Source organism: Triticum aestivum, chromosome 1A (assembly GCF_018294505.1).
Source record: "Triticum aestivum cultivar Chinese Spring chromosome 1A, IWGSC CS RefSeq v2.1, whole genome shotgun sequence".
Taxonomy (NCBI): domain Eukaryota; kingdom Viridiplantae; phylum Streptophyta; class Magnoliopsida; order Poales; family Poaceae; genus Triticum; species Triticum aestivum.
Window position 1 is genome coordinate 320,535,945 of NC_057794.1, and position 72,089 is coordinate 320,608,033.

The window sequence follows — 72,089 nt, forward strand, 5'->3', positions numbered from 1 at the left end:
ACCACGTGCAAGGATCAAACAATATGATGCAAACATGGTATTCTATGCGGGATGCGATGCGGGATGCATATGCAAGATTTGATAAGGAAAGCATGAACCTGGCCTCAACTTGGGAATCCAAGTGTGCCACTGGAAAGATAAGATAAAATCGCTTGAAAACGATATAAAGAACGCCGGAATCGGAGTTACGGTTTGGAAATGGCAAGCGATTCAAAAATGACACCGGTCTGCGATTTACAGCAAGTAGCCATCTAAATGCAATGAGATGAACATGCTACAGCACCCAAACATGACAACAAAATACATGGCAGGGATGCATTCAAGATGCTTAACAAAAGTCTAGCACTGAGCTACAGCCAATTCATCCATTAACAGGTTCAAACAAGCATGGCAAAAATGCATATGGTAAACAGATTTCAGACTTAGTGAAATTAACACTTGTCTGGAATTTCAGATCAGGTAGCACACTTCGGAGCAACAAAACTATATGCTACAGGGCCTGAACATGGCAAAGTAAAGCATGGCATGGAGCTACTCAAAGAGCTTAACAAAAGTCCCTTAGTGACCTTGAGCCAAAAGGGATCAGAAAATACAATTGCAAGCATGTGAACATAGCAAAAACATAATCAGATCACAGACTTAGTGAAAACTGGCACATGCTGAAACATATCTCAAGTAGGCATGTTTACGAGCTCGATGCACTCAATACGAGGAAGTCATGACAAGATAAGCATACACCCATCAAGAACACACAAAAATCAAGCTAGACATGGCAAGAACAATAGCATAGCATGCACGGATCAACTACAACATCATCGGCAAAATTGCAAACAAGTTGACAATCTGCCCAGATTCACAAAGTAGCAAAAGTAGAGCTCGATTGACTCAAGCTAGGGTGCTCTATAATTGCAAACAAAGACATGGATGGATAGAGCACTACAATATTAACAAAACATCCTTACTTATTATCCTCAAAAGAGGCACGGATCACTAGGAAACAACATGAACATATGGCATCATGAGAAAAACAGATCAAGGACTTTTGTGGAAATGCTAAGTCCCTGAAAACAGAATTACCAAGTGCACCACTTTGCAAGCTCGTGCTAGTCACCACACACATCACAAAAATACATGGGTTGCACCTCTGGAAAGATGACAAAACCCTTAACAAAGCATATGTAGAACTCATGGGCATATCATGCACACATTAATCATGGCAAAAATGACAAAAAGCTAAATGGAGTAGCAGATCTGACAATTAACTCAAGTAGCCCTCTTCTAACAGCATTTCGGGCATTAATATAAACTCAAATGAAAATGATGCAATGAAATGAAATGATGTACTCTCCGAGGTGAACATTTTGATATGCTATATGCCCAAATCGGAGCTACGGATGCAAAGTTACAAGGCTATGAACAGGAGCACATGGATCAGGAAATCTCCGGGACTTAGAAGAAAATTCAACCTCCGGATCTAGGGTTTGCACGAGCCCCGAGGTTCGCCGGGATCTCGCCGGCGTCGTTGGCCGGGGCAGCGGCCGGAGTGGGAGGAAGAGGCCGGGGCGGCGGAGAGGAGGCGAGGCCGAGGCGAGGGGCGGCGTCAGCGGGGCGGCGGCCGGCGACGAGGCGAGGTGGCGGCGCACGGTGGCGGCGGAGCGGCGCCGGGCGGCGGCGGCTCGCGGCGGAGGCGGCGGGGCTGGCGAACAAGGCGAGGAGGCAGGCGGCTTCGGGCGGCGGCGCGGGGAGATGGGCCGCGGGGGCCGGCTCCGGGCTCCTGCGGGCCGCGGTGGTGGGCGACGGCGGCGGCCACGTGGCACGCCCGGAGTGGCTGCGGGCGGCGGCGCGCAGGTCGGACACGTTCGACTCGGCGCGGACGTTGTCCAACGGCGCGAGGAGGAGCGGATCTAGGTTTTTTGGCGAGGGGGATCCGAAATTTCGGGGAGAGACCTATTTATAGGCATAGAGGGAGTTAGGAGAGTCCAAATGAGGTGCGGTTTTCGGCCACGCGATCATGATCGAACGATCTAGATGATGGAGCAGGTTTAGGTGGGTTTTGGGCCAAATTGGAGGGGTGTTGGGCTGCAACACACATGAGGCCGTTTCGGTCCCTCGGTTAACCGTTGGAGTATCAAACGAAGTCCAAATGATACGAAACTTGACAGGCAGTCTACCGGTAGTAAACCAAGGCCGCTTGGCAAGTCTCGGCCCAATCCGGAAATGTTTAATCCCCACACACGAAAGAAAGGTAGAAATGACCACCGGAGGAGAACGAAGCGCCGGAATGCAAAACGGACAACGGGGAAAAAGCTCGAATGCATGAGACGAACACGTATGCAAATGCAATGCACATGATGACATGATATGAGATGCATGACAACGATAACAACACACGGAGACAAAGACCCGAACCCGAGAAAATATAATAACTTAAAGCCGGAAACGGCAAGAGTTGGAGTATAAATTGGGAAAGTTACATCCGGGGTGTTACATTCCTACTCCAAGTTTGAAGCATCAATGATGTTCAATTCACCTCTCAAATGGCAAAAGACTTTCTCATCAAGCGGTTTGGTGAATATATCCGCCAATTGCTTATCGATATGAACAAGCTTAAGATCAATGTCCCCTTTAGCAACATGATCTCGAATGAAATGATGACGAACTTCAATATGCTTAGTTCGAGAATGTTGCACGGGATTATGAGCAATCTTAATAGCACTCTCATTGTCACAAAGCAATGGAACATGTTTCACATTGATCCCATAATCTTTAAGAGTTTGGGTCATCCAAAGTAATTGAGCACAACATGAACTGGCGGCAATATATTCCGCTTCGGCGGTGGATAAGGATACCGAGTTTTGTTTCTTGGAAGACCAAGACACAAGATATCTACCAAGAAATTGACAAGTACCCGAAGTGGACTTTCTATCAACCTTGTCTCCGTCATAGTCCGAGTCGGAATAGCCAACAAGATCAAAAGGCGACCTCTTAGGATACCAAATGCCAAAATTTGTTGTATGTATTAAGTATCTCACTATCCTTTTCACAGCCTTAAGATGACATTCTTTGGGGGCCGCTTTATATCATGCACACATGAACACACTTAGCATAATATCGGGACGAGAGGCACATAGATATAACAATGAACCGATCATAGAGCGGTAAACTTTTTGATCAACTGGTTCACCGTCCTTAGTCAAGTCAAGATGTCCACTAGTAGGCATGGGAGTATTCATACCTTTGCTTTCTTGCATGTTGAACTTCTTGAATAGTCCTTGGTGTACTTTGTTTGAGAGAAAAAGGTGCCTTCCATAGTTTTCTTGATTTGCAAACCAAGAAAGAACTTGAGTTCACTCATCATAGACATCTTAAACTTCTCCGACATTAGCTTTCCAAACTTCTCACTAAAATGAGGGTTAGTTGAGCCAAAAATGATATCATCAACATAAATTTGGCATACAAATAACTCACCATTAACCCTTTTAGTAAAAAGAGTAGAATCTAATTTTCCAATTTCAAAGCCTTTTTCAATAAGGAACTTGGTCAAGAATTTGTACCAAGCTCTAGGAGCTTGTTTAAGACCATAAAGGGCTTTGTGAAGTTTGTAAACATGATCGGGTTTCTTAGGATTGACAAAGCCGGGAGGTTGTTTAACATAAACTTCCTCCTCAATTTCACCGTTTAGAAAAGAACTTTTAATGTCCATTTGGTATGAAGTGATATCATGGTGATTAGAATAGGAAAGTAAGATGCGGATGGACTCAAGTCTAGCAACGTGGGCATATGTCTCACCGTAGTCCATACCTTCGACTTGAGTGTAGCCTTGGGCGACTAGATGAGCTTTGTTGCGGACGACTTGACCATCTTCATATTGCTTGTTGCGAAACACCCATTTGGTACCAATGATGTTGTGGTTGTTGTCGGGCTTCTCAACCAATGTCCAAACTTGATTTCTCTCAAAGTTGTGTAGCTCTTCATGCATGGCATTTATCCAATCTGGATGTTCCAATGCTTCTTCAACCTTCATAGGTCAATGATAGAGATGAATGAATAATGTTCACAAAAGTTAGACAAACGAGTTTTAGAGCGAGTGATTCTCCCGGTTTGGATATCATTGTAGATTTGCTCGAAGGGATGATCTTTGGCGACTCTTGCTCGAACTCGTGGAAGCTTTTGCTTGGGTCGGGGTGGAACATCTTCTTCTTCTTCTTCTTGGCCTTCTTCATTGTTGACATTGTCGTTCTCTTGTCGTGGTGGAGAAGGAGGTTCATGAGGTTCATCTTGGTGTACGTCCTCATTTTCTTCATCTTGGTGTACGTCCTCATTTTCTTCATCTTGGTGTACGTCCTCGTTTTCTTCATCTTGGTGTGTCCCACTCGTGGATGCTTCCAAGTCAACTCTTGGTTCACCTTGTCGTGAGGTGGAAGCTTCCACTTGGATGGACGAGGTACTTTCCTTCACCTCCATTGGACGAATCTTGCCGATAGACAAATCTTGAATTGCTTCTGAAGGGTCTTTGTCTCCTACATCAATTGGCAGTTTCTCTACTTGCGAGTCGTTAGATTCATCAAACTTCACATCTATCGTCTCTTCAACCTTTCGGGTGAAATTGTTGTAGACCCGGTAAGTGTGAGAGTTTGAGCCATAACCAAGTAGGAAACCTTCATGAGATTTAGGAGCAAATTTAGAATGATGATGCTTATCAAGACTGTAGCACTTTGAGCCGAATACTCGAAAGTATCCAACTTGGGGTTTGTTTTGTTACTGGTGAGGAGCTTGTAGGCCGTCTTGGCGAGTAGCTTGTGAAGATACAAGCGATTTGTTGCATGACAGGTTGTCTCAACCGCTTCCACCCAAAAGTGTTTTGGAGTCTTGTACTCATCAAGCATCATTCTAGCCATCTCAATAAGAGTACGGTTCTTCCTCTCAACAACTCCATTTTTTAGGCGTGTACGTAGCCGAGAACTCATGTGAGATCCCTTCTTCGCCAAGACAGGTATCCACATTTGCGTTCTTGAACTCCGTTCCGTTGTCGCTGCGAACCTTCTTGATCTTCACTTCAAATTGATTTTGGGCCTTCCTAGCAAAGTTCTTGAAGATCTTTTGGACATGTGATTTATCATCAAGAAAGAACACCCATGTAAATCTTGAAAAATCATCAACTATAACCAGACCAAATGAGTTACCACCGAGACTTTTATAGGCATTGGGACCAAAAAGATCTATATGAAGTAGCTCGAGCGGTCTTCTCGTGGTCATAATGTTCTTCACGGGGTGACTTCCTCCAACTTGTTTTCCTGCTTGACAAGCACTATAAAGTCTATCCTTGTCAAATATAACATCTTTTACTCCAAGGATATGATCACCTTTAATAAGCTTATCAAGATTTCGCATGCCCACATGACCAAGCCTTCTATGCCACAACCAGCCTTTAGAAGATTTAGCAATTAAGCAAGTTCTAGGTTGAGCCTTTTTAGTGAAATCAACAACGTAAAGATCACCTCTACGTATAGCGGTAAACACCATTTTATGGTTATCTCTATGAAACACTTGGTAATCTACTTCAGTAAATAGGAAATTGAAACCAAAGTCAGCAAGTCTAGATACGGAAGTAAATTGTAGCCAAGAGATTCAACGAGCATAACATTTTGTATGGAGCTATCATGTGAGATGGCCACCTTACCAAGGGAAACCACCTCACCCTTTGAGTTATCACCGAAAGTGACATACTTTTGAGGGCCGTTGTTTTCAGCAAGCTCACGAAACATATCTTTGTATCTGGTCATATGATCAGTACATCCACTATCAAGGACCCATTCCTTTTCTCCAGCCATGTAGCCACGAAGATTAGCCATAAGACCAAAGTGTCTCATCGCATCATCAAGATCATAGTCACTATCATCATCCTCATCATGGTATCCATGTTCAACATCGTCATGTGATGGATCAACTCCTAGAGAGGGTAATTCATTAGAGGTATGACCGTAACAATGTACATCTCAATGGATTCTAATGACTTCGGAAATGATATTGCTAATAATTCCAAAATCTCCTTTTGCACTCGTAAGATGAGTAAGCTCAAATAAGCAATCACCAAACTTGGGATCATTAGAACTCATCTTACTCAACGCAATAGACTTATGAAGAATCTCATCTAGAATTTTCAAGGAATAATTTGGGAATCGTTCCTCAAGATATCTCCATAAGGTGTAGGCACAATCAAAAGTAGGAAAGCTAGCAAGCAAGTTTCTAGGCAAACCTATAGTGATTAAATTGACCGTTCTAAGATTACGGGTCATGTCAATAGACTCATCAAGGGTAGGATGCAAAGGAACAACAATGCGAGCACAAGGAGTAGTAATGTACTTGGTCAAATGATATATATTGAAGATCTCAAGCATCTCATTTTTTTCACTCATGAAAATACTTTCCATCAAGAATAGGCTCATCCATCAACGTCTAAGACTCCCCAACATAGACTCATCCATCTTCCTCCAAAGGTGTTTAAACCAAAGCAATGAAGACCAATGCTCTCATACCAATTGTAGGATCGAGAAGAGGTGTCTAGAGGGGGGTGAATAGACTCTTAGCAAGAAAGTGCAGTTTTTAATTTCTTTAAGTTGAAGTGGAGTTTTGACACAAGTTTGAACATTCATAATACATATAAAGAAAGCATGACAAAAGTATATGAGCAGCGGAAAGTAAATCATGCAATGTAACATCCTGATTTTTTTCGAGAGCTCAATTTTTTTTTCTAAGCCAAGGGATGTTGCAACGTAATATTTAATTGTATATTTCGGAGATTGCTCAAATTAATACCAAGTTGTTTGGAATTAATTTGGCACATTGCAGGTGGAAAATATTTTCTGTAATTACCTGAGTCGATTTTTCCATTTGTAGTATTTCATTTAAATTCTTCTTGCCTATTTTGTTACTTGGATTTCTTGGATTCTTGAAGACTTTTAAGTTGTATTTTGTTTTTGTTCCTTGTAGCAATCCTAATAAAAGAAATCAATATTATTTTATATTGATTTTCTTTTCTTCTCTACCCTTTCATTTCTCTTTCTTTATTGGTCCTTGAACCAATACGTGCATCCTAGCCTAGCCATTGTTGGCCTATTGCACGTATGCACCGAAATTGGTCACACACATTCACATATGCACTGGGCCATCTCTTCTCTATATATTTTGTTCTTCTTCTTTCTAAGTGTCCAGCCACCAAAGAAACTTGGCCCAAGGCCCAGCCAGCAGGTCAGCGGCCCAGCCGAGCGAGCGAGCGGACGGCTCGGCTCTCCTCCTTCCTCCCGCACACACATGCATGTAACTGTACACTTATACACAAAAGAAACGACATGGCTGCTGCCTCTTCTTTTCCCTTCAAATCCCATCAATCCCTTCACTGTTTCCATTCGTCATCAACACAAGAATTACTCCCCACTCAACGACGAGTCCGTTCAGTCTAATGGCTCCACTCATGGTGGACTTATTATCATGCGAGTAACTGATGAAGTTATTGGCTCAACAATGGCATTCACCTCCTGATCTCCCTCCTCCGACTATAATTCGGCAGACCCTTCGCGTCACAGCGTGCGTCCAGAGGTCCTCTATAAAAGCCCCATCTTCCCATCCTCCATATCCTTTCCAATAACTCGTAATCCACCCCGCAATACAGCCCCATCTCTACTGTTCTTCGACTACCATCGCCTAAGGTGAGCATCCTAGTCCAATTCCTCCCACCAAAAGAATCCCCTTGCCGAAGCCTACCTCCTAGACATCCTTTCCCGTCCGTTGGTCGTTGTTGGCCGCGCGCACAACGACACCGTGCCGCTGCCACCCTTTTGGACCGACGTTGTCATCAACGGATGACCATTCGTCATGTTCGTTCGTGTCCCGGTGTTTCATCATCACCAAGAGCGTCATGCACCATCTTCTCTTCATCACCGGAGTTCAACGACGACGGCACGCACCTGCAATCATTCGCATCACATCAATATTTCCACCTTCAAAAACTACTCGGTGACCCAAATCCAAACTCAAACCCTAGGAAGATTTCGATGATGCTAGGAGCGAGTTGATTGTTTTGTTTGAGTAGATGTTGAATTGTGTTATTTTTTTATCAATTACGTATGATGTTTTGTGTAAGTAATCATGCGTAGTTAGTTACATTTTTGTTATGTTCGTAGCATGCTTAGGGTATTTCCTAATTATTGTTGTGATTCTAGGATTATTTTAGAATGTCGTAGAATTTGTTTCGGCTTTATTAAATTAGTGATGCATGATAATACAATTTGTTATTTTTTTATCATACATAGACATGTGCGTGAATACTATGGGAGCAATATTACCATGCGTAGAAACAGTCATGTTTTAGTTTAATTGCGATAGGATTATAATTGTTGTTTAAATATTATTTTCAGGTGATGTTGTGAGGCATAACACATGAGTGTTGTCATCTTGTGAATGATTGATGATGCCATGACTAGATTATTATTGATCCATTTGTTACACGTGTATTTAGATTACTATTATTTTAGATGCCGCATGGTTTGTGCATATAATGTTTTGGAATCATTTTAGAATCATATTCGTTTGATGTCATGTAGTTTATCTAGTTTAGTCGTGAAGTTGTATAGTTTGGTTAGCATTTTCGATACTTGTCGTCAACTACAATATTTTGTGTTTTGTTAAAATGCTATTAATAGTTGTGAATATTAGATGTTATCTAAATATTGAACTGTGGGTAAATGTTGAATTGCCATGCTATGTTGAGTCGTGTCGTTCAAATGCATAGGGTAGTTATTGTTTTGTGTTTATGTCATGTAGGTCATTTTTTCTTTATAGTTAGCAGAAGTATTTGTATTGGGCACTATGAAAGTTCAGTGAGTATATTGCTATTTAGAACGTTAGACATGATGGCCGAGTTTTGCTTAGTCCGGATAAACCTATACCCAACCAATCCATTCAATCCCTCTACTCATCGTCAATTGATCTACCTCCTTCGAAATCTCCATATCCATCCACATCTTTCTACCAATCCTTCATATATTGTTATTTCATTTGGATGTTATTTGGATTTTATTGCTTGTTATTTATTGTGCTTCGTCGTTACTACGAGTAGGAGGCGACGGTACGGGAGAGGAGCACTACGAGGAAGAAGGAAACGGAGGACTCGACAACGAAGGCATGCCTCCTTCTTTGATCATACTTATCCTATGGTTTACAAAAGTGCATTGATTTTTATTGTTGCTATGTGCATGCTATTTTAATTCTCGTAGCTAGCGTGTCGATTGACACATTTACCTTGATCCGCTTGTCGCCTATTTACTTGACACCTGATTAGAAGTATATAATTCCAGTAGAGTAGAAATGCTTAGCCATGCTTATCAACCTATAGGTACTTTGTTGAATGACCTTTGAGTCATTGACATTTGAAACTTGACGCTGAGCTAGGCCAGTTGGCCTTGTTGATCTTCTCTATCCTCTTCTACTCTGGGTGAAATTTACCATCTGAATACTAGCGCGGACGACAGCTGAATCAAGGATTAAAGGAGCGATTGACCGCCCTTCACGAGTTGAAGGGGCAATCAGTCGTCTGTGCCGCATGAGGCCTAATAAGTCTTGGATTTGAAGATTGTGTTAACAGTACAACCGCATGCTATATGGGCACTGTCTTGGTTGATTAGTTAGTTCACTCTTATTGTCGTCATCGCCGTACCGCAGATGGGATAGCTGCCTTGCGAGGAGTGTCCTCGGCACAAAAGGGGGGCCCGGACTGTGAACTGTGGTTACTTCCGTGTTGAAACCTAGTGGGCTTGGCACAATAAGTTTGGACTAATGAAAGACCTCGTCAAAATCTCCCCACGGGTATAGCAAATGGTGTACTACGCCAGCGGCCACTGGTGGCAACAAGTCGGGATTGTGTCATGTGGGTAAAGTGTACAACCTCTCCAGAGTGTAAAACTATTCGAATAGCCGTGTCCACGATCAAGGGCTACACATGAATCTTTCTTGACGTACACGACATGTCTTGCTTATTCCCTCTTTGCCCCTAATCTTGAAACCTATGAAGGACGTGAGTTGATCAAGGATCCTCACCTGATGAAAGTTATTCTGTAGATAAAACATGTTTTCATCTAAATCTGCTTTTATCCAACTACTTTATTTGTCAAACAAAATTAGCTTTATGCAAATGAACCATACAGCCTTCCTTTGAAGCCACATGTAGCTATTAGGTCCTTCCCCGTGGGAGGCATGTTGAGTACGTAATGTACTCATGGCAATACTTTTGTTGAACAACAGAGATCTATGAACACGAGGGCGTCGACTACGACTATTATGATGATCCTGAGGAGTGAGGACACGTTGACTACATCGACTGCCTGTGGCTAAGATGGAGTCGCTACATATTTATATATTCCGCTGTGTTTCTGGCTGTAATAAATGTCATGAGACATTTCACTATGTATGCCTTGTGGCAAGAGTTATTAAACTTATACTTACTTTAATGTTCTGCAATGATACCATTTCACTGTGTTGTCAAGTTGATCCTGGATTGACAAATATACACAGGAGGGTCTGGAAATAATTTCTGGGTTCTCACAGAAGTGGTATCAGAGCCAGGTTGACCTAGTAACATGGCCTTAGTTAGAAATGGAAAGCCTTAGGAATTATTTTATAAAATATTATTTTATAAATTTTCTAGTATTTCGCTTCTATTTTCTCTTATTAAATTCTGTACTGATTCTCTTCTTACTCAAATATGTAGATGGTGATATCATCCTCACGCCGGATTGAGCAGTTTGGCAACCTCGGTCGACAGTTTCGGGACATGCTCACATGCTTGGGCTTCAACCAGGATCCAGAGGTTTCCGGACACTCCTAGCGTATGATCGGGGGCGAGGAACGTTTCAAGGTCAACTTGGTGGTGTATCCGAGGATGGAGGAACAGACCAGCAGTTACCGATACACATATGATGGAGAAGATTTCTTTGAGGTTGTCATTGGCGTTGTTCATTAGGCGATGCATCGGATAGCCGGACTTCATCATGACGTGGACGTGGTCGTGGACTAGGTTTTGAGGAACATGTCTTTGAAGAAAACTTTGAGGAGGGACATGTCCATGATACCGACTCTGACTCTGGAGGAGATGATGTGCCACCACCGCCGCCGCCACCCAATATGGCACAGATGATGTTGATGCAAACACAGATACTTCAGCAGCTTGCAGCCAATGTTGCAAACCAGAATCAGGGTCAACCGCCACAGTCGGGATTTGCTGAGTTCATGAGGGAAAAACCGCCAACTTTTGAGGGATCAGCAGACCAACTTGATGCTGATGATTAGTTGAAGGACATCAGGAAGACACTCTACTTAGCCAATTGCACTGTGGCTAATCGTGTCAAGTTTTCAGCACACCAGCTCAAGGGTGTGGCTGCAGATTGGTGGGAGAATTATTGTGAAGCTCATGAGGATGGCCAAACTATCACTTGGAATGAGTTTGCAGAAGCTTTTTGCACCGCACATATTCTTGCGGGCATCATGGGGCTGAAGAGGGATGAGTTTCGAGCTCTTACTCAAGGAAAGATGATAGTGTCTAAATATCTGAGTCGTTTCACGCAGCTGGCACGTTATGGAAGGGCAGATATTCCAACTGAAGCTGACAAGACTGCCAAGTTTTTGAAGGGGTTGAACCCTGGGTTGAAGGACATGCTGGTATCTCATGATTTCCTTACCTTTCAAGCACTTGTCAACAAGGCTATACTCCAGGAGTACTCAAGGAGGGAACTTGAGGAAAATCGCAAGCGTAGAGCACCACAGAGTCACCATGGGGCAGGTAGCTCATGACAGAAGATTGGTCATCATCCTGGCTATCATGCACCATATGTCAAACCATCAAGGACCAATAACACATTTCAACCCAATGCATATAAGACTCCACGAGCTGAAGTGGGAGGCAATCATGCTAATACAGCTGGAAAGGCATGCTTCAGTTGTGGGCAAGAGGGTCACTTTGCTGTTGCATGTCCCAACAAGAACACCGGTCCCACTCCAGTGAAGTTCAACTTGGGTTCTGCAGCTAAGACACCCGCAGCAGGACGTGTCAGAGGCATTCTCAATACACCCGGGGGTGCACCTCATGCATCAGGACGTGGCAGGGTCAACAATGTCACCATCGAGCAGGCTCATGAAGCACCAGATGTTGTTCTTGGTATGTTTCCGATCAACTCAAATTATGGTTCGGTGCTATTTGATTATGGAGCTTCCCGTTCGTTCATTTCAAAAAGCTTTGCTGAAAAACATTTATTTCCAACCAAGTGTATGAGTCGGGTTTGGATGATAAAATCACCTGGGGGTATTTTAAGGACTAGACTAAAGTGTCCTAAAGTGGCCATAGTTATAGAAGGAGTGGAGTTTCTAGCAAACCTTATCATTTTAGACTCCACAGGTTTGGATGTGATTTTGGGTATGGATTGGTTAAGTAAACACAAGGCACTAATAGATTGCGCTGGTCCTTCGGTTAATTTAACTAGCACTGAAGGGGCCACTGTGGAATACCAAGCTAGGATTGCACCTCAACCCGAGGTTGATTGCATGATGAACAAAATGAAGGAGTTAACTTTGGAGGATGTTCCGGTGGTGAAGGAATATCCAGATGTCTTTCCGGATGAATTTCCTGGATTTCCACCACACCATGAGATTGAGTTTGTCATTGAGTTGATACCGGGCACAGCTCCTATTGCAAAGAGACCTTATAAGATGACAGCGAATGAATTAGCCGAGTTGAAGAAGCAAATTCAGGAGTTAGAAGAGAAGGGTTACATTATGCCGAGCACATCACCATGGGGCGCACCTGTACTATTTGTGAAAAAGAAAGATGGTAGCATGCGCATGTGTGTGGATTACCGAGCGTTGAATGCAGCAACTATTAAGAATAAGTATCCCCTGCCAAGGATTAATGACTTGTTTGAACAGTTAAAGGGAGCACATGTGTTTTCCAAAATAGATCTCCGATCAGGATACCAACAGTTAAAGATTCGCCCGCAAGATGTTCCAAAGACCGCCTTTGTTACTCGATATGGTCTCTATGAGTTTTTGGTAATGTATTTTGGACTCAAAAATGCACCAGCTTACTTCATGTATCTCATGAACAACGTATTCATGGATTGCTTGGATAAGTTTGTTGTAGTGTCCATCGACGATGTTTTGATCTATTCCCGGAGTGAAGAAGAGCACGAGAAACACCTTCGAGTGGTTTTGAAGAGGCTAAGGGCTCATCAACTCTATGCCAAGTTTAGTAAGTGCGAATTCTAGTTGAAACAAGTGGACTTTCTAGGACATGTTATCTCGGCCGAAGGAGCTGCCATGGATCCAGCAAAGGTGGAAGCAGTACTCAATTGGAAGCATCCCAAGAATGTGTCAGAAATACGCATTTTCCTTGGACTAGCCGGGTATTACCGTCGGTTCATTGAAGATTTTTCCCGAATAGCTAGACCTATGACTCAGTTGTTAAAGAAGGATAAAAAGTTTGAGTGGTTACAAGCTTGTGAAGCGAGTTTCCAAGAACTCAAGAGGAGATTGACAACTGGTCCAGTATTGGTATTGCCGGATATTCAGCAAGATTTTGAGGTTTATTGTGATGCTTCTCAGCAAGGTTTGGGATGCATGCTCATGCAACAAGGGAAAGTTGTAGCGTATTCATCGAGACAGTTACACCCTCATGGGGTTAACTATCCCACACATGATTTGGAATTAGCTGCCGTAGTGCATGCCTTGAAAACCTGGAGGCACTACCTTATTGGAAATCGGTGTGAGATATACTTGGATCATAAGAGTTTGAAATACATTTTCACACAACCGGATTTGAATCTTAGACAGAGAAGGTGGCTAGATTTGATCAAGGACAATAATCTGAACATTAACTACCATCCTGGTAAAGCCAATGTCGTAGCTGATGCACTGAGCAGGAAAGTTTATGTCAACAATGTGATGATTCAGAAGGAAGCGCCAGAACTTTATGAGGAAATTCGAAACATGAATCTGTATGTGAGCCTTACTGAAAATGGTGAAATGTTAGAGGTCAAGTTTACTCTCCAAGATCAGGTGCGAGAAGCGCAGAAAGAAGATAAGGGAATTGCAGAGATTCGTGAGAAAATCAAATTGGGCGAAGCACCTGACTATAGATAAGATGGGAATGGAAACATATGGTTTCGAGACAATGGTTGGTGCCAGACCAAAAGGATATCAAGGACATGATCATGAAGGAAGCTCATGACTCAGCATACTCAATACACCCTGGAAGTACAAAGATGTAAATGACCTTCGGTGTAGTTTTTGGTGGTCGAGTATGAAGCGAGAAATTGCTGAGTATGTTTCATAGTGTGATGTATGTCGAAGGGTCAAGGCGGAGCATCAGAAGCCCGCGGGACTACTGCAACCACTTAAGGTTCCCGTGTGGAAATGGGAATAAATTGGAATGGACTTTATCACGGGCCTTCCAAGGACATCTTCTGGATTTGATTCTATTCATGTCATAGTGGATAGATTGACCAAGTCAGGTCATTTCATTCCAGTAAAAACTACCTTTGGTTGAGAGAAGCTCGCAGAGTTGTATATGGCAAGAATCATTTGTGCACATGGAGTTCCTAAGAGGATAGTGTCAGATCGAGGTACTTAGTTTACCTCGCGGTTTTTGAAGAAAATACATGAAGTTCTGGGGACTCAGTTGGATTTCAGTACAACATATCACCCACAGACTGATGGACGGATGGAACGGGTAAACCAAATTCTTTAAGACATGCTTCGAGCTTGTGCTTTGACTTATCAGTGTAGTTGGGATAAGAGTCTTCCTTATGTTGAGTTTTCTTATATCAACAGTTATCAAGCAAGTATAAAGATGGCCCCTTTTGAGGCTTTATATGGACAAAAGTGTCGCACACCTCTTAACTGGCATGAAGTAGGTGAAAACCAAGTGTTCGGTCCTGACACATTGGAAGAGGCGGACAAGCAAGTGAAGATGATTCAAGAAAGGTTGAAGGCAGCCCAGTCTAGACAGAAGGCTTATTCGGATAAGCGTCGCCATGACATATCATTCAAGATAGGAGATGATATGTACCTGAAGGTATCTCCACTACATGGAATGCGTCGATTTAGAATCAAGGCTAAGCTAGCGCCCCGATACATTGGTCCGTTTGGGATTACCGCTCGACTTGGAGAGGTGGCCTATCAGTTGGCACTCCCGGAGAAGATGTCAAATGTGCACAATGTTTTCCATGTGTCACAGTTGAAGAAGTGTTTTAAGAAACCCGAAGAAGAGGTGCAGAAGACTTCACTGGACAACATAGAAGTCAAGGATGACCTGACATATGAAGAGTATCCTATTAAGATCCTTGATGAGCAGTTACGAACCACTAGGAGAAAGGTGATCAAAGTTTTCAAGGTGCAGTGGAGCAATCACACCGAGAAGGAAGCAACTTGGGAGCGAGAAGACGACCTCAGAGAGGAGTTCCCAAATCTTTTCTCTTAGCTCTGAATCTTGGGGTCGAGATTCCTTGTAAGGGGGTAGAGTTGTAACATCCTGATTTTCTCGAGAGCTCAATTTTTTTTCTTTTCTAAGCCAAGGGATGTTGCAACGTAATCTTTAATTATATATTTGGGAGATTTCTCAAATTAATACCAAGTTGTTTGGAATTAATTTGGCACATGCTAGGTGGAAAATATTTTCCGTAATTACCTGAGTCGATTTTTTTGTTCGTAGTATTTCATTTAAATTCTTCTTGCCTATTTTGTTACTTGGATTTCTTGGATTCTCAAAGACTTTTAAGTTGTCTTTTGTTTTTGTTCCTTGTAGCAATCCTAATAAAAGAAATCAATATTATTTTATATTGATTTTCTTTTCTTCTCTACCCTTTCATTTCTCTTTCTTTATTGGTCCTTGAACCAATACGTGCATCCTAGCCTAGCCATTGTTGGCCTATTGCACGCGTATGCACCAAAATTGGTCACACACATTCACGTATGCACTGGGCCATCTCTTCTCTATATATTTTGTTCTTCTTCTTTCTAAGTGTCCAGCCACCAAAGAAACCTGGCCCAAGGCCCAGCCAGTAGGTCAGCGGCCCAGCCGAGTGAGCGAGCGGACGACTCGGCTCTCCTCCTTCCTCCCGCACGCACGTACACGTACCTGTACACTTATACACGGAAGAAATGCCATGGCTGCTGCCTCTTCTTTTCCCTTCAAATCCCATCAATCCCTTCACCGTTTCCATTCGTCATCAACACAAGAATTACTCCCCACTCAACGACGAGTCCGTTCAGTCTAATGGTTCCACTCATGGTGGACTTATTATCATGCGAGTAACTGATGAAGTTATTGGCTCAACAATGGCATTCACCTCCGGATCTTCCTCCTCCGGCTATAATTCGGCAGACCCTTTGCGTCACAGCGTGCGTCCAGAGGTCCTCTACGAAAGCCCCATCATCCCATCCTCCAATTCCTTTCCAATCACTCGTAATCCACCCCGCAATACAGCCCCATCTCTACTGTTCTTCGACTACAATCGCCTAAGGTGAGCATCCTAGTCCAATTCCTCCCACCAAAAGAATCCCCTTGCCAAAGCCTACCTCCTAGACATCCTTTCCCGTCTGTTGGTCATTGTTGGCCGCGCGCACAACGACGCCGTACCGCTGCCACAATTTTGGACCGACGTTGTCGTCAACGGATGACCGTTTGTCGTGTCCGTCCTCGTCCCGGTGTTTCATCATCACCAAGAGCGTCACACACCATCTTCTCTTCATCACCGGAGTTCAACGACGATGATGCGCACCAGCAATCATTCACGTCACATCAATATTTCCACCTTCAACAACTACTCGGTGACCCAAATCCAAACTCAAACCCTAGGAAGATTTCGATGATTCTAGGAGCGAGTTGATTGTTTTGTTCGAGTAGATGTTGAATTGTGTTGTTTTTTTATCAAGTACTTATGATGTTTTCTGTAAGTAATCATGCGTAGTTAGTTACATTTTTTTATGTTCGTGGCATGCTTAGGGTATTTCCTAATTATTGTTGTGATTCTAGGATTATTTTAGAATGCCATAGAATTTGTTTCGGCTTTATTAAATTAGTGGTGCTTGATAATACAATTTGTTATTTTCTATCGTACATGGACATGTGCGTGAATACTGTGGGAGCAATATTACCATGCATAGAAACAGTCATGTTTTAGTTTAATTGCGATAGGATTATAATTGTTGTTTAATTATTATTTTCGGGTTATGTTGTGAGGCATAACACATGAGTGTTGTCATCTTGTGAATGATTGATGATGCCATGACTAGATTATTGTTGATCCATTTGTTACACGTGTATTTAGATTATTATTATTATTTTAGGTGCCGCATGGTTTGTGCATATAACGTTTTGGAATCATTTTAGAATAGTATTCGTTTGATGCCATGTAGTTTATCTAGTTTAGTCGTGAAGTTGTATAGTTTGGTTAGCATTTTTGATACTTGTCGTCAACTACAATATTTTGTGTTTTTTTAAAATGCTATTAACAGTTGTGAATATTAGATGTTATCTAAATATTGAATTGTGGGCAAATGTTGTATTGCCATGCTATGTTGAGTCGTGTGGTTCAAATGCATAGTATAGTTATTGTTTTGTGTTTATGTCATGTCAGTCATTTTTTCTTTATAGTTAGCCGAAGTATTTGTATTGGGCACTATTAAAGTTCAGTTAGTATATTGCTATTTAGAATGTTAGACATGATGGCCGAGTTTTGCTTAGTCCGGATAAACCTATACCCAACCAATCCATTCAATCCCTCTACTCATCATCAATCGATCTACCTCCTTCAAAATCTCCACATCCATCCACATCTTTCTACCAATCCTTCCTATATTGTTATTTAATTTGGATGTTATTTGGATTTTATTGCTTGTTATTTATTGTGCTTTGTCGTTACTACGAGTAGGAGGCGACGGTACGGGAGAGGAGCACTACGAGGAAGAAGGAAACGGGGGACTCGACAATGAAGGCATGCCTCGTTCTTTGATCATACTTATCCTATGGTTTACAAAATTGCATTGAGTTTTATTGTTTCTATGTGCATGCTATTTTAATTCTCGTAGCTAGCGTGTCGATTGACACATTTACCTTGATCCGCTTGCCGCCTATTTACTTGACACCTGAGTAGAAGTATATAATACCAGTAGAGTAGAAATGCTTAGCCATGCTTATCAACCTATAGGTACTTTGTTGAATGACCTTTGAGTCATTGACATTTGAAACTTGACGCTGAGCTAGGCCAGTTGGCCTTGTTGATCTTCTTTACCCTCTTCTAGTCTGGGTGAAATTTACCATCTGAATACTGGCGCGGGTGACAGCTGAATCAAGGATTGAAGGAGCGATTGACCGCCCTTCACGAGTTGAAGGGGGCAATCAGTTGTCCGTGCCACATGAGGCCTAATAAGTCTTGGATTTAAAGATTGTGTTAACAGTACAGCCACACGCTATATGGGCACTGGCTTGGTTGATTAGTTAGTTCACTCTTATTGTCGTCATCGCCGTACCGCAGATGGGATAGCTGCCTTGCGAGGAGTGTCCTCGGCACAAAAGGGGGGCCCGGACTGTGAACTGCAATTACTTCCATGTTGAAACCTAGTGGGCTTGGCACAATAAGTTTGGTCTAATGAAAGACCTCGTCACAATCTCCCTGCCGGTATACCAAATGGTGTACTACGCCAGCGGCCACTAGTGGCAGCAAGTCGGGATTGTGTCGTGTGGGTAAAGTGTACAACCTCTGCAGAGTGTAAAACTATTCAAATAGTTGTGTCCACTGTCAAGGGCTACACATGAATCTTTCTTGAAGTACAGGACCTGTCTTGCTTATTCCCTCTTTGCCCCTAATCTTGAAACCTATGAAGGACGTGAGTTGATCGAGGATCCTCACTTGATGAAAGTTATTCTGTAGATAAAACATGTTTTCATCTAAAACTGATTTATCCAACTACTTTATTTGTCAAACAAAAAATAGCTTTATGCAAATGAGCCATACAACCTTCCTTTGAAGCCATAGGTGATATTAGGTCCTTCCCTATGGGAGGCATGTTGAGTACGTAATGTACTCATGGCAATACTTTTGTTGAACAACATAGATCTATGAAGACGAGTGCGTCGACTACGACTATTATGATGATCCTGAGGAGTGAGGACACGTTGACTATGTCGACTGCCTGTGGCTGAGATGGAGTAGCTGCGTATTTATATATTCCGCTGTGTTTCTGGTTGTAATAAATGTCATGAGACATTTCACTATGTATGCCTTGTGGCAAGAGTTATTAAACTTATACTTATTTTAATGTTCTGCAATGATACCATTTCATTGTGTTGTCAAGTTGATCCTGCATTGACAAATATACACAGGAGGGTCTTGAAATAATTTCTGGGTTCTCACATGCAAGTTGCAAGAATGTAAAGGGATGGGATTGGAGTGTGCAAACACAATTGTAGACATGGAGATTTTTGGCGTGGTTCCGATAGTGGTGCTATCGTACGTCCACGTTGATGGAGACTTCAACCCACAAAGGGTAATGGTTGCGCGAGTCCACAGAGGGCTCCACCCACGAAGGGTCCACGAAGAAGCAACCTTGTCTATCCCACCATGGCCATCGCCCATGAAGGACTTGCCTCACTAGGGTAGATCTTCATGAAGTAGGTGATCTCCTTGCTCGTACAAACTCCTTGGTTCAACTCCACAATCTTGACGAAGGCTCCCAAGTGACACCTAACCAACCTAGGAGACACCACTCTCCAAGAGGTAACAAATGGTGTGTTGATGATGAACTCCGTGCTCTTGTGCTTCAAATGATAGTCTCCCCAACACTCAACTCTCTCATAGGATAGGATTTGGTGGAAAGATGATTTGAGTGGAAAGCAACTTGGGGAAGGCTAGATATCAAGATTTATGTGGTTGGAATGAAGTATCTTGACCTCAACACAAGTGTAGGTGGTTCTCTCTCAGAAAATGTATGTTGGAAGTGTAGGCATGTTCTGATGGTTCTCTCCATGAATGAAGAGTGGGTGGAGGGGTATATATAGCCTCCACACAAAATCTAACCGTTACACACAAATCACCAAACTCGGTGGGACCGAATCATACAACTCAGTCAGACCGATTTTGTTCATAATGTGACTGTTAGGGATTTCGGTGGGACCGACATGTCAACTCGGTGGGACCGATATCATTAGGGTTAGGGTAAAGCCTCATCTCGGTTGGACCGATTACAAAAATTCGATGGGACCGATTTTGGTAATAAGCTAAACAGAGAGTTGGCCAAGCAAACTCGGTGGGACCGATGTCATGTTTCGGTGGGACCGAAATTAATGCAATAGCCAACAGAGAGTTTGCAAGCCCATCTCGGTGAGACCGAGATCCCATCGGTGAGACCGAATTGATTAGAGTTTCTGGCAATGGCTATGTGAAGAGAACTCGGTGGTGCTGGATAGAAAGTTTCGGTGGGGCCAAGTTTGACTTTTGATTTGGGATATATTTGGATATGAGAAAGTGATTGAGGGTTGTGGAGCATGTCACTAAGAACTTTGAGCAAGAACCTCATTAAGCAACACCTCACCCCTCTTAATAGTATTGACTTTTCCTATGCACTCAATGTGATCTTGGATCACTAAAATGAAAAATGTAGAGTCCTGAGCTTTGAGCTTGAGCCAATCATTTGTCTTCATCATCTTGAAGGGGTCCCACATCCTCTAGTCCATGCCACTCCACTGTTGGACTTGTCAGAAATATGCTAGATGAAAGTATTAGTCCAACAAGAGATATGTTGACATTAATTACCAAAATCACCCGGGGAGCACTTGTGCTTTCACCCGTCCAGTGGGTCCCTGCTGTCAGGTGGAGGAATCATTATTTTCCGCGTAATAAGGAGGCACTTCCTTGCTGCGGCCGTGGACCCAGCTGTCAGCCTATCCACGTACAGTACTCTTCCGATGGTAGTCGTTCCTTGACCACGTTGACAACGCCGCACCGAGAGCACCATGGCAGTCGACGACGGCGAGGCCTAGGAAGGGGACGACACGGAGCCGGGGAAGACGCGGCAGTGGTTGCCTACGCGGAGAGGCGTACGACGGTTCACTAGTTCGGCTGTGGTGTGAGGCTGCAGTCGCTGCAGAATAACAGGGGGCGTAGGTGAGTGGAGGGATGGCCATGCCAGCGGTGGGAGTAGTAGGGGCGGTGAGGCCTCCACGGCATCACAGCAGGCCACGGGAGGCAGGAGCACGCGGCACGACCGGTGCTAGTTTGGGCGGCTGGAGCAAGAAGACCAGAGGTTGAAGAAGCACTAGGGCTGTTGGATGGACATCGTACGGTCATTGGAGCTAGAATCGTTCACATTGACTAAGTTGACAAAGCCCTCTATCCCTGTCAACTTAGTGGGCCCACAAGTCAACCTCCCACTATGGTGGGTCCCAGCTAGCAGGGGGTATTCATTTTTTTGTGCGTAATAAGGAGTCACTTCCTTGCGTGCGAAGATATAGCTGGTGGGTCTGACCTGTCAGCTGGGGGAACGTTTTTTCTTGAAATACAAAGGCCCTTCCGGTAGGTCCCAGCTGTCAGGTGGAGGAATCATTATTTTGCGGGTAATAAGGAGGCATTTCCTTGCGTGCGACCGTGGACCCAGTTGTCAGCCTCTCCACGCACAGTCTACTTCCGATGGATGTCGCTCATTGACCACGTTGACCACTCTGCACCAAGCACATACAATGTGGTGGACGATGGCGAGGCCCTGGACAGCAACGAGCCGGAGATGGGAAGACGCGAGAGTAGAGTCGCAGACGGGGAGGTGTACGAGGGTTAACTGGTTCTGGTGCGGTGTGGTTCGGCAGTCGGTGGAGAAGAACAGGAGGTGTGGAGGGGTAGAGGGATGGCCTGGCCAACGGTGGGGTAGCGCTTCACATCAAAGCGTGCTAAGCAGAGCTGATAGCAGCAGGAGGCGGGAGCAGATGGTCCTGGCGGCGCTGGAGGAAGAAGACGAGAGATTGAAGATGGATGCCGCTCGTTGGATGTAAATCCAACGGCTAACGATGTCAGAATCATTTGTTAACTAAATTGACAACGACTTGCGTTGGCTTCGAACTATTGGCCCACATTTCAGCCTCCAAAAATGTGGCACGTATTCAACCCATTTTTTTAGAATTTACAGTCAATTTGATCTCTCTTTTTTTAGAATTACAGTCCATTTGCTGGGCTGGGTGAACAAATAATGTAGTGTCCATGCGGCCCATTTATTTTTTTCCTAAAAAATTACAGGACATTTGCACTTTCTCGATATACACGATTTTGCTGGGATGATTCTAATTATAATGTTGGGCTCGGCGCAGCAATGTTATCAAAAAATAAACAAGGGCTGAGCATTTTGTTATAAATATATTTAAATAATAAGTGATTTATTGTTACATTGGTCCTTAAATCTTACCAAGCTTTTGTACACAATCACCAGGATTTTCGTTGCCAAAAAAATCCAGTATTTTATTGTCAAGAAATTATTTTTACAAGTTAATAAGATGTGGGATATTGTTTTCTTACATATGTAAGTATCTGTTAAATACATGATGACAATAACAATAATATATAATAACATATAAAATAATTTTAATATATAATATAGTTAGAAGGGAAACATAAGCTGGACCAGGCGTTCCTATTCTTATATAGAAAAATAGAACCGACCTCTGCTTTTTCTTCAAAAAAATACATAAATTGGGCTGCCGATGTTTTAGGAAAAATAAAACCTCGGATGGGAGGTCCATAGGCCGATCGATACATGACGGCCCTCAAAAAAATACAAACCGGCATGTCGTGGGCTGCGCATGTTAAAAAAGAAAGCCTAGACGGGGCAGCCCAAAACCGAGCTGATACTTGCTGCCCCAGTGATAATAAATAATACCTGCCAGCTCCCCGGCTTCGTTATGAATTTATCTACTATAGTAACTACGTTGAAGTACCTAAAAATGTAACTATGTTAACAAAGCCGTGGGCTCCAACGTCGGTATAATATTAGGAGGAAGTATTTTTTTCGATGAGGCACTTGCTTGCGTGCGGCCATAGACCTGGTGGGTCCTGACTGTCCGCCTCTCCACGTATAGTCCTCTCCGGATTCCTCTCGTTTGTTCAGCAAGTTCACAACGGCAGACAGCGGTGCCGCGGCGAGCGCACAAAGGCGCAGGAGGAGATCGGACCACCTGAGGCAGTGCCCTATTTGTAATGAAAGTACTGAACTAGCCCAGTGGCCAAGTGACACTACCCGACAGGCGACAGCTCTTCCGCCCGGGTTCGATTCCACCTGATGTAGGGAAAATATTTCCAAATTTTTTGCCTCTTCCATTATTGACATGTGGGTCCCCATTGTCATCTATGCACACCATGTCCAACACTTGCCAAAACTCCGTGCCTCGTTTTCTCTGTTTTTCGCACACTCGACATTGTGTGGGCATTTTGAAAATAGCATACCTTTTTGACTGTGCATCATATGAAGATGTGCTATGCATGAATGTTGATCAGCATGATGTTAACTGGCTGGTAGTTCCATTTTCGACCATGAATAAAACTTCCAACATTATGTTAACCCTGTTTGAAAAGGCCATGTTAATATAAATACTCTGCCTCTGAAAGTTGGAGTTTCTTATCTGAAACTGAACTTGCAGTTTCTTATCTGAAACTGAAACTTGCAGTTTCTTCTCTAAGAATCACATTGTCTGCACTTTTATGCTCCTATGAAACTACATTTTTTTAAGTGCAAAAAATAGATCTCTAGAATTCATAAAATACTTCATATGCTCAATACTGCAAATCTCAAATTCAAAAGACATTCATATCTGAAAGTACTCTCAAAATACACACACAAAACACAATTCACAACCTGCAAATAATGACAACCATAAGCTCCTATCCCTCTTCTCCATTGCAAAACCACCTCCTCCCCTCTCCATCATCTCCATTCCAAAACCACTGTCTCACCTCTCCCTCTTCTCCATTGCAAAACCACCTCCTCTCTCCTCGAACGAGGATCCCCTGACATAGCCCATCCTGCCATTGAGACACTGACACATGGGTCCCAACAAGCACGGGGCACACCTGTCAGCGACCGAAAGGCAGGGAAACCTCTCCTCTCCATCATCTCTATTCCAAAACCACCGTCTCGCCTCTCCCTCTTCTCCATTGCAAAACCACCCCCTCTCCTCTCCATCATCTCCATTCGAAACCACTGTCTCACCTCTCCCTCTTATCTATTGCAAGACCACCGTCTCTCCTCCCATCTTCCAAATATAGCACCGGACCACTCAAAAGGACATCTATGGAGAGGATGCAGCAGCAATTAGGCAGATCGCCGGCGGCGACCAGACAAAGTTAGCCAGGTTGAAGGAGATCCTTACTTGGTTTGACAATGAGTGGTAGATTTAGAGGACGGTGAGGGCCATGTGGCAATGTATGCGAAAGAGCGAGACGGCGGCGCTGGGGGCGGCGATGTACTCCTCGGCGGCAGTCACGCCGCAGTCCTTCGAGTTCATCGAGTATCTCCTCTGGGCATGGAGCAGACAGATTCGCCCGAGGCGAAAGTCAGGCGGAGGTGGTGGGCATACAGGTCAAAGGTCGAGCACCCAGAGGATAACGAATCGATCGAGTATGGTGTGCCGTTCGTGAGGGTGTAGAGCTAGCCGGAGCCACATGAGTATTCGTTCAACCACCGCAAGAGGAGGCCGGATGGCGCGACGTCCCTTCCCCGCCTTTCTCCATGGTTCTCTTGACGCTTGCCTCGTTTCAACGGCGTCGGTAGGGTTTAAGGTAAGCTTCGCACTAATCTAATCTTCCATCTGCTCATGCTTACAATCAGTGTGATAGCTAATAAAAATCATGCTTACAACCAATCTCCGAGTACTACGCCAATCACTCTAAAATAGCTCTGGACCTTTGGGTCAAAGTTGTGACACTGTGTACAAATAAAGAAAAGTAGATTGGTGCTTCTTTCAGAAAAGAGTACTCCCTAGAAAACTGCCAATATAAGCTACTAGTATTTTTTTTGAAGTCCAAGCTACTAGTATTTTGTTAGAGGATTTGCTGCCGAGAAAGTTCCATCCACAGTGAGCGCCACACATCCCACTAGTGGTGGTGGATGCCAATGATTAGATGGAGCAGGGTTGGTGTCGGTAATTTTTACTTGGCACCTCGCACTCTGCATATATGTCGGTTCCATCCGTACATTTGTGCAGTTCCACCAAAATGCAGTTGAATAACCCTATTTGCACAGATAATTAAAAAGCGTGATTACATTATAGTGGCACTAGTTGATGAAACATACACTAATAAATAGAAGAAAATATTGCGATAGTATCATAGTATGCCATGCTGCGAGGGCGAGATGGGCCCTGCGACACCTCGTACGGTACGGCTCATACTGGAAATCGACCCAAGTTTACCCAATACACCTTCTGCCAGTGATGAATATTAGTGTACAACGGTAGTACAAGGAGGGGCCTAGAGACATTCCAATCTCTATTTTTGTGTAGATCAACTAAAATTAAGCACCCAAGTTTGCAAAAACGCTTAAACATTAATGATATGTCTCCAACGTATCTATAATTTATGAAGTATTCATGCCATGTTTACAATAGTTTTATATGATTTTGGTATGATTTGATTAGAACTAACCAAGACTAACGCTATTTTCAGCAGAACTACCGTGGTGTTGTTTTTGTGTAGAATAAAAGTTCTTGGAATGCGATGAAAATCAACGGAGGTTTTTTCTCATATAAAAATTACTAGAACAAAAAACTACCGGAGGGGAGTCCCGTGGGCCCCACGAGGGTGGGGGCGCCCCCCTGGGCGCGCCCTTGTGCCTCGTGGACTTCCCGTGGGGCCCCCTAAATTGTTCTCGACGCCAACCTCTCCTATAAATGTCCAAACCTCCAGAAAATAACCTAGATCGGAAGTTCCACCGCCGCAAGCCTCTCTAGCCACAAGAAATCAATCTAGGCCCTCTCTGGCACCCTGCCGGAGGGGGCCATCATCACCAGAGGGCATTGAGGAGGATCCCGGAGGGGCCATCATCACCATGAAGGCCAAGGACCAGAGGGGGAACCTCTCCCCATCCAGGGGGAGGCCATGGAGGAGGAAGCACAAGGGGGAGAACCTCTCCTCCTCTCTCTCGATGGCACCGGAGTGCCATCGGGAGGGGAATCATCGCCGCGGTGATCGTCTTCATCAACATCACCACCCTCATCTCTTTTACGCGATCCACTCTCCCGCACCCCATTGTAATCCCTACTTGAACATGGTGCTTTATGCCACATATTATGATCCAATGATGTGTTGCCATCCTATGATGTTTTGAGTAGATATTCTTTGTCTTTGGGTTGATTGATGATCTTGATTGGTACGAGTTGTATGTTTTTTCTGGTGCTATCCTATTGTGCCCTCCGTGTCGCGCAAGCGTGAGGGATTCCCGCTGTAGGGTGTCGCAATACGTTCATGAATCACTTATGGTGGGTTGCTTGAGTGATAGAAGCATAAACCCGAGTAAAGGGGTTGTTGCATATGGGATAAAGGGGACTTGATGCTTTAATTCTATGGTTGGGTTTTACCATAATGATCTTAGTAGTTGCAGATGCTTGCTAGAGTTCCAATCATAAGTACATATGGTCCAAGAAGAGAAAGTATGTTACCTTATGCCTCTCCCTCATATGAAATTGCAATGACGACCACCGGTCTTGTTAACGATTGCCTAGGATAATTCCGCACACCGACCCATCATTATTACACACTCGCTATTTATAATATTTAGTAATATATTCTAACTTTATGATAACAGCACCTACTTTTATGTTTTAGCTCTCCGATATCATGCAAAGTTATCCTCTTCATACCCACAACGTAGTTTTATTTCTCGTTTCTAGTTGGAAGCAAACGTTCGGTGTACGTAGAGTCGTATCAATGGCAGATAGGGTTTGAGAGAATATTGATCTTACCTTTAGCTCCTTGTGGGTTCGACACTCCATACTTATCACTTCCACCATTGGGAATTGCTACGATGATTCCCTGCACTTGGGGATTATCAATTAACAATGGGACTAGTTGATGAAAGCTGTACTAACAAAGAGAAGCACTTTCTTTATCTACATTGGAAATAAAATGATAGAAAGGACACTCACTCTATTTTAACTGTATTATTACTTCATTTTATCGGTGGCACTAGGGTCGAGCAGGTGGCAAACTAGGTGTACCGTGCGTCGCAAGGATGGAGGCTGGGGGTGCTTAGACTGGGATGCTGAAGTTGGCTCTATCTTCCCCCTTGATGTTTCTGTGGTAGCATTTGGGTTGTAATCCAAACTTGGTCGAGCTAGTGCTGTGTCCCCCTACCTGCCTAGCTTATGTGGCGAACTTGTCTCCTGCTAGTACTCAGTCCGGTTTAGTAGTACTTGCATAACTACCCGTTTACACTAAGATGTTGTCGGATAATGGTTCTCTATGGTAGGGTTTCTTTAATGAAATCGGAGGAAACACCCTCTTTCGATATATAAAAAAATCAGTGGCACTAGCGGTGCCAAAACATTGCCTCAAATAAATGGTGCCACTAGATTAAGGTGCAAAACAATAACATTACTACTTTATCATGGCAGTGCCAAAATAGTAGCACAAGAGCAGACTCAGCACGCAGGATCTTTGGCAAACGGTCAGACCAAAAATCCACATACCTCGTGATGGGAACCATATCTGCAATCAACGCTATCGTAGAAGGGATGACGCCAGTCACCAACATGGATGATTCAATTCATGGAACCTTTTGGTGCAGTTCACCTAAAATGAAGCAATGTCCCATGAGCTAGCAGCTTCTTCTTCATTTTTTTAAGAAAAGGGCTTCAGCCCTCGGTTCCATTTCCATCAGAAAACGAAACCCACAGAGCTTCTTCTTCATTAGTTGCAATCAAAATTAAGCAACATCAAGGTTGGTTGTGAAGCTCCTGAAATGTCCAACTATAATTTGGATATCATTTGTGCAGTTCAACTAAGATCAAGCGTGAAATGTATGTCTCTGTTTGCACAAAAAAGGTGGAAAGGAGGGTGACAAACAAGTGATGAAACATACATCAAATGAAAAGAAGCGTGTTCCTTATCTGAATGGCAATCCTACAAGGACAGTAGCAATTTCTAAAGAAGTAGCATTGCTAGATATTAGTGTGGGCATTAGGATTAACTATGACAACCGTTAAATACAACATTACATTAATGGTGCCATTGCTTCATTTTACCAGCAACATTACATTAACAACTGCTACAGAGTCGGTATTTGGGCATGGGAGAGTAGGTGGACCAGGACAGTTGCATTTCTAACGAAAAGAAGCAACTTATCTTAATGGGAAATTTCATAGGACATGGAAAAAAGTGCCATTGATTCATATTACTGGAGGCATTACATTGAAAACAACATTGGTTTAACGTGTCCTTACTTTTAACAGTGCGACAGCTACATTTTACCAGTGGCATTACATAAGAGTGGCTAGGGGCAACAAACATCAGAACATGGTATCTGGTTTGGTCCCATTTTTGTTCGGTATAGCCACCTTATACTGTGTGAGGCTAGAAAATCTAGTGCTAGACTTACTCTGTTGACTTGTCCCCCAGTCCCCACTTTCTTTCCTTTTTCGACCAATAGATCGGGTTTATATTGAGTTTGTACTACGTTCCCCTTTATTTCCCTATTAGACCAAGAGACCAGTTGGATAGCCAGTCTCTGCTACTTTTCGCCCCCATTATTTCCTCTTTCGACCAAGTCCTAGATTCAGGTAACAGATCTTCCCCCACCCCACCCCCTTTCTTCCTTGTTTGAACCAAGTAGTACTAGATTCGAGTGCATGAACTACTTTTCCCTCTTAACAGTCAAAATTTAGGTGGCTTTGGAATAGCCGATCGATCCTATCTACGAGGGGACCTAGGAAATAGTAAAATATACAAATGCAGTGACGTCGGGAGCTCGGGAAGTAGAGAAAGGCCGGTTTCGAAGGAAGTTATACCTGAGGGTCACCGGGATGTCTCTAGGTGGCCGGCGGGAGGCCGAATCTGCCCGCACTATGGCAGCGAGGAAGAAGGGGTCGGAGGCCCTCCCTAGCCAGCAGTGCTTGGGAGAGAACGACAAGGCACACTGATTGGGACGCACCGGCAGTGGGTAAGAGCCGTCGCCGATGATGACCGCCTGAATGTTGCACCTTCTCACCTTCCCCAATGGAGAGGATCCGGCTGGATCTGTGACCAGTGGTGAGCAGAGAGAGAGAGTGTGGCCGTCGCTGTCGTGTTTAGATCTGGAGAGGACGAGACAGTGTGAAAAGAGCAACACTAGCAAGCAAGCGTGAAGGCTCCTGCCTATATAGTGGAGTACTGGTTTTCTTTTGTCTACCGGAGCTGGCTTAACCTCGTCAATGACTGTCGAGAAGTCTTCATGCACGTGCCCCGGAGGCGCAGTTGTCGTCATTTTGATCTGAAGCATCGGATTATATTATATAACACGAAAAAATGCCACATGACAAGAAACCATAACCTCACTGCCCAAAGGAGACGACATGAATCCCGACGGACAAACTAGACGAGGATCAAAGCTCAAATTAAAGATAAACTCGTAGAAAAGGGGTCCATCGATAGATGTCCTAATTAACATAGTCGTCTTGACCTAGATGGCAGCCAAGTAGTCTTCGTCCATGTGTCCCCCAATGATCAGCGCCTTGGAGGAACTCAGTTCTCGTTGTTTAACCCTCGCAGTGATCCGAAGCACATGACACCTAATATTGCGAGATGACAAGAAACCTTTTTAGATTTCTCATCAGAACTACAGCCCTGTACAACACAGCCTGCATGATATGTAGACGATATCCAATCCAGGCGTGTCTGTTGGAGTCTGGTCAAATGCATGGATGAACTGATCTTCTGTACATGCAGGGATCGTCTAGGCACCAACGTCTATACAACACTTCTCTAGTACTATCGATCGTCTCTCTCTTCTATTAACACACCCGACTTGCGGGGCCGAGGAGGGTGCCTATGGTCGGTTCTTGATTGCGGTTCCACATGTGCGTGCAAACACAATATGACACGTGTTCCATTCGGAGAGCGGCTGTCACACCCTAGCTAGTTCATGCATTAGAGTGTTGCATCATGTCTATTCTTTCATCAGAAACCTGAAATGGGGATGACAGAACCCCCAGCCCCCTCTGAAACCAACTAGGGTTTACTAAAACCTTTTTCAATGAACCTGAAATGCCCTTCTAAAATGCCCATCATTTTTGTCTTGGTTCATAACCTCTGCCAGAAGTGATGCACATTTTCCTAGGCCATCTTAGGGTCTTTGAATTAAATCATAGATATTTGAATTTGGGCATTTAAAATTATATAAAATATTTCAAATGCTCAAATATCTCCAAACTAAAATGTTTCATGTTGGAAATAATCCAACTATGGACCAGGAGTAGTTTGGTGATTTTAGGAGTTGCCTAAGTATTTTTAATAATTCAACAAAGTTGCAGAGGAATTAGAAAAAAGAAAACAGGGAATAACAGAAAACTTACCTGGCGCCCAGCACCCGGCCCACCTGCCAGCCCAGCCCAGCGCCGCGCCAGCGAGCTGCTTGCCGGCCAGGCAGGCAGGCAGGTGCCCGACGGCGGCCGCAGCGTGCGCCACGCAGCTGGCCGTCGCCCTGCTTCACCTCCTCGCCTCGTTGCTGGTTGGATGAACTCCACGTCGAGCCGTGAACCCCCAGGACACCTCCATTCTCCCCCAACTCCTCTCCCTCTCTCTCCCACGCCATGGCCGACGCCATCGCCGCCACCCCCTCGCCGTAGCCACGCCCTCCGTCAACCCAACGCCGCGCCACCGTGTCCAGGAGCTCCGCCACCCTCCTCTCCTTCGAGCAAGCCGAGCCCCGAGCGCTCGCAAGTCCCGAGTCCACCGCATCGACCTCGACCGAACCGCCGTCGCCGGAGATCCCCTTCAACGCCGTCGTCGCTCCGGCCCGTCCCCGGCCGCACCAAGTGTTTCGTCGAACTCCCTGTGAGCTTAACCATCTCCCCCTCCCTTCTTTTCTTGCCCCCGAGCTATGTAGTGACCTCCCGGAGCTCAACCGCACCCACCGCTGCAGAGCTCGTCGCCGACGTGCTCCCGGTCACCCTCCGGCCACCACTTGGTGTCCATCGTGCTCACCACGTCACGTAGCACCTAACCAACTACTCCCCGCACCTCACCGACCCCTCTAGCCTCAAGTTCGCCTTCGGCCGAACTCCGGTGGCCACCAAAGTCGCCGCCGGCGCCAACTCCGGCCACCCCAACCCAACGGACTCCACCAAGAGCTGCGGCTCGTCCTCAGCTCCACTCCGATGGCCTCCGCGACTCGTTTGGTTGCCGGAACGGCCAAAACCACTTCCGCCGCCGCGTCGGGCTCGCCGGCGGCTAAACGCCGGTGCAACCGACCTGGCTTTGACCGCGGGTGGGCCCTGGTTGACTCCGATGAGTCAATGACAGGTGGGGCCCAGCCCTGTTAACTAAATAGGTTTAGTTTTAATTAAACTTTAACTAAACTAATTACCCTGACACCCTGGACCCACAGTCAGGTTTGACCTGGACGTCTCCGTTGACCCTGACGTCATTCTGACGCATGGCTGACGCAATAAATTAATTTCTGGATTTATTCTAATATAGGAAATTCTAGAATATAGTTTAAACTTCAAAAATTCATAACTTTTAATCTGTAACTCCAAATCAAACAAGTTATATATGAAAAATGATCAGAAAAATCCAATCTATCCATCTGTACTGTTTTCATGCATGATTAAACAAGTTAACTTGATGTTTAATGCAGAACAAGATAAAACACTTTAAAGGGCCATGTATGAGTTTGAAATTTGAATCTTTGGTTCAAATTGGTTCAAACCCTTCTGGTCTTAGTTGCATTAGCCCAACACACTCATATTGCCATGTTTCATGCATGCATCATATTGTCACACATTGTTTGGTGATGGTTGTGTATCGGTGTTCTTTGCGGCAGGTTCTGCCTCCGAGGAGTACCGTGATTACCCTAGCAAAGAACCATATCAGTGCATCGAACCATCAGGCAAGCAACCAACCATTTGATCATATCGATACAATCCCATGTTCTCGCTCCTGCTCTCTTTTACTGCATTAAGACAACGCGTTTCAAACTGCTGTGTGCTACGGTAGTTGAACCCATTTCCTCTGCATGACCTGTCATTGCCACAGTAACTAGGTGAAACCCACTAGCATGTGTAGGAGTTGATTGAGCCATATGTATGTGTTGTTCCTACCTTGCTATGCCTGCTATGCTTAGAGTCGTGTCAGGTCTGGTTCATCTGGGTGATGGGCTAGAGTGAAATGATTATGTCGGTAATGAGAGTGGTGTGGTGAACACGATTTGGTAAAGGTATCGATGAGAGGCCATGTAGGAGTACATGGTGGGTTGTTTCATTGAAGCTGTCCTTAAGCATTGAGATCTGTATGTGTGATTTAAGATTCAGCTACTACCATGCATTGGGCCCGAAACCAATGGACCCTCTCGACTTCTTAATTACCCTAGTCCTCTGTCCAGGAGTTGCAAGTAGTTTCTGGTGTTTGTAGCCTACTGGAGGCCGTGGACAGCGCTGACCATAGGGGTGGGCTGTGATGCGGTAGGTACGTGGCCGGGTATGTCGGGCACCCGTTAGGTGTCTCGGAACCCTGTTCACATCGTTTGGGGCTGTGAGCGAAACCTCGGCCGGATCTCCTCATGGATGGAACCCGAATAGGCGATAAACCTGGAATAGAGACTTAGGTGATTAGGTAGGTCGTGGCCGACACCCACGTTGGGCTTCCGCTTGAAGGTTGCCGAGTACATGTCGTGTAAACGACGGTAAGTGGTGAGAGCGTGTATGAAGAAGTACACCCCTGCAGGGTTATCATGATCTATTCGAATAGCCGCATCCGCGGTAAAGGACTACTTGGTTGCCTATACAGTTCATAGACAAGTAAATGGAAACTACTACAAGCCTCAAGATAAGTGTGAGTGCCGAGGATGGCTCTTTCGTAGGAAGACGGAGGTGGATCCTCGGTAGTGTATTGAAGTGGTGAGTAGTGGACTCGTGTGCGCAAAACCATTTCAAGTTGGAGTCTCGTAGGATAGCCTAGCCAAGAGTCAAAGCTGGCTTGCTGCAATAACCCCACCAACCCTTCTTGATAATGTGCATGTATGTAGGATCTAATGTAAGTCTTGCTGAGTACCTTTGTACTCATGTTGCTATAATTTACATTTTTACAGAAGACGCTGCAACCCCTTCTGATGGGTTCTTCGTAGACGTTGACATCAATGAGTAGGCTAAGGCCCAGGTGGTGATCCTGAGCTTGTGAAGGACCACGTAGTATAGCTAGGCTTTCCAAGCCTCTTTATTTTACTAGTTGTCTGTACTCAGACAAGTTACTTCCGCTGTTGGTTTGTATGACTGTATGACTTGAATGCTGGGTCGTGTGACCCGTACTTATGTGTATGTCATGTATAGCTCTCTGAGCCTTAAATAAAGTACTTGTGTCGTAGAGTCATGTTGTGATGCCTTGTTGTATTTGCACATATCGAGCATATTGTGTGTATGATTGAAATGCTTGGTATGTGTGGGATCTGACTATCTAGTTGTTTATCTTTAGTAGCCTCTCTTACCGGGAAATGTCTCCTAGTGTTACCACTGAGCCATGGTAGCTTGCTACTGCTCCGGAACACTTAGGCTGGCCGGCATGTGTCCTTCTTCGTTCCTGTGTCTGTCCCTTCGGGGAAATGTCACGCATTGAGTACCGGAGTCCTGTTAGCCCGCTACAGCCCGGTTTACCGGAGTCCTGCTAGCCCAGTGCTACAGCCCGGACCCACTTGCTGATGACCGACACGTTCGTTGCTGGGTCATGGATGCCTGTCCCTGTAAGTCTGTGCCACTTTGGGTTTACGACTAGCCATGTCAGCCCGGGCTCCTTATCATATGGATGCTAGCGACACTATCATATACGTGTGCCAAAAGGCGCAAACGGTCCCGGGCAAAAGGTAAGACGACACCCGTGGGAATACCGTGCGTGAGGCCGCAAAGTGATATGAGGTGTTACATGCTAGATCTATGTGGCATCGAGTCGGGGTCCTGACAGCGTTGGCATCAGAGCCGGACTGCCTGTAGGTTCTCCAAGCCAAACTGGTCGATGTTGAGTCTAGAAATTCTTTAGTTATATGTAGGGGAATTGTTTGTGGGTTGGAACGTAAGGCTCTTTTTACTCCTTTATCTTATGACATTCTGATCTGAGTCAGTCTATTCTTCCACCGGGGGTTAAGGAATTAGGATCTTTTCTCTCTATCAGGTTCACGTGTTACTAATCAGTAGTACCTTATAGGTTTGATGGATACAAGCCTAGTTCAGTTCTACTACCACATTTTGTTGCTAGGATGGACCCAGAACTTTGATATGATGTTGTTGAGTGTGTATGAAATCCTTTGTCAAATGTCTCAAAATCCTTTTGAGCATTTACAGCTGTTATGCTGTCGAAATTTTGCTAGAAATTCTAATGCCTTTGCATTATGGTTGTGCTTTCAGATGGCCACTCGCGACCTCAATCAAGTGGTTCGCCTGACTCGATGCCTAGATGTACCCGGCCATACTGCCATGTTGGTCAGGGTAATGACTGAGGCTGGATACCGTTGGTATCCTGAGTACACGGTCGAAGAGCAATTTCGAGACTTTAATCAAAGCCAGTATCTTTGCACTGTCAGGATATTTCCATCTTATCCTGGATCCACCGAGCCCCTTCACTGCTCCTATGGACTCGGGGTTACTATCGAGATGGCTGTGCAGGATGCCGCCTACTCTATGATGACCATCATGCGAGTCAGGACTGGCCTATTTCGGGACTCTGATTTCCGGTATATGCCAGCATCACTTCCGGGAGCACAAGGGTATCTCCAGGCTATCTATGCTGACCCCACTCAGGAGGATTCACGGACTCGCACCACTGCTGAGATGCTCGAGGATAAGGACCGTGAAAATCGGGCCTTGAGGCTAGAGCTTTTCAATACCCTGTGCTGACCATTGGGCCACGTTGACTCGGTTTGCACCGGCTGTGCAAGCTGGATATTCGGATATGCGCGATCTCTATCCTGTGAGATCTGCTCTGCCAGACGTGATGGGTTGGCGTGATGTAGGAGGCATCACCCCACCTCGTGGTCCCCGCAGGCCACCGTTTGTTGGTCCAAGACCTCATCCTAGCCCCTATGGTTCACAAGCTCCGCGAGATCGTCTGTTTCCGGATGATCATGTTGAGCTTCCAGGCTATGGAGGTGACTTCTACGAGGACTACTACGGATCGGTCTGAGTTAGTGGTAGTATCACTAGTTCGTACTAGCTGTGTCGTTTATCGTCCTGCGTGACTCGTGGGATATGACCTAGTTTGTACCGCCTTCCGGAGGTGTAGAAAAATAATGTATAGGAGCTCGGAGTGCCTCCGATGTGATGTAATCTTCCTTTCACCGTAATAGTACCTTGTTTGGTCTTGTACTAAACCTTGTATGGTGTGTATGACGATGGAATAAAAGAAGCAGTTTCTGTATCTACCATGTCATACAGATGATCATCTTGCATTCCGAGTTATTCCTTACATTCTGTATCCTATGTCGGAATCTTATCATTCTGACTAAATCATTGTCTTGTTTACCTAGGATGGTCAACACGCGCAATAACCCTGCTCCCCAAGAGCAGGCCGAAGGCAGTGAAGTCGGGAATACAAATCTGCCTCACCCTCCTTCCCTAGCCGAAGTTATGCTGGAAGCCGAGAGAAACAAGCGGGAGACCAACCGTTTGTTGGAGCGTATTGAACAGAACACAGCACACCATCAGAGAAATAACTTGGTGTCACTCAGTGATTTCATCAAGTTACATCCACCCACGTTCCACCACTCCGTCGAGCCTCTCGACGCTGATGACTGGCTTCGCAGTATTTCTCACAAACTGCATTCCGCGCTAGTAGCTGAGGCTGACAAGGTCACCTTTGCTGCATATCATCTTGAAGGCCCCGCCAGTCTATGGTGGGAAAATTATGGAGCTATGCGCCTAGCAGACCATGTCACTACTTGGGCTGAATTCAGCGAGGCTTTCCGTGAACATCACATTCCGGAGGGTCTCATGGACCGTAAACGTGAGGAATTTTGCAGTTTCACTCAAGGCCGACTCTCTGTGGATGCTTACAGCAGGGAGTTCGGTAACCTCGCACGATATGCAACTGAGGAAGTTTCTACTGATGCCAAGAAGCAACAAGATTCCGTAAGGGACTTAGTCCTGAGCTTCGCCGCGACCTCCGTCTGCATGAGTGCACATGTTTTCAGAAGCTTGTTAACAAGGCCATCAGTGCTGAGACTGGTCAGACTGATTTCAACGCAACACGCAAGCATGGCCGTGACATGGGTTCCTCATCCGGTGCTGGTCCTCAGAAGCGCCGCGTGTGGGTGCCTAACACTGCCCTGCCACCGAGGTTCACACCGAGGCCATCCTTCCAGGCGCCTCGCCCCGTTCAACAGTTTGCACCAGCCAAGCCCTATGGTGGTCCAACCAACAATGCTCCTCCACGCACCAGTTCCGTGACTTGTTTTAAGTGTGGGGAATCTGGCTACTATATGCGCGAGTGTCCCCAGACCAACCCAACCAATCTGCTAAAGCTGTTGGCCGTGGCAAGCCGACAGGGAAAGTGTTCTACGCCAAGCCGGCCACCGCTGCACGTTGCCATGTCAACTGTATCTCTGCCGAAGAAGCTCAAGAGGATCCCAACGTCGTTCTCGGTACGCTCCTTGTTAATTGCCACCCGGCATCTGTTCTTTTCGATACAGGAGCATCTCATTCATTTTTATCCGAGAACTATGCTCGCTTGCATAACATCGCATTCTGTGACATGCCTTCTACCATGGAAATTTCCACTCCCGGTTCTAGATGGCAAACCTCCAGGGTAAGTCATGGAAATGAAATCCAAGTCGACAGACTTGTTTTCCTTGCATCTTTGATAGCTCTCAAATCTTCAGATATTAATATCATCTTGGGTATGGACTGGATGTCAGCCCATCATGCCAAAATTGATTGCTTCTCTAGGACTGTTCAACTCACCCATCCTTTGGGGAAGATAGTCAATGTCTTGACCCGAATAGCCAAGCGACAGTTATATTCTCTTAACGCCAGCCCTTTGCCAGACCTTGAGGACGTTCCGGTAGTCCGTGAATTTCCGGATGTCTTCCTAGAGGAATTGCCAGGTGTTCCACCTGACAGGGATGTTGAGTTCGTAATAGACCTCATTCCAGGAACCGTCCCGATTGCTAGAAGACCCTACAATATGGCACCACTAGAACTAGCCGAGCTTAAGAAACAACTCGATGAGTCCTTGAAAAAGGGTTTCATCCGACCTAGTTCATCTCCGTGGGCTTGCCCCGTCCTCTTCGTCAAGAAGAAGGATGGTACGGAACGGATGGTTGTAGATTATCGACCTGTCAATTTGGTCACAATCAAGAACAAATATCCGCTCCCTAGGATCAACGACCTGTATGATCAGCTCGTTGGATCCTCAATCTTCTCCAAAATGGATTTGAGGTTGGGCTACCATCAAATCAAAATCAGGAACGGGGACATTCCTAAAACGGCCTTTGTTACTCGTTATGGCCAATACGAGTACACCGTCATGTCCTTCGGTTTGACCAACGCTCCGGCCACCTTTTCTCGGCTAATGAACTCAATCTTCATGGAGTATTTGGATAAATTCGTCGTGGTTTACCTCGATGATATACTCATCTACTCCAAGAACGAGGAAGAACATGCCGAACATCTAAGGCTAGTGTTGAAGAAACTTCGAGAGCATCGTCTTTATGCCAAATTTTCTAAATGTGAATTTTGGTTGTCAGAAGTGACCTATCTGGGTCATGTAATATCTGGTAAAGGTATTGCTGTTAACCCTGAGCGAGTTCAAGCCGTCCTTAATTGGACTCCACCTGAATCGGTCAAGCAAGTTCGGAGTTTTCTGGGCTTAGCGAGCTATTGTCGTCGCTTTGTCGAGAACTTCTCCAAAGTTGCTAAACCTCTAACCGAACTCCTCAAGAAAGATAAAAAGTTCGAATGGACTCCACAATGTGAGCACAGCTTTCAGGAACTGAAAAGACGCCTGACATCTGCTCCCGTACTGGTACCGCCAGATTTCTCTAAGGACTTTGTTATCTACTGCGACGCCTCGCGACAAGGACTAGGCTGTATTCTCATGCAAGATCGACACGTAATTGCTTACGCTTCACGGCAATTGCACCCACATGAGGAGAATTATCCTACTCATGATCTAGAGCTTGCAGCTGTAGTCTATGCACTTAAAACCTGGCGACATTACCTCCTCGGTAATCGTTGCGAAATATTCACTGATCACCAAAGTCTGAAGTACATCTTCACCCAACCGGATTTGAATCTCAGGCAAAGACGTTGGGTCGAGTTGATCACAGATTTCGACTTAGGAATAACTTACACCCCAGGGAAAGCCAACGTCATGGCTGATGCGCTAAGTCGTAAATCTTATTGTAACAACCTGATGTTACAACAAAGTCAACCGCTTCTCCATGAGGAATTTCGGAAGCTTAACCTTCACATTGTTCCTCAAGGATTCCTTTCCACCATGGTGGCGAAACCTACCCTTATGGATCAGATCATCAAAGCACAGAAGGTAGATCCGGGAATTTCCCGCATCAAGAGAAACATCAAGAAAGGAGTTGCGAATTGTTTCTCCATTGATGATCAAGGGGTCGTATACTTCGGGAATCGGCTAGTGGTTCCCAAGGTGCGAAACCTGAGGCGATTGATCCTTAAGGAAGCTCATGAATCTCCTCTCACCATTCATCCCGGTAGCACTAAGATGTACCAGGACCTACGCCAAAGGTTCTGGTGGACTAGGATGAAGAGAGAAATTGCTCAGTATATTGCTAATTGCGACGTCTGCCGTCGTGTAAAAGCAGAGCATCAACGGCCTGCTGGCACCCTTCAACCCCTAGCTATTCCTGAATGAAAATGGGATAAAATTGGTATTGATTTCATTACCGGTTTTCCCAGGACCAAGAGAGGGAATAATGCTATCTTCGTCGTTGTTGATCGTCTTTCCAAAGTGGCCCATTTCTTACCTGTTCGTGAGAGTATAACTGCTAGTCAGTTAGCAGACTTGTACATCTCCCGAATAGTGTCTCTCCATGGTGTTCCTTTGGAAATTAACTCGAATCGAGGAAGTCTTTTCACCTCTTGATTTTGGGAAAGTTTCCAAAATGCTATGGGAACCCGCCTTTCCTTTAGCACCGCTTTTCACCCTCAATCAAGTGGTCAAGTAGAACGCGTCAACCAGATTCTAGAAGACATGCTTCGAGCTTCTGTTATCTCATTCGGAATGGAGTGGGAGAAATGCCTTCCATTTGCCGAATTTGCTTACAACAACAGCTATCAATCTAGCTTGGGTAAAGCCCCTTTTGAAGTTCTATATGGACGACGGTGTCGAACACCCCTTAATTGGTCAGAAACCGGGGAAAGACAATTCTTTGGCCCGGATATGATCCAGGAAGCAGAAGACCAAGTTCGCATCGTTCGTGAAAAGTTGAAAACAGCCCAATCTCGTCAAAAGAGTCAATATGACCGAAAACATAAGGCTATGACTTTCGAGGTTGACGAGAAGGCTTATCTTCGGGTTACTCCTCTGAAGGGAACCCATCGTTTTGGTATCAAAGGCAAATTGGCTCCCCGTTACATTGGACCTTTTCGTATTCTCGCAAAACGAGGAGAAGTTGCCTACCAGTTGGAACTACCTCCGCATCTCTCCAGAGTCCACAATGTCTTCCACGTTTCTCAACTCAGGCGTTGCTTCTCGGATCCTATCCGTGGAGTGGACCACGAAACGCTTGATCTCCAAGATAATCTCACGTATCGAGAGTACCCCATTCGTATCCTCGATCAGGCCGAGCGTACCACTCGACGTCATAATATCAAGTTTCTCAAAGTTCAATGGTCGCACCATTCTGAGGATGAAGCAACTTGGGAAAGGGAGGATCGTCTTCGACTCGAGTATCCCGCCTTCTTTCCGGAGGAACCCAAATCTCGGGACGAGATTCTTTTGAGTGGGGGTGAGTTGTCACACCCTAGCTAGTTCATGCATTAGAGTGTTGCATCATGTCTATTCTTTCATCAGAAACCTGAAATGGGGATGACAGAACCCCCAGCCCCCTCTGAAACCAACTAGGGTTTACTAAAAACTTTTTCAATGAACCTGAAATGCCCTTCTAAAATGCCCATCATTTTTGTCTTGGTTCATAACCTCTGCCAGAAGTGATGCACATTTTCCTAGGCCATCTTAGGGTCTTTGAATTAAATCATAGATATTTGAATTTGGGCATTTGAAATTATATAAAATATTTCAAATGCTCAAATATCTCCAAACTAAAATGTTTCATGTTGGAAATAATCCAACTATGGACCAGGAGTAGTTTGGTGATTTTAGGAGTTGCCTAAGTATTTTTAATAATTCAACAAAGTTGCAGAGGAATTAGAAAAAAGAAAACAGGGAATAACAGAAAACTTACCTGGCGCCCAGCACCCGGCCCACCTACCGGCCCAGCCCAGCGCCGCGCCAGCGAGCTGCTTGCCGGCCAGGCAGGCAGGCAGGTGCCCGACGGCGGCCGCAGCGTGCGCCACATAGCTGGCCGTCGCCCTGCTTCACCTCCTCGCCTCGTTGCTGGTTGGATGAACTCCACGTCGAGCCGTGAACCCCCAGGACACCTCCATTCTCCCCCAACTCCTCTCCCTCGCTCTCCCACGCCATGGCCGACGCCAGCGCCGCCACCCCCTCGCCGTAGCCACGCCCTCCGTCAACCCAACGCCGCGCCACCGTGTCCAGGAGCTCCGCCACCCTCCTCTCCTTCGAGCAAGCCGAGCCCCGAGCGCTCGCAAGGCCCGAGTCCACCGCATCGACCTCGACCGAACCGCCGTTGCCGGAGATCCCCTTCAACGCCGTCGTCGCTCCGGCCCGTCCCCGGCCGCACCAAGTGTTTCGTTGAACTCCCTGTGAGCTTAACCATCTTCCCCTCCCTTCTTTTCTTGCCCCCGAGCTATGTAGTGACCTCCCGGAGCTCAACCGCACCCACCGTTGTGGAGCTCGTCGCCGACATGCTCCCGGTCACCCTCCGGCCACCACTTGGTGTCCATCGTGCTCACCACGTCACGTAGCACCTAACCAACTACTCCCCGCACCTCACCGACCCCTCTAGCCTCAAGTTCGCCTTCGGCCGAACTCCGGTGGCCGCCAAAGTCGCCGCCGGCGCCAACTCCGGCCACCCCGACCCCAACGGACACCACCAAGAGCTGCGGCTCGTCCTCAGCTCCACTCCGATGGCCTCCGCGACTCGTTTGGTTGCCGGAACGGCCAAAACCACTTCCGCCGCCGCGTCGGGCTCGCCGGCGGCTAAACGCCGGTGCAGCCGACCTGGCTTTGACCGCGGGTGGGCCCTGGTTGACTCCGATGAGTCAATGACAGGTGGGGCCCAGCCCTGTTAACTAAATAGGTTTAGTTTTAATTAAACTTTAACTAAACTAATTACCCTGACACCCTGGACCCACAGTCAGGTTTGACCTGGACGTCTCTGTTGACCCTGACGTCATTCTGACGCATGGCTGACGCAATAAATTAATTTCTGGATTTATTCTAATATAGGAAATTCCAGAATATAGTTTAAACTTCAAAAATTCATAACTTTTAATCTGTAACTCCAAATCAAACAAGTTATATATGAAAAATGATCAGAAAAATCCAATCTATCCATCTGTACTATTTTCATGCATGATTAAACAAGTTAACTTGATGTTTAATGCAGAACAAGATAAAACACTTTAAAGGGCCATGTATGAGTTTGAAATTTGAATCTTTGGTTCAAATTGGTTCAAACCCTTCTGGTCTTAGTTGCATTAGCCCAACACACTCATATTGCCATGTTTCATGCATGCATCATATTGTCACACATTGTTTGGTGATGGTTGTGTATCGGTGTTCTTTGCGGCAGGTTCTGCCTCCGAGGAGTACCGTGATTACCCTAGCGAAGAACCGTATCAGTGCATCGAACCATCAGGCAAGCAACCAACCATTTGATCATATCGATACAATCCCATGTTCTCGCTCCTGCTCTCTTTTACTGCATTAAGACAACGCGTTTCAAACTGTTGTGTGCTACGGTAGTTGAACCCATTTCCTCTGCATGACCTGTCATTGCCACAGTAACTAGATGAAACCCACTAGCATGTGTAGGAGTTGATTGAGCCATATGTATGTGTTGTTCCTACCTTGCTATGCCTGCTATGCTTAGAGTCGTGTCAGGTCTGGTTCATCTGGGTGATGGGCTAGAGTGAAATGATTATGTCGGTAATGAGAGTGGTGTGGTGAACACGATTTGGTAAAGGTATCGATGAGAGGCCATGTAGGAGTACATGGTGGGTTGTTTCATTGAAGCCGTCCTTAAGCACTGAGATCTGTATGTGTGATTTAAGATTCAGCTACTACCATGCATTGGGCCCGAAACCAATGGACCCTCTCGACTTCTTAATTACCCTAGTCCTCTGTCCAGGAGTTGCAAGTAGTTTCTGGTGTTTGTAGCCTACTGGAGGCCGTGGACAGCGCTGACCATAGGGGTGGGCTGTGATGCGGTAGGTACGTGGCCGGGTATGTCGGGCACCCGTTAGGTGTCTCGGAACCCTGTTCACATCGTTTGGGGCTGTGAGCGAAACCTCGGCCGGATCTCCTCATGGATGGAACCCGAATAGGCGATAAACCTGGACTAGAGACTTAGGTGATTAGGTAGGTCGTGGCCGACACCCACGTTGGGCTTCCGCTTGAAGGTTGCCGAGTACATGTTGTGTAAACGACGGTAAGTGGTGAGAGCGTGTATGAAGAAGTACACCCCTGCAGGGTTATCATGATCTATTCGAATAGCCGCGTCTGCGGTAAAGGACTACTTGGTTGCCTATACAGTTCATAGACAAGTAAATGGAAACTACTACAAGCCTCAAGATAAGTGTGAGTGCCGAGGATGGCTCTTTCGTAGGAAGACGGAGGTGGATCCTCGGTAGTGTATTGAAGTGGTGAGTAGTGGACTCGTGTGCGCAAAACCATTTCAAGTTGGAGTCTCGTAGGATAGCCTAGCCAAGAGTCAAAGCTGGCTTGCTGCAATAACCCCACCAACCCTTCTTGATAATGTGCATGTATGTAGGATCTAATGTAAGTCTTGCTGAGTACCTTTGTACTCATGTTGCTATAATTTACATTTTTACAGAAGACGCTGCAACCCCTTCTGATGGGTTCTTCGTAGACGTTGACATCAATGAGTAGGCTAAGGCCCAGGTGGTGATCCTGAGCTTGTGAAGGACCACGTAGTATAGCTAGGCTTTCCAAGCCTCTTTATTTTACTAGTTGTCTGTACTCAGACAAGTTACTTCCGCTGTTGGTTTGTATGACTGTATGACTTGAATGCTGGGTCGTGTGACCCGTACTTATGTGTATGTCATGTATAACTCTCTGAGCCTTAAATAAAGTACGTGTGTCATAGAGTCATGTTGTGATGCCTTGTTGTATTTGCACATATCGAGCATATTGTGTGTATGATTGAAATGCTTGGTATGTGTGGGATCTGACTATCTAGTTGTTTATCTTTAGTAGCCTCTCTTACCGGGAAATGTCTCCTAGTGTTACCACTGAGCCATGGTAGCTTGCTACTGCTCCGGAACACTTAGGCTGGCCGGCATGTGTCCTTCTTCGTTCCTGTGTCTGTCCCCTCGGGGAAATGTCACGCATTGAGTACCGGAGTCCTGTTAGCCCGCTACAGCCCGGTTTACCGGAGTCCTGCTAGCCCAGTGCTACAGCCTGGACCCACTTGCTGATGACCGACACGTTCGTTGCTGGGTCATGGATGCCTGTCCCTGTAAGTCTGTGCCACATTGGGTTTACGACTAGCCATGTCAGCCCGGGCTCCTTATCATATGGATGCTAGCGACACTATCATATACGTGTGCCAAAAGGCGCAAACGGTCCCGGGCAAAAGTAAGACGACACCCGTGGGAATACCGTGCGTGAGGCCGCAAAGTAATATGAGGTGTTACATGCTAGATCTATGTGGCATCGAGTCGGGGTCCTGACAGCGGCATCCCAGACCGACCGACCGCCTGGGGTGGACGCGAACGCGATGGGCGTGATGTATACTCCATACATGTGTACCTCCATTTTCTTGAGGCTTTGCTCCATGGAGCAATCCATGGATACAAAATTAGTATATTGTACTATTTAAAAGTCGAGGGTGGGGCAGTTCCGCCTAGTTGGTTCGATAGAGACGCGAGAAGATGAGGGACTAGGCTGCTGCAAACGTAGGGCTGTGTGATTTGACAGCGAGTTACTGCTGGACAGGTGGGGCCCCATGATTTGACTTGCCATTTTGTCATTTTAACTACGACGCTACGACCGGCATGAGTCTCCTGATTCCTGACCACCTCCATGGTATACAGGTGCCTCTCCCAATGCTCCACCATGTAGAGGCTGGCTCTTGCATGAGAGCCCACTCCTCCACTTTTTCCTTGCCTCTTTCCTCCACATATGCAAAAATGCCATGTAAGCAGGCTTATAGCCCACTATTGTACTTGCTCATACAGGTGCTAAGCCTGCCACATAGGCATAAAGTCTGATGTGGCAAGTTAATTACTCCCTCCGTCTAGGTGTGCAAGTCATCTTACGAAAACCAAATAATCCCAAAACACTTAGGCGCGATGCATACATCATTTCTTGTTTCTTGACATATCAACCAATAAGAGATGTGGGGTGTGCATGCTTTTAATGACTTGAGACTACCATTTCATTGGAAGAGGTCACTCCTTGGAAAATGAATAAATACTACGAAGAAAGAGATAGAGAGAAGTAAAAAAAATACTCTTATAGCCAACCTTATAGCTAACCTTGTTGTATGAGTGACTAAGTGATGACTATGTATGACATGCCAAGATCAGATAGCCTAACGCACCATGTTAAATCTCCAAGGGCGCGACCGCGCGAGCGTGGCGACGGTCGTGGTAGGCGCGACCATGATACGGGCTGCTGGCAGCCCTTGGATCTGAGATCGAACGGTCGCATGCTAAGTTGCTGAAAAATTGCAGAATAATCCTCTAGGATAGGATATTCACCCATAGGTCTAGAATCACGCCATGCAACCGTTCGATCTCAGATCCAAGGGCTCTCGGAAGCCCGTATCATGGGAGAACGGAAAGCTTCATATCACCTATAAGTTTCCCGATGCTTGACATGACATCGAAAGCCATTTAATTGGGCGTCGAGTAGACATGACATCTAATTGGGCCCCCATAGTACTGTGCATGAATCCATTTATCCACCAGGCAAGCCACTACCCTACCATTCGCACGCCCCGCTCAGCATTTTTACAAAAACCGCTGGCAGTTCTCGCTCATACTCGTCCTCGGACATCCTTTAACATTACAACGGTTCGCCCCTAGTCGTCCCATCCTTTCACATTACGGCAGTTCCACTAATCCTAACCCTCCTCCCAAATCCATGGCATCCCAAATCTTCATGATCGGCGGTGAGTACAAGGTTAGAACCGTCACCGGTGATGAGTTCGACGTCATCTAAACCCATTCTTCCACAACGGTGAAAGGATGCCTTGGTCGCTTCAAACGCATGTTCGAAGACTCAAATGATGAGTGGGTCGCTGGGCTCGATGTTGAGTACACCACAGTCCTGGGAAGTGAGAAGAATCTAAAGGAGGCAGAGAAGAAGAAGCCCGCTGTGATCCAGGTTTGTGTGCATGACTTATGCTTGGTCTACCACATATGACATGCCGACGTTGAGTGCGAGGAATTTAAGAAGTTCCTCAAGAGAGGCCGAGTCAAATTCGTTACTGTAGACTTTAGGAACAACAAGGAAATCCTGGGTCAGATAGGCCTCATTGTAGGCAACCCCTTTGACCTCCAGAAGGAAGGGCTAGTGCCCTCCCGTGATCAGCCTTTAATGCTGACCCTGGCAGGATCCATGGTTCATCCTTCGTACAGTACACTGAAGAAACCTCCGTTCAAGTTTCGTCATGCATGGGACTGGAACGTACTAGATATAGACCACATCCACTACGCTGCAATGGATGGCTACCTTTGTTTCAATATCTACAAGGGTTGGATGAATAGCAAGAGCCAAGTGTGCGGTTCAAGCAAAGAAGTATCGCCCAAGAGGAAGAGGGACAAGGACGAAGTTGAGCACGTGGACGAGGAGTCCGAGTAAGGTGACAGTGTCGTTGCTCATGGTGGTTCTAATGCAGTGTATACCGGATTAGTTGCTTAGTTTAATTTCAGGTGTGCTTAGTTTTATTTGAGGGGTGTGTTGTGCTGAGCCCCCAGCAGAACTATGTTATGTTCCTTCTTGTTACTTTAACTCTTCAGTACGTAGTACATGCTAGTATTTCTTACAACTCATCTTTTAGTTGCTATAGTACTACCACTCATTTCTTCACATTATATACATACAATATATATGGCCAACATCATATAGCCAACAGTTTAGTTGTCAAAGAATTTCAGGGTGCTTAGTTTTATTCGAGGGTGTGTTGTGTTGGACACCATTATTGTGACTCAAGTCACTTTGGCCATTTTATAATGACATAAATACTGATGGACCAACATGCCAACTCTCCCTCTATCTCACTACAGTAAAATAAAGTGTGGGGCCTACTTGATCCCAACAACATTCTTATTTTCCTGTAAAATTATTCGCTTGGTTACTCCTGACAAGCGGGGCCACACTTATCATTGTGAGAATTGGATTATTTTTGTCATACGTATAACATGGTCAACGGGTTTGACGTGAAAATAACAATGTCTAATGGCATTTTTGAGAAAACATCTAACTTAACAAACTCTCCCTATATGTTGTTCGCACGTCAAGGGGGACTCCTGAGCATCGTGACTCGGGAGCCTAAATGGTCACGTAGCCCCTCACTCCTTGGATCGTCCTGGTCTCCGGTCGGCCCAATGGCGGTTGAGGTATGCGCGGGGCCGCGCTCTGCCGACACAGAACAAAGCAAATAGGAAGGAAAACGCAAAATCTCGAAGCAAATATTACAAGCATATTGTTCTCACAATACCAAATGAAAAGTCTAAACGCCTCCACGAGGCCTGATGTATGTTGCAGGAATGAAACGAGAGGAATAGCCACAGGTCACCCCTGGATGTCGCTGTCGCCTGCGGAAGGTGCTCCCCCGTGGGCGACGATGTTCTCACCTTCACCACCAGCCGCCGGATCCGCGGCATCGCCAGACAGAGGATCGGAGACAAAGCCGCGGAACTTCCCCAGCAAAGCCTCCACTTGACCTTGAACAGCTGCGGCGGCGGCTTCACAAAGGTCTTCAGCCACAGGCTCCAGCAGCTCGTCAAGGTGCGCATTGGGGTCGCGGAGGTGCACATGGCTGAGGACGCGAGTCAGTGCGGCTGAAGACAGAATGTGAGCTTCTGCCTCCGCCATGGGACCGAGGCCCTCAATGACCTCCTCAAGCGCCTTCACCACGAGAGGAAACAGCTGGGCGGGGCCGTCCTCGTCAGTGTCCAGTGGCTTCTCCAAGCCATGCTCATAGAGCGTGCTCAGCGCCTTGCGAGATCTCTTCTCGAGATCGGCGAAGGCCACACGGTCTTCGGCCAGGACTCGTGCCTTGGCGTCAAGATCGTCCTCCCTCGCCCCCATCTTCTGCTCCAACTCTTCCAACCGGTTACGCTCGACAGCCTGCTTCTTCCCCAGCTCCGCCAGCTCAGCATCACGGTTCTTGATGGCTTCCTGCCGGGCCTTCATCTCCTTCTCCTCTGCTTGGCGGTGACGTACCTCTTCAGCGTGCTTGTCGCGCAGGCTCTGCAACTCGCTGTCCAGCACTTGGCAGCGGTCACGAGCAGCCTTGGCATCTTTCAGCGTCGCCTCATGATCGGCTGCAGCGCCGGCGGCTCCTTGCTTCTCCCTCTCGGAAGCCACAACAGCCTGGCCCAGCGCTGCGCGTACCGCCAGGTCAGAATGAAGCCAACCGGAGGCCAACTCCAGACACCCGGCCACCAGGCGCGGATCAGCGCTCAGGAGATCCGCCTATAGTTGGGTCATCTCTGAAAGGGCACGCTCCAAGACGGCAGCAGGAGCAGAAGAACCAAGGAGTGGAGGTGCAGTAGTAGGAGGAAGCGACGCCATCACTAGGGCTTAGGCGACCGCGGGCCCCGGAGCAGCTGGGACCTCGTCAGCCGCGCCAAGCACCGGCACTTCCGGAGCCAGCGGGGCTATGGGGGCTGATTCCACGCGATGATGTTCCTCTTGGCCCCGCAAGGGCGACCGGTCTGGGGAGATACGGGTGATGTTGCCTCCTTGCTCTGCGGAGGGAGGCACAGCCGCCGTACCCTCCTTCCTCTTCTTCACCAAAGATGACGGCCTGATCAACCAAAGGCAAGCGTCAGGAAATAACAAGTACCAGCAGGGATAAAGCAAAGCTCGAGACACCTACCGGTCCACCGCGAAGTACTCCACCTTTCGCTTGTGAAGCTTGAGGCCTGACAGCATTGGGGCCTGAGGAGCAGGCGTTCGGGCTCCGGCGGCGCCATGCGGTGCGGAGGCAGAACCGGATCCAGCCCTAGGAGGTGTTGGGGTGGAGGCGGCACCACGGTCCACCAGTGACGGCCTACCCTTCGTCGGGTCGAGGGGTTGCTCCTTCCCTCCTTGGTAGGCGTCGGCCTAGGCATCATCAGGAAGGGCGCGGAGAATCTCGGCCTTGCTCGGAGGGGAGGTCTCCCCCACCTCTTCCGGGGTCTCCTCTGAGTCCATCTCCGCTTCCCCCTCTCCGCGAGACTCGCCAGAAGACACCTCCACCAGTTTCTGCGCCGTAGGAGCACCCGAAAACACCGGTGGCACCAGCCCGCGCGCATCAAAAGTCGACCTAGAGGCGATGAATTCCTCCCGGTCCATGCGTTGAAACAGGGGAATGAAGGCGCTAGGCGGGTACTCCTGGTTGTCTCTGACTATGAGACGCGGGACGGCGTCCAGTTCGTCGTCAGGCAGGTCCCCCGGCCTCAGGCGGGCCTTGTTTTCCCCTGCTTCAAGCTCCCAGAAGGGGCGTGCGCACGCCTGGAGTGGGGCAACCCGCAGCGTCAAGAACTCCCTCAGGAGCATTGCTCCCGTTATTTTGGCCGCCCTCGCATTGCTCGGCTTCAGGTCAGTCATCATCTGCCCCAACACTGATGATGCCCGCTCGTCGACAAGCTCCGCCCTGGGCCACTCCTTGCCTTGCTGGGGCACCTCCGTCGGCAACACCAGGCGCGGATGGGCGAGCTTGGCGTCCACCATGACCTATTTGGATTGAATGTTGTCGGCCCTCTTCCCGATGCTTGAGATCGAGTTAGCCTTGCCGGACGCAACGAAGTTGGCGCATCCAGAGATGTGACCCTCGCTGACGCGGAGGAAGAAGAAATGGCGCAGGAGCGCCACGGACGGCATCACGCCTAGGTACGCCTCACAGTAGTAGGCAAAGATGGACAGGAGGAGGACAGAGTTGGGATGGAGATGCAACACTTGCAGCCCATAGTGGTCGAGGACTTCATAAAAGAAATCAGAGAAGGGAGGAATCAACCCGACGGCAACGCTGCTCGAAACGAAGGGAAAGAAGGTGCTCCCCTCAGGCTCCGGCTCGTCGGAGGCAAGCCGGAGCTCCGTCTTCCCCCACTCGTTGCTCTCTCCCGCCGTCAGCAGGCGCACGGAGGCAAGGCTCTTCTCCGTGACAGTGGGCGCCTCAAGAGTGGGCTCATACCAAGCTGGAGCCAAGGAAGTCTTGACCTTCTGCGGTGCCATGGGCGGCAGATGCAGAGCAAGGCCGGAGCAGATCTGTAGGTAGTGGCGGCGAAGAGTGGGAAGGGGATCTGGAGCGAGGCAAGGAAGAAGCAATGAAGGCAAGTGTTGCCCGCGCCAGCCTTTTGTCAGGGGGGCATGGGGAAGCGGAGACGCCCATGTCCAATCAACCACCACGCGTCGATCGAGTCCGTAGGCCTTTGGGGCCCGTGGTGCTCCGAACTTGACCCTTGGCTTCGCCGCGAAGCCAAGCCCGAGCGCACCTTGGGCCCGGGGGCTACTGTCTGTGTTCTGGGAACGGGGGTCTCTAGACTTGCCTGCCTGTGGCCGGCGGTGTGGCCAAGTGATGTCTACTACACAACCTTCTTCTTGTAGACGTTGTTGGGCCTCCAAGTGCAGAGGTTTGTAGGACAGTAGCAAATTTCCCTCAAGTGGATGACCTATGGTTTATCAATCTGTAGGGGGCATAGGATGAAGATGGTCTCTCTCAAGCAACCCTGCAACCAAATAACAAAGAGTCTCTTGTGTCCCCAACACACCCAATATAATGGTAAATTGTATAGGTGCACTAGTTCGGTGAAGAGATGGTGATACAGGTGCTATATGGATAGTAGATAATAGTTCTTGTAATCTGAAAATATAAAAACAGCAAGGTAACGAATGATAAAAGTGAGCATAAACGGTATTGCAATGCTAGGAAACAAGGCCTAGGGTTCATACTTTCACTAGTGCAAGTCCTCTCAACAATAATAACATAATTGGATCACATAACTATCCCTCAACATGCAACAAGAGTCACTCCAAAGTCACTAATAGCGGAGAGCAAACGAAGAGATTATGGTAGGGTACGAAACCACCTCAAAGTTATTCTTTCCAATCAATCCGTTGGGCTATTCCTATAAGTGTAACAAATAGCCCTAGAGTTCGTACTAGAATTACACCTTAAGACACAAATCAACCAAAACCCTAATGTCACCTAGATACTCCAATGTCACCTCAAGTATCCGTGGGTACGATTATACGATATGCATCACACAATCTCATATTCATCTATTCAACCAACACATAGAACCTCAAAGAGTGCCCCAAAGTTTCTACCGGAGAATCACGATGAAAACATGTGCCAACCCCTATGCATAGGTTCATGGGCGGAACCCGCAAGTTGATCACCAAAACATACATCAAGTGAATCACGTGATATCCCATTGTCACCACAGATACGCACGGCAAGACATACATCAAGTGTTCTCAAATCTTTAAAGACTCAATCCGACAAGATAACTTCAAAGGGGGAACTCAATCCATTACAAGAGAGTGGAGGGGGAAGAAAACATCATAAGATTCAACTATAATAGCAAAGCTCGCGATACATCAAGATCGTATCACCTCAAGAACACGAGAGAGAGAGAGAGAGAGAGAGAGAGAGAGAGATCAAACACATAGCTACTGGTACATACCCTCAGCCCCGAGGGAGAACTACTCCCTCCTCGTCATGGACAGCACCGGGAAGATGAAGATGGCCATCGGAGAGGGATTGCCCCCTCCAGAAGGGTGCCGAAACGGGTCTAGATTGGTTTTCAGTGGCTACGGAGGCTTCTGGCGGTGGAACTCCCGATCGATTGTGCTCCCCGATCATTTTAGGGTATATGGAGATATATAGGAGGAAGAAGTGCGTCAGGGGGGCACGAGGGGCCCATGAGGATGGAGGGGGCGCCCCCTGCCTCGTGGCCTCCTCGTTGATCCGCTGACGTGCACTCCAAGTCTTCTGGGCTTCTCCTGATCCAAAAATAAGTTCCGTGAAGTTTCACGTCAATTGGACTCCGTTTGATTTTCCTTTTCTGCGATATTCTAAAACAAGGAAAAAACAGAAACTGGCACTGGGCTCTGGGTTAATAGGTTAGTCCCAAAAATAATATATAAGTGCATAATAAAGCCCATAAACATCCTAAGTTGATAATATAATAGCATGGAACAATCAAAAATTATAGATATGTTAGAGATGTATCAGCATTCCCAAGCTTAATTCATGCTCGTCCTCGAGTAGGTAAATGATAAAAACAGAATTTTTGATGTGGAATGCTACCTAACATATTTATCCATGTAATCTTCTTCATTTTGGCAAGAATATTCAGATCCATAAGATTCAAGATAAAGGTTTAATATTGACATGAAAATAATAATACTTCAAGCATACTAACCAAGTAATCATGTCTTCTCAAATAACATGGCCAAAGAAAGTTATCCCTACAAAATCATATAGTCTGGCTATGCTCTATCTTCACCACACAAAATATTTAAATCATGTGCAACCCAGATGACAAGCCAAGAAATTGTTTCATTCTTTTGATGTTCTCAAACTTTTTCAATCTTCACGCAATACATGAGCGTGAGCCATGGACATAGCACTATAGGTGGAATAGAATGGTGGTTGTGGAGAAGACAACAAGGGGAAGATAGTCTCACATCAACTAGGCGTATCAACGGGCTATGGAGATGCCCATCAATAGATATCAATGTGAGTGAGTAGGGATTGCCATGCAATGGATGCACTAGAGCTATAAATGTATGAAAGCTCAACAAAAGAAACTAGTGGGTGTGCATCCAACTCGCTTGCTCACGAAGACCTAGGGAATTTTGAGGAAGCCCATCATTGGAATATACAAGCCAAGTTCTATAATGAAAGATTCCCACTAGTATATGAAAGTGAAAACATAGGAGACTCTCTATCATGAAGATCATGGTGCTACTTTGAAGCACAAGTGTGGTAAAAGGATAGTAGCATTGCCCCTTCTCTCTTTTTCTCCCATTTTTATTTTTTTATTTGGGCCTTCTCTTTTTTATGGCCTCTATTTTTTGGGCTTCTTTGGCCTCTTTTTTTCGTCCAGAGTCTCATCTCGACTTGTGGGGGAATCATAGTCTCCATCATCCTTTCCTCACTGGGACAATCCTCTAATAATGATGATCATCACACTTTTATTTACTTACAACTCAAGAATTACAACTCGATACTTAGAACAAGATATGACTCTATATGAATGCCTCCGACGGTGTACCGGGATGTGCAATGACTCATGAGTGACATGTATGAAAGAATTATGAACGGTGGCTTTGCCAAAAATACAATGTCAACTACATGATCATGCCTAACAATATGACAATGATGAAGCGTGTCATAATAACGGAACGGTGGAAAGTTGCATGGCAATATATCTCGGAATGGCTATGGAAATGCCATAATAGGTAGGTATGGTGACTATTTTGAGGAAATTATATGGTGGGTTTATGGTACTGGCGAAAGTTGCGCGTTACTAGAGAGGCTAGCAATGATGGAAGGGTGAGAGTGCGTATAATCCATGGACTCAACATTAGTCAGAAAGAACTCACATACTTATTGCAAAAATCTATTAGTTATTGAAACTAATTACTACGCGCATGCTCCTAGGGGATAGATTGGTAGGAAAATACCATCGCTCGTCCCCGACCACCACTCATAAGGAGGACAATCAATAAATACATCATGCTCCGACTTCATCACATAACGGTTCACCATACGTGCATGCTACGGGAATCACAAACTTCAACACAAGTATTTCTCAAATTCACAACTACTCAACTAGCATGACTCTAATATCACCATCTCCATATCTCAAAACAATTATCAAGTATCAAACTTCTCTTAGTATTCAATGCACTTCATATGAAAGTTTTTATTATATCCCTCTTGGATGCCCATCATATTAGGACTAGTTTCATAACCAAAGAAAATTACCATGCTATTTAGGACTCTCAAAATAATATAAGTGAAGCATGAGATTTCATCTATTTCTATAAAATAAAACCACCACCATGCTCTAAAAAGATATAAGTGAAGCACTAGAGCAAATGAAAAACTACTCCGAAAGATATAAGTGAAGATCAATGAGTAGTCGAATAATTATGCAACCATGTGAAGACTCTCTAACATTTAATAATTTCAGATCTTGGTATTTTATTCAAGCAGCAAGCAAAACTAAATAAAATAAAATGACGCTCCAAGCAAAACACATATCATGTGGTGAATAAAAATATAGCTCCAAGTAAAGTTACCGATGGAAGTAGACGAAAGAGGGGATGCCTTCCGGGGCATCCCCAACCTTAGGCTTTTGGTTGTGCTTGAATATTACCTTGGGGTGCCTTGGGCATCCCCAAGCTTAGGCTCTTGCTACTCCTTATTCCATAGTCCATCGAATCTTTACCCAAAACTTGAAAACTTCACAACACAAAACTTAACAGAAAACTCGTAAGCTCCGTTAGTATAAGAAAATAAATCACCACTTAGGTACTGTAATTAACTCATTATTTATTTCTATTGGTGTTAAACCTACTGTATTCCAACTTCTCTATGGTTTATAAACTCTTTTACTAGCCATAGATTCATTGAAATAAGCAAACAACAGACGAAAACAGAATCTGTTAAAAACAGAACAGTCTTTAGTAATCTGGATCAAACGTATACTTCTGGAACTCATACAATTCTCAAATAAATTGCTGGACGTGAGGAATTTATCTATTAATCATCTTCAAAAATAATTAGCTAAATAGCACTCTCCAATAAAAAGGGGCAGCAATTCTCGTAAGCGCTAAAGTTTCTGTTTTTTACAGCATGATCAACAAGACTTTCCCCAAGTCTTCCCGACGGTTCTACTTGGCACAACCACTAAATAAAACATAAAAACTCAATAATAACAGAGGATAGATGAATTATTTATTTCTAATCTGGAACAAAAAGCAACGAACAAAAACAAAGTTGGGTTGCCTCCCAACAAGTGCTATCGTTTAACGCCCCTGGCTAGGCATGATGATTTCAATGATGCTCACATACAGGATAAGAATTGAAACATAAAGAGAGCATCATGAAGAATATTACTAGCACATTTAAGTATAACCCACTTCCTATGCATAGGGATTTTGCGAGCAGACAACTTGTGGGAACAAGAATCAACTTGCATAGGAAGGTAAAACAAGCATAACTTTAAAACTTTAAGCACATAGAGAGGAAACTTGATATTATTGCAATTCCTACAAGCATATGTTCCTCCCTCATAATAATTTTCAGTAGCATCATGAATGAATTCAACAATATAACCAGCACCTAAATCATTCTTTTCATGATCTACAAGCATAGAAATTTTATTACTCTCCACATAAGCAAGATTCTTCTCATTCGGAATAGTGGGAGTATCATAAGAGACTTGAATAGTATAAATTGTTTCCATATAAAAAGAGTAATGTTCAGAAAAAGGGTAATCATAATCATGACAAGTTTTATAAATATAATCATCACTACTTTTTATAGCATATGTATCATCACAATAATTATCATAAGTAGGAGGCATGCTATCATCATTAGAAATTTGCATATGAAAACTTGGGAGACTAAAAATATCATCTTCATTAAGCGTAGCATCCCCAAGCTTGGGACAAACATTAATTGCAGCAAATATATTCTCAAAAACATCATCTTCATCAAACATAGCATCCCCAAGCTAGGGCCTTTTCATATCATAAGCATAATCACTCTCATCATTAATAGTATAGATAGCACCAATAGTATAGCAATTATCATATTCTTCCAAGCAAGTGCCAAAAAGATTTTCAAGATCATAAGAAGTATCATTATCTTCCACAATTATATTTTCATGAGGCACAATAGTTATAGGAGCTGCATTATTTGGAAGAGATATCTTTTTACCTCTCTTCCTTTTTCTTTTCTTCTTCTTCACCACATCATGTGTGGGTTCAATCCTATTTTTGGAGCTCCTTATTAATGAGATTGGTTGAATAGGAGGCTCCTCCTCGTTACCTGATTCATCATAAGAAATAACAGGAGGGTATTGGGAAGTCTCTTCCCTTTCATTAGTATTCTCTTCATCTTCTATTTGTTTTCTTTTCTTTGTGTAATTGGCAATATAAGGATTTTCAATGCAATTCACCGCACAATACATATAAATCTTCTCTAGATCAAAATCAAGAAATCTATCAAGATTAAACTTTGGAATACCCTCAGTTATACGTTTCATTTCCTCATACCCCAAAATAATACTAAGCTCTTTATGATGCTCAAGGGTAATCAAATTATCACATTTTTTGGATACGATTCGGTCATGAAACAATTTGCATTGGAGATTTAAATGACCATGTTCATTGCACAGTTCACAAGGGGCGCGAAAACATTGAATTTTTCAGCACAATCATCAAGACTTTCTTGCAACAATTTAGTTTCTAAATACTTATGCCTCTTGCAATATCTATCTTCCTTATTTGGTGTGTTCTTGCAAACCCAATGCACTCCACAAAAATTGACATGTTTATAGGAGACATTTTCATCATAACTAGTATGGATATTCAAGGAGTTCATACTAATAACAGCAATCATGCTCATCATTCAAATATTTAGTGCCAAACATTTTAATGCATTCTTCTTCTAACACTTTGGCACAATTTTCCTTTCCATCATAGTCACGAAAGATATTAAAAAGATGAAGCGTATGAGACAAACTCAATTCCATTTTTTTGTAATTTTCTTTTATAAACTAAACTAGTGATAAAACAAGAAACTAAAAGACTCGATTGCAAGATATAAAGATATACCTTCAAGCGCTAACCTCCCCGGCAACGGCGCCAGAAAAGAGCTTGATGTCTACTACACAACCTTCTTCTTGTAGATGTTGTTGGGCCTCCAAGTGCAGAGGTTTGTAGGACAGTAGCAAATTTCCCTCAAGTGGATGACCTAAGGTTTATCAATCCGTAGGAGGCGTAGGATGAAGATGGTCTCTCTCAAGCAACCCTGCAACCAAATAACAAAGAGTCTCTTGTGTCCCCAACACACCCAATACAATGGTAAATTGTATAGGTGCACTAGTTCGGCGAAGAGATGGTGATACAAGTGGTATATGGATAGGTAGATAATAGTTTTTGTAATATGAAAATATAAAAACAGCAAGGTAACTAATGATAAAAGTGAGCGTAAACGGTATTGCAATGCTAGGAAACAAGGCCTAGGGTTCATACTTTCACTAGTGCAAGTCCTCTCAACAATAATAACATAATTGGATCACATAACTATCCCTCAACATGCAACAAAGAGTCACTCCAAAGTCACTAATAGCGGAGAACAAACGAAGAGATTATGGTAGGGTACGAAACCACCTCAAAGTTATTCTTTCCAATCAATCCGTTGGGCTATTCCTATAAGTGTCACAAACAGCCCTAGAGTTCGTACTAGAATAACACCTTAAGACACAAATCAACCAAAACCCTAATGTCACCTAGATACTCCAATGTCACCTCAAGTATCCGTGGGTATGATTATACGATATGCATCACACAATCTCATATTCATCTATTCAACCAACACATGGAACCTCAAAGAGTGCCCCAAAGTTTCTAACGGAGAATCACGATGAAAACGTATGCCAACCCCTATGCATAGGTTCATGGGCAGAACCCGCAAGTTGATCACCAAAACATACATCAAGTGAATCGCGTGATATCCCATTGTCACCACAGATACGCACGGCAAGACATACATCAAGTGTTCTCAAATCTTTAAAGACTCAATCCGATAAGATAACTTCAAAAGGGAAACTCAATCCATTACAAGAGAGTAGAGGGGGAAGAAAACATCATAAGATCCAACTATAATAGCAAAGCTCGTGATACATCAAGATCGTATCACCTCAAGAACACGAGAGAGAGAGAGATCAAACACATAGCTACTGGTACATACCCTCAGCCCCGAGGGAGAACTACTCCCTCCTCGTCATGGAGAGCACCGGGATGATGAAGATGGCCACAGGAGAGGGATTGCCCCCTCCGGCAGGGTGCCGGAACGGGTCTAGATTGGCTTTCGGTGGCTACGGAGGCTTCTGGCGGTGGAACTCCTGATTTATTGCACTCCCCGGTCGTTTTAGGGTATATGGAGATATATAGGAGGAACAAGTGTGTCAGGGGGGCACGAGGGGCCCACGAGGGTGGAGGGCGCGCCCCCTGCCTCATGGCCTCCTCGTTGATCCCCTGACGTGCACTCCAAGTCTTTTAGGCTTCTTCTGATCCAAAAATAAGTTCCGTGAAGTTTCAGGTCAATTCGACTCCGTTTGATTTTCCTTTTTTGCGATATTCTAAAACAAGGAAAAAACAGAAAATGGCACTGGGCTCTGGGTTAATAGATTAGTCCCAAAAATAATATAAAAGTGCATAATAAAGCCCATAAACATCCAAAGTTGATAGTATAATAGCATGGAACAATCAAAAATTATAGATACGTTGGAGACGTATCACCAAGCAGCAGGCCGTACGGCCCATCTTCACCAACAAGGCACCCAAGACAATCGCGAGGGGCCAAGCCTCGCGAGGTGGACGACGCAAGACCTCCTCCCGAGCGGCCTAGTCAGGCGGGCTCGCGGGGGGCGGAGATATCAAGGCGGGGCAAACCTCACAAGGCTCTCGTGACATGAGCCATGACGATCGACACCAGGCGGGCGCCAGGCGGGCGCCAACGCACACAGCGTCCTTGTTTCCTCTTTGGTGCAAAGGGGGCAAGCGCAGCCGTGGAGTACCGAGGCATCAGGCAAGGATTGCCATTTCGGTGCAACAAGACCAAGACCATGGACTGCAAGACGGAGGTCATCGTGGAGCCCAAGACGGCGTCACCCCAGATCCTTTCATAGGCGCAGACTACTTTTGTCAGGATAGCTTGTACTAGCTGTCCCCCTTCAAATTATCCCGCCATTGTTGGCTCCCTTCCCGCTCAATATTTGGGAAGAGGACCAGGGCCTCTATAAATAGGAGTAGCTACCACCATAGTGGGGGGATGGCATCTCATCTTAGCTTAAGGGAATCTACACACCACAAGTTCATACGCACAAGAACACCCCAACCTCAGGAGGTTGTTCTTCCCTTATATTGTTCATCATCAGCCCAAGAGGCAATCCACCACCACCACACTGGAGTAGGGTATTACACCACAACGGTGGCATGAACCAGTATAAACCCCATGTCTTTCTGTGTTGTGAGTTCGTCGAGTTCATCCACAATATCTTAGCGAGCTAGAGCGTAGTCCGGTAGGAGGGAGAGACTTCACGCGCACCCCAATGTTCGAACCTTAAGGGTTTGTCGGAACCCCACATTCGACATTTGGCGCGCCAGGTAGGGGTGCGCCGTAGTTTCCCTTCGAAGGTTCGTTGCTCCGTCGCTCCGTCGTCTCCATGGCGGACGCTCGCCGTCCTCGAGCTGAGTGTTGGGCTGCCCTCGCCGCCCGCATCGCTCATACGGCTCCCGTCGGCGGGCCACTTCGTCGCTCTCCGTCCCCCGCCGCCAACGCTGCCACCGGCCCGGCGGGGAACGAGCAGCAGGCACCCTCGCTGCATCCTTCAGTGCGGCAGGACGGCCGCACCACTACTCCATCACTCACCCCTGCTGGTTCTTCGTCTCACGCGCACTGTGCTCCCGTGGAGGCACGGGCCACGCTCATCGCGGCAAACGAGCTCCTGCGTTACCCCCCATCGATGACCTCTATGAGGAGTGGCTCGACCGCATCGCCGAGCTCGTCCGTGCCGCAGGGGGCTCTCCGACGCCGTCCCACTCTCTGCCTCCCCCTCAACCAGCCGCGGGCGACGGGGCTCATGGCATGCCTCCACCGCCTCGACCCCAAGACGGTGCCTTGGCACCAAGGCGCGTGCCTCCGCGGCGTGATCCACCGCGCCCGGCACCCGCGTGTGAAGAAAGAAGCTGCCAAGAAATCCTGCGGCCGCGAGAAGCTGCACCGGTGCTCCCCGCGCCACCTCATCAAGACCGCGTGCCGCCTGTAGTGGTGCAGCGCGGACCTCGCCAAGACCAAGCTCCGCCTCAGAAGCGGGCCCCGGCGCCCACGCCTGGCTGCCGCGCCTTCACCCCTGAACTGCGTAGCGTCGCCTGGCCAGGCAAGTTCAAGCCAGATCTACCTGCTCGATACGACGACACCGCCAACCCCGCAGAGTTCCTGCAGCTCTATGAGTTGAGCATCGAAGCGGCCAACAACGACGAAAAAGTCATGGCGAACTGGTTTCCCATGGCTCTCAGGGATGGGGCCCGCTCCTGGCTCCTGAACCTGCAGCACGGCTTGATCTCCTCCTGGGACGAGATGCGCGACCGCTTCGTCGCCAACTTCCAGGGCACTCGCGACCGCCCACCGGCCGCGGGCGATCTACGCCGCATCAAGCAACAGCCAGGAGAGACCCTCTAGAAGTACATCCAGTGCTTCAACAACACCCGCCTCAAGATCCCCAAGGTCACGGACGAAGCCATCATCTCCACGTTCTCAGACGGCGTCCGTGACGTCAAGATAAAGGAAGAGCTTGCTATCCACGAGGAGCTCTGCACATCTCTGGAGCTGTTCAACCTGGCGACCAAGTGCGCAAGAGCTGAGGAGGGGCGCCTCTCTCTCCTTGAGCTGCCAGCTACAGGAGTGGAAGAGAAAAAGGCCAAGGCCAAGGACGTGAAGCGCAAAGAGGCAGTAGTGATCACAGCGGAGCCCGACACCAAGCGAGGCAGAGATCAGCCCGAGTCATCCAAGAACGGCCGACCGTTCTGCGCCTTCCACAATCTGAAGACCCGCAACACCAGTGACTGCCAAGAGCTCAGAGCCATACGGGAAGGACGCTACGGTCGACGCCCCGAGCGCAACGACCGGGGCTACACCATGGAGGAGGACGTGGAGGCGGATGCTGGGACGACCGTGGCCTGCGCCAGGAGTGGCGCGACCGGCCTCGTGAGGACCGCTGGCAGGACCAACCTCGCGAGGGCGCCTGGAGGGACCCGCCTCGTGAGGATCGCCCCCTGGGCAATGCCGGTCTTCCCCCGTTGCCGCCACCAAGAAGGAACGACCACTACCACCAGGACGAGGGGGCTGGGAGCTTCCAGGAGCCGTGTGCGATCGCTTGCATCTTGGGCGGTGCTCAGACCCCAGCCTCTCAGTGCATCTTCAAACAGTTCGCTCGCGAGGTGAACGCGGTGCTCCCCAAGCTCAAGGCCACGCGTCCGCTCAGGTGGTCCCAATGCGCCATCACCTTCGACTCGGTAGACCAGCTCAAGTGCGCAGCCACCGCTGGCGCACTCCCTATGATGTGCTCCCCAGTCATCAGCAATGTGCAAGTCACCAAGACTCTCATCAACGGCGGCGTAGGGCTCAACGTCCTATACGTCGACACGTTCGAGAACCTCCAAGTGCCCTATGAGCAGCTCCAGCCAACCAAGCCTTTCTCAGGAGTGACTGAAGGTTCCACCACACCGATAGGGCAAGTCCGCCTGCCCATCACCTTCGGCGAGTGCAAGAACTACCGCACCGAGCTCATCGACTTCGACGTCGCGCACATCCGCCTGCCGTACAATGCCATCCTCGGGTATCCAGCCCTGGCCAAGTTCATGGCAGTCACTCACCACGGCTACAACGTTGTCAAGATGCCAGGAAGTGGGGGAATCATCACGGTCCCGTGTGAAGAAAGGGATGCGGTGTGCTCCCTTGAGTGCGCCTTCCAAGCCGCAGCAATCGACAACCCTGATAGCAGAAGTGAAGGCCCTCCGAAGACCATCCCCAAGAGGAAGCTGCCGCACCGCGCAGGACCCCAAGAAGATGGCATCGCGTCAGGAGCCTCGTCAGGATTAGCGCCTGCTCCAGGGGCACCACCCTCCACCGCATAGGAAAGCGCACTCGGGTGCCCTCCTCAGGCAGGACTCGGGGGCTCTCTTCTGGAGAGCCTCGGACCTTGTCAGCCTCACAAGGGAGGCGCTTGGGAACTACTTGGAAGCGTGCTTCACGGCACACTTTCCTCAGGAGAGCACAGGGCAAGGAGTGCCCACCGCTTAGGAGTTCATCACCGAGACCACCCAAGAGCTACAAGACGCAAGAGCCATGCGCGGCGATAGCCGCTCACGGAGTGCAGCTCACCATCCAGGCAAGGGTGCTGAGCTGCGCGTCTGCATCGACGTCTCAGGGCTCAACAGGGCCGCATCTCAGGAACCCTTCTGGCCATCACGTGCGGGCTGCTGTGAGGGTCCACCACACAGCTACGTTCGCATGCCCTTCGGCTTGTCGAGCATGGCGTCGGCCTATCAGCGCAACATGCGGCAAGTCCTGGCGGTTCAGGAGGCCAGGTTCCATGCCGTTCTGTAGGAGATGGCGACGGTCTTCAGGGAACCTCCTGAGCCCCCAGAGCCTCCCGAGTCTCAGGGTCCCGATGCCTCATGAGGAGCCATTCCATCAATGCGTGGCTTCAGCTGCACCAACTCTGCTTCGTCTATAGAACCAGGTGACACCTTCCAAGTTCATTTAAGCTGGGAGCGCCCCTCGGGCTGCATTATTCCTAGTCCACACGGGTCCGTCCCTGTGGCATATATCCCTTTTGCTATGTATTTATCTTACCTTGCTGGGGGCGCCCCTCAGGCTGCATCATCCCTAAGCCGCTCGGGCCAAACCTAGTGGCATGTATCTTCCTGCATTTATCCCAGTTGATATTCTCTTCATGCTTAACCTGCCGATGGCTATCGCCTGCTCGGTTGTCGCCCGCCGCGGGTCTGTTTATCCCATGCAACCCGCTTAAACGTTAAAAGGGGGGCTCCTGAGCATCGCGACTCAGGAGCTCTTACTGGCTCTCCAGCCCACACCCCCTGGCTTTGACCACGGCATCGCGACCTGGCATACCAGCGGCGGCTGAGCTTGCTCGAGGGCCGGGACCTGAGGACATAGAGTGCTTGCATCTAACCGCCTTGCAGGGACATACAGTTGCCAAGACTCAAGACCAGGCACAACCTGCCTTGAGGTAGGGCCTCGTGAGTCCCACGCTGGCCCACGAGTGGCCGGATACACCTCGCAGCCCTGCCGTGCAAGCCACGTGTCAGGGCAGGGCTGTACACACCCCGAGGGCTCCTCCTGGAGGGGGCCCCCATAAGGTCCATGCTCCGTGCTGGCTGTCGACACTGCCGAGGAGCGGCTAGGTCCATGCACAAGCGGAAGCACTATGCTCCGCGATGGTGATAAACAATTGAGGGCGACCCCACAGTCGCACCAACCTCAGGGAGCCCAGAGCTCAGCGCCCAGCCTCACCACGACGCCTCCCCTTGGGAGAGTCACGCGAGGGGGCTAGGCACAGGGGTTGTGCTCGGGTCACACCCAAGTGCACGCCACCCAACCAGGTCCCCCGGACCTGGGCGTCGCGCGCCCCTCCCGAGGCCTCGGCGAGGGTAGGTATGGAAATTGTTTGAACGTCAAGCGAGACTCCTGAGCATCGCGACTCAGGAGCCTAACTGGCCACGTAGCCCCTCACTCCTTGGTCCGTCCTGGTCTTCGGTCGGCCCAATGGCGGTTGAGGTATGTCACATCCCTAGCTTCTGGTGCTGCCTGGTGTTTGCATCATGTTTAAATTTTGAAACTTGAACTGAGGAAATTTGGAAGCCTCAAAACCCTAAATAAAAGAAGGGCAAAAACCCTAAAATCTCATTCATTGTTCCAAAATGCTCTTCTTAGATGTTTAATATTTTTGGCAAGGGTTTTGATCCAAACCAAAAATAATGAACATTTTTAAGGACTTAATCTTGGGACTTTGAATTTAAATCATTAGTTATTTGAATTTGAATTATATTCATATAATTAGAATATAATTTCAAATACCCCTGAAATATTTTATGAGCTTTTGGAAAAGTCCATCTAGCAAAATAAAAATATTCAGAGGAGTTTTTGGCATTGTTTGGATTATTTTAAATTCAAAATAGTGGCAAAAGATTAAATAAAAGAAAACAGAACAGAAATATAAAAAAGAGAGAAACCTACCTGGCCCAGCTCCTCCAGCCACTTACCTGGCGCCACCAACCGGCCCAGCACGGCCCAGCCCACCGCCGCTTCCCCCCTGTCGTCTTCCTCCCTCGCCAGAAGGACAGAGGCGAGGCGTGGCGCGCGCCCGAGAGCCCTCGGCCACCTCCTGCTTCCTCCTGGGAGTCCCGGGCCTTCTACCAGCGCCACGGAGACGCCCGAAGACCCTATTCCCTCTCCCTCACTCGCTGCTCTCCCTCCCTTCCCCTGGCTCTCTCTCTCTCGCACAGCCCGAGCGGAGCTCATCGCCGCCGTCCACTGCCACCATGGCCACCGGGCCTCCCTCGCTTCCCCGACTAGCCCACAAGCTCCGCCACTCCGTCCTCGACCCACCTCACCAAGCCACGCCCCTCCAGAAGCCCCCGAAGCGCCGCCCTGACGTTTTTCCCCTCCTCGGACCCGCCGGTCGCCGTCGCCCGATTCGTCGGCTCCGGACCGTCCCCGGCCTCGTCTCCGCCTCGAATGGATCCGCTGTGAGCCTCCGCTGCTTCTCCTGTGCTCGCCCCCTCCGTTCTCGCCCCCTAGCCCCATCTCCCATCGCGGCCGAGAGTTTCTCGCCGCCGGCCATGGTGTGGCCGTGGCCACAGCCACCGCAGCTCGTTCTCGAGCCCACCGTCGTGCTCACCACAGTCCCAGGAGCACATAGCACTCACCAACGCCTCCCCTGGCGCCCTGCATCGCCTAACCCGTCGTTGCCGTAGCTCCGGCCGCTGCCACAAGCTCGCTTCCGGCGAGTTTAAGCCTCCCCGCGCCCTCCCGTGGCCTCCTCTGGATGCGCCCGACCGTGGGCTACGCCCCGGTGCCCTTCCCCGCCGCTTCCGTGGCCTTTTGGCACGTCTCCGCCGTGCCCGGTGGCCACCGGCGGTAAACCGCCGGCGTGGCCGGTCATTAGGGCCTAACCACCCCGCTAACCCAGGCCTAGGGCCACTGACAGGTGGGCCCTACCGTTTAATTAACCCGACTAACAATTTAGTTAAGTTAATTAAACTCTGTTAAATCACTGTGCAGCTGACTAGTGGGCCCCGGCCCCACAAACAGTTTAGTTAGAATTAACTTAAGGCTAATTAACTTGGTTAACTAGTTGTCTCACTGACCAATGGACCCCACGGGTCAGGTTTGACCTGGGGCGCCCAGTTGACTTTGCTGACGTCACAGTGACGTGGTGCTGACGCCATAAATCATTTTCTGGATTTATTATTATGCAGGAAATTCCAGAAAATTGTATAAACTTCTAAAAATCATAGAAATTCAACCGTAACTCCAAATTAAATAATTTATATATGAAAAATTATCAGAAAAATTCAAGGAATCCATCTGTACAATTTTCATGCATGTTAGAACAACTTATAGCTGCTGTTTAGCACAAATCAATTAAATGGCATTTAAATAACCATATATGGAGTTGGAATTTGAATCATGTATTCAAACCAACCTCATTTAAATCATAGCTAGGTGCATTAGCCCAAAACACATTCATATTGCCATGTCATAGCATGCATCATATTGTGCATTGCATTGATTGTGTTCTTTCTTGTTTGCCGGTGTTTGTCCCCTCTCGATAGACGTGACTCCGACGACGAGATCGATGACACCGATGAAGAACTATATTATCTTCAGAAGTGCCAGGCAAGCAAAACCCCCTTGTTCATTCCGATACAATCCTACTCTCTCGCTCCTGCTCTCTTTTACTGCATTAGGACAACAACGATTCATTTGTTACTTGCTGCGGTAGCTGAACCCCTTTATCCTTTGCATGACCTGTCATTGCCACAGTAAATAGATGAAACCCACTAGCATGAGCAGGAGTTGTTTGAGCCCTGTTGTGCCTACTCATTCATGCTTGTTTGTCATGCCTGCTACTGCTTAGAGTTGAGTCAGGTCTGATTCATTCGGGGATGAATCAGAGGTGTGTGAACATGTCCTACTGTGTGTGAGCTAAGTGTGTGAATACGATTTGGTAACGGTAGCGGTGAGAGGCCATGTAGGAGTACATGGTGGGTTGTCTCATTGCAGCCGTCCTCAGGAACTGAGTTCTGTGTTTGTGATCCATGATTCAGCTACTACCACGCATTGGGCCCGAAACCAATGGACCCTCTCGGCTTCTTGATCACCCTTGTCCTCTGTCCAGGAGTTGCAAGTAGTTTCTGGTGTTTGTAGTATGCTGGAGGCCGTGGGCAGCGCTGACCGGAGGGGTGGGCTGTGATGCGGTAGGCACGTGGCACGGTGTACCGGGCGCCCGTTTGGTGTCTCAGGAACCCTGTTCACATCATTTGGGGCTGTGAGCGAAACTCCGGCCGGATCTCCTCATGGATGGAACCCGAATAGGCGATAAACCTGGACTAGAGACTTGAGTGTTTAGGCAGGCCGTGGCCGACACCCACGTTGGGCTTCCGCTTGAAGGTTGCCGAGTACATGTCGTGTAAACGGCGGTAAGTGGTGAGAGCGTGTGTGAAGAAGTACACCCCTGCAGGGTTAACATCATCTATTCGAATAGCCGTGTCCGCGGTAAAGGACTTCTGGGTTGCTTATATCAGTTCATAGACAAGTGAAAGTGGATACTCTAAAATGCGCAAGATAAGCATGAGTGCTATGGATGGCGTTCTCGTAGGGAGACGGGAGCGGATCCATAGTGGTGTATTGATATGGTGAATATGTGGACTCATGTGCGCCACCTCAAAGAGTTACTTGCAGTCGTAGTTCAGGATAGCCACCGAGTCAAAGCTGGCTTGCTGCAGTTAAACCCCACCACCCCCTTTGTTGATAATGGTGCATATGTAGTTAGTTCTGATGTAAGTCTTGCTGGGTACATTTGTACTCACGTTTGCCTAATTTATGTTTTTGCAGAGAGAGATTTCAGTCTCACTAGTAGTTCTGCGTGGACTTCGACGTTTATCTTGTTACCTCGGCTACGATCTTGTGCCCTCGGCAAGATCTGATAGATAGTCAGGCTTCTCAGCCTTTTTCATTTATAGATGTCTGTACTCAGACATGATAGCTTCTGCTTGTGCTTGATTTGTATGCTCTGAATGTTGGGTCATGAGACCCCTGTTTGTAATATCTTGCTCCTCGGAGCCTAATGAATAAATACTTGAGTTGTAGAGTCATGTTGTGATGCCATGTTGTATTTGCACATATCGAGCATATTGCGTGTATGTTATTGAAATGCTTGGTATGTGTGGGATCTGACTATCTAGTTGTTTATCCTTAGTAGCCTCTCTTACCAGGAAATGTCTCCTAGTGTTTCCACTGAGCCATGGTAGCTTGCTACTGCTCCGGAACACTTAGGCTGGCCGACATGTGTCCTTCTTCGTTCCTGTGTCTGTCCCTTCAGGGAAATGTCACGCGATGAATACCGGAGTCCTGTTAGCCCGCTACAGCCCAGTTCACCGGAGTCCTGCTAGCCCAGTACTACAGCCTGGATTCACTCGCTGATGACCGACACGTTTGTTGCTGGGTCATGTATGCCTGTCCCTGTAAGTTAGTGCCACTTTGGGTTCACGACTAGCCATGTCAGCCCGGGTTCTTTGTCATATGGTTGCTAGCGGCACTATCATATACGTGAGCCAAAAGGCGCAAACGGTCCCGGGCCAGGTAAGGTGGCACCCGTGGGAATACCGTGTGTGAGGCCGCAAAGTGATATGATGTGTTACATGCTAGATCGGTGTGACTCAGGATCGGGGTCCTGACAAGGTATGCGCGGGGCCGGGCTCTGCCGACGTAGAATATTAATCTATCCTCACGAACTCTCCCTATATGTTGTTCGCATGTCAAGGCGGGGGACTCATGAGCATCGCGACTCAGGAGCCTAACTGGTCACGTAGCCCCTCACTCCTTGAACTGTCCTGGTCTCCGGTCGGCCCAATGGCGGTTGAGGTATGCGCGGGGCCGGGCTCTGTCAACGCAGAAGAAGAAAATAGGAAGGAAAACGCAAAATCTCGAAGCAAATATTACAAGCATATTGTTCTAAAATACCAAATGAAAAGTCTAAACGCCTCCACGAGGCCTGATGTGTGTCGCAGGAATGAAACGAGAGGAATAGCCGCAGGTCACCCCGGGATGTCGCCGTCGCCTGCGGAAGGTGCTCCCCCGTGGGCAACGATGCTCTCACCTTCACCACCAGCCGCAGGATCCGCGACATCGCCAGACAAAGGATCGGAGACAAAGCCACAGAACTTCCCCAGCAAAGCCTCCACTTGACCATGAACAGCTGCGGCGGCGGCTTCGCAGAGGTCTTCAGCCGAAGGCTCTAGCAGCTAGTCAAGGCGGGCGTTGGGGTCGCGGAGGTGCAGATAGCTGAGGACGCGAGTCAGTGCGGTTGAAGACAGAATGTGAGCTTCCGCCTCCGCCATGGGACCGAGGCCCTCAACGACCTCCTCAAGCACCTTCACCACGAGAGGAAGCAGCTGGGTGGGGCCGTCCTCGTTAGTGTCCAGCGGCTTCTACAGGCCATGCTCGTAGAGCGTCCTCAGCGCCTTGCGAGATCTCTTCTCAAGATCAGCGAAGGCCACACGGTCTTCAGCCAGGACTCGCGCCTTGGCTTCAAGATCGGCCTCCCTCGCCCCCATCTTCTACTCAAACTCTTCCAACCGGTTGCGCTCGGCAGCCTGCTTCTTCCCCAGCTCCGCTAGCTCAACATCATGGTTCTTGACGGCTTCCTCCTGGGCCTTCATCTCCCTCTCTTCTGCTTGGTGGCGGTGTACCTCTTCGGCGTGCTTGTCGCGCAAGCTCTGCTACTCGCCCTCCAGCACTTGGCAGCAGTCACGGGCGGCCTTGGCGTCTTTTAGCGCCGCCTCACGATCGGCTGCAGTGCCGGCGGCTCCTTGCTTCTCCCTCTCGGAAGCCGCAACAGCCTGGCCCAGCGCCGCGCGTACCGCCAGGTCAGAATGAAGCTAGCCAGATGCCAACTCCAGACGCCCGGCCACCAGGCGCGGGTCAGCGCTCAGGAGATCTGCGTGTAGTTGGGTCATCTCTGAAAGGGCACGCTCCAAGACGGTAGCAGGAGCAGAAGAACCAAGGAGTGGAGGTGCAACAGTAGGATGAAGCGACACCGTCACCAGGGCTTGGGAGACCGTGGGCCCTGGAGCAGCTGGGACCTCGTCAGCCGCGCCAAGCACCGGCACTTTCGGAGCCAGCGGGGCTATGGGGGCTGATTCCATGCGGTGATGTTCCTCTTGGCCCCGCAAGGGCGACCGGGCTGGGGAGACACGGGCGATGTTGCCTCCTTGCTCTGCGGAGGGAGGCACAGCTGCCGTACCCTCCTTCCTCTTCTTCGCCGAAGATGTCGGCTTGATCAACCAAAGGCGAGCGTCAGGAAATAATAAGTACCAGCAGGGATAAAGCGAAGCTCGAGACACCTACCGGTCCACCGCGAAGTACTCCACCTTCCTCTTGTGAAGCTTGAGGCCTGACAGCATTGGGGCCTGAGGGGCAGGCGTTCAGGCTCCAGCGGCACCAAGCGGTGCAGAGGCAGAACCGGATCCAGCCCCAGGAGGTGTTGGGTGGAGGCGGCACCACTGTCCACCAGCGACGACCTACCCTTTGTCGGGACAAGGGGTTGCTCCTTCCCTCCTTGGTAGGCGTCGGCCTTGGCATCATTAGGAAGGGTGCGGAGAATCTCGTCCTTGCTCGTAGGGGAGGTCTCCCCCACCTCTTCCGGGGTCTCCTCCGAGTCCACCTCCTCTTCCCCCTCTCTGCAAGACTCGCCAGAAGACACCTCCACCGGTTTCTGCGCTGTAGGAGCTCCCGAAAACACCGGCAGCACCAGCCCGCGCGCATCAAAAGTCGGCCTGGAGGCGACGAATTCCTCCCGGTCCCTGCGTTGAAACAGGGGAATGAAGGCGCTAGGTGGGTACTCCTGGTTGTCTCCGACTATGAGACGCAGGACGGCATCCAGTTCATCGTCAGGCAGGTCCCCCGGCCTCAGGCGGGCCTTGTTTTCCCCTCCTTCATACTCCCAGAAGAGGCGTGCGCGCCTGGAGTGGGGCAACCCGCAGCGTCAAGAACTCCGTCAGGAGCATCAGTCCCGTTATTTTGGTCGCCCTCGCATTGCCCGGCTTCAGGTCAGTCATCATGTGCCCCAACACTGACGATGCCCGCTCATTGACAAGCTCCGCCCTGCGCCACTCCTTGCCTTGCCGGGGCGCCTCCATCGGCAACACCAGGCGCAGATGGGCGAGCTTGGCGTCCACCATGACCCATTTGGATCGAATGTTGTCGGCCCTCTTCCTGGTGCTCGAGATCGAGTTGGCCTTGCTAGACGCAATGAAGTTGGCGCATCCAGAGATGTGACCCTCGCTGACGCGGAGGAAGAAGAAATGGCGCAGGAGCGCCACGGACGGCATCACGCCCAGGTACGCCTCACAGTAGTAGGCAAAGATGGACAGGAGGAGGACAGAGTTGGGATGGAGATGCAATGCTTACAGCCCATGGTGGTCGAGGACTTCATAAAAGAAATCAGAGAAGGGAGGAACCAACTTGACGGCAATGCTGCTCGAAAAGAAGGGAAAGAAGGTTCTCCCCTCAGGCTCCGGCTCATCGGAGGCAAGCCGGAGCTTCGTCTTCCCCAACTCGTTGCTCTCTCCCACCGTCAGCAGGAGCACGGAGGCAAGGCTCTTCTCCTGACAGTGGGCGCCTCAAGAGCGGGCTCGTACCAAGCCGGAGCCGAGGAAGTCTTGACCTTGTGCGGCGCCATGGGCGGCAGATGCAGAGCAAGGCCGGAGTAGATCTATAGGTAGCGGCGGCGAAGAGTTGGAAGGGGATCTAGAGCGAGGCAAGGAAGAAGCAATGAAGGCAAGTGCCGCCCGCGCCAGTCTTTTGTCAGGTCAAGCAGTTGCCGAGGCAGCATGGGGAAGAGGAGACGCCCACGTCCAATCAACCGCCACGTGTCGACCGAGGCCACAGGCTTTTGGGGCCCGCGGTGCTCCGAACTTGACCCTTGGCTTCACCGCGAAGCCAAGCCCGAGCGCACCTTGGGCCCGGGGGCTATTGTCGGTGTTCTGGGAACGGGGCTCCCCAGACTTGCCTACCTGCGGCCCGCGGCATGGCCAAGCAGCAGGTCGTACGGCCCATCTTCATCAACAAGGCACCAAGACCCTCGCGAGGGGCCAAGCCTCGCGAGGTGGACGACGCAAGACCTCCTCCCGAGCGGCCTAGTCAGGCAGGCTCGCGGGGGGAGGAGATATCAAGGCGAGGCAAACCTCACGAGGCTCTCTTGACGTGAGCCATGACGATCGACACCAGGCGGGCACCGGCGCACACAGCATCCTTGTTTCCTCTTTGGTGCAAAGGGGGCAAGTGTAGCCGCGGAGTACTGAGGCATCAGGCAAGGGTTGCCATTTCGGTGTAACAAGACCGAGACCATGGACTGCAAGACGGAGGTCATCGTGGAGCCCAAGACGGCGTCACCCCAGAGCCTTTCACAGGCGCAGACTACCTTTTGTCATGATAGCTTGTACTAGTTGTCCCCCTTCAAATTAGCCTGCCATTGTTGGCTCACTTCCTGCTCAATATTTGGGAAGAGGACCAGGGCCTCTATAAATAGGACTAGCCACCACCATAGTGGGGGGATGGCATCTCATCTTAGCTTAAGGGAATCTACACACCAGAAGTTCATACACACAAGAACACCCCAACCTCAGGAGGCTATTCTTCCCTTGTACTGTTCATCATCAGCCCAAGAGGCAATCCACCACCACCACACTGGAGTAGGGTATTACACCACAATGGTGGCCCGAACCAGTATAAACCCCGTGTCTTTCTGTGTTGTGAGTTCGTCGAGTTCGTCCGCAAGATCTTAGCGAGCTAGAGCGTAGATCGGTAGGAGGGAGAGACTTCGCGCGCACCGCAGTGTTTGAACCTTAAGGGTTTGCCAGAACCCCACATCCGACAGCAACCCATGATTTAACTACTCGCATGCATGCAGTGGAGTAGTAATGTCTTCCTTCCTCCCTCACATCCACTCAATTTGCATGTGTTGTATTAATTGACCATCAATGAAGTGAAGGACTTTACACGCGTCAAAGTATCACATGGGGTGGATCTTCGTAAAAAATGCGTCCCCCATGTACCCGCGTGTGCGTGCGAGGGAATGAGTGCATGCGTGGTGTGCGTGCACATTGCTTTGTGCATGTACCGCCAGTGTGCCTTAGAGAGGATGAGTACATTCTTCTGGAACCAGCAGCACGTCACTGTGATCAATCCACACAAGGAGGTTGCAA